We start from the raw sequence: 72,089 nt of genomic DNA on the forward strand, positions 1-72,089 counted from the left end.
GGTAGGGGAGTCTAGGACAAGAGGGCACAACTTCACGATTGAAGGACGACCTTTCGGAACTGAGATGCGGAGAAATTACTTTAGTCAGAGGGTGGTAAATTTGTGGAATTTGTTGCCACGAGCGGCTGTGGAGGCCAAGTCATTGGGTGTATTTAAGGCAGAGATAGACAGTTTCTTGATTAGCCAGGGCATCGAAGGGTATTGGGTGAAAGCAGGGGAATGCGGATGACTGGAATAATTGGATCAGCCCGTGATTAAATGGCGGTGCAGTCTCGATGGGCCAAATGGCCTACTTCTGCTCCTGTATGTTATGGAGTCTTGCTTCAGTGGTGGGCAAGTGGTTGGAGAAGATCCTGGGAGGCAGGACTTGACACAATTGGAGAGACATAATCTGATCAGGGATAGTCAGCATGGCTTTGTTAAGGGCAGGTCATGCCTTACGAACCAGATTGAATTCTTTGAAGATGCCACCAAGCACAGTGATGAAGGTAGAGCATTGGATGTAGTGGGCATGGCTTTCAGTAAGACTTTTGATAAGGTTCCTCAAGCAAAGCTCATTGAGAAATTAATGAGGCAAGGATCCAAGGTGACCTTACTTTGTGGATCCAGAATTGGCTTGCCCACAGAAGGCAAAGGGTGCATGTAGATGCTGTATGAAGGACGGTGACCAGTGCAGTTCAGCAGGGATCTTTTCTGGGACCCCTCCTCTTTGTAACTTTTACAAATGACCTTGATGAGGAAGTAGTGTTTAAGATGATGAGAGGCATGATCATGTGGATAGTCCGAGGCTTTTTCCCAGGTCGGAAATGGTTGCCACAAGAGGACACAGGTCTAAGGTGCTGGGGAGTAGGTACAGAGGAGATGTCAGGGGTAAGTCTTTTACTCAGAGAGTGGTGAGTGTGTGGAATGGGCTGCTGGCAACGGTGGTGGAGGCAGATATGATAGTGTATTTTAAGAGACTTTTGGATAGGTACATGCAGCTTACTAAAATAGAGGGCTAAGTGGGCCAAAGGGCCTGTATTGTGCTGTAGGTTTCCTATGTTTCTAGAAGGGTGGGCTTGTAAGTTTGTCGATGACACAAATGTTGGGGTTGTTGTGGATAGTCTGGAGGTTACAGCCGGACATCAATAGGATGCAGAACTGGGCTGAGAAGTGACAGATCGAGTTCAACCCAGTGGTTCCTATCAGTAGGTCAAATTTGAAGACAGAATACAACATTAATGTTAGGACTCTTGGCAGGGTGGAGGATCAGCGAGATCTTGGGGTCCGTGTCAATCGTGCACACAAAGCTGCTGGACAGGTTGACAGTGTTGTTAAGAAGACCTTCATCAACAATGAGACCGAGTTCAAATGCCAGAGGGAACTTTACAGATATAAGGCCTTAGCTAGACCTCACTTTTGGTACTGTGTTCAGTTCTGGTCCCTCAATACAGGAAGGACGTGGATACTATAGACAGAGGGCAGAGGAGATTTACAGATATAAGGCCTTAGTGAGACCTCACTTTTGGTACTGTGTTCAGTTCTGGTCCCCTCAATACAGGAAGGACGTGGATACTATAGACAGAGGGCAGAGGAGATTTACAGATATAAGGCCTTAGTGAGACCTCACTTTTGGTACTGTGTTCAGTTCTGGTCCCCTCAATACAGGAAGGATGTGGATACTGCAGACAGATGGCAGATGAGATTTACAAGGATGTTGTATGGATTGGAGAGCATGCCTCATGTGAATAGGTTGAGTGAACTTCGGAGTGAAGGAAGATGAGAGGTGACCTGATAGAGGTGAATAAGATGATGAGGGGCATTGATCGTGTGGATAGCAAGAGGCTTTTTCCCAAGAGTGAAATGGCTAACATGAGGGGGTATAGTTTTGAGGTGCTTGGAAGTAGGTACAAGGGTGATGTTAGAGGTATGTTTTTCACACAGAGAGGTGGATACAATAGGACCTTTTCAGAGACTTTTAGATAGGTACATAGAGCTTAGAAAAATAGAGGGCTATGTGGTAGGGAAATTATAGGCAGTTTTTCAAATAGGTTACACATTCAGTGCAACAATGTGGGCCGAAGGGCCTGTAATTACACTGTGGATTTCTGTCTCTATATGAACTCCTCATCTTCTAACAAGGCACGGATCAGTTATCCTGCCTGACCATCAAATTCTCTGACTGTATTCCTGTCTGTATGAGGATGTTTCTGCGTTCAATCAACCTATGACTTGGCTCAATTTGTCTCTATCCTTTGGGATTATTTCAAGTTCTGGCCATGCTCCACAACACTACAAAGAGCAATTGTCACAACATATAGAATCCCGGAGATTTTCTAATTATTCGGATCCCCACCCCAGCTGATTGACAGTGATGAATCCATTAATGTCAATGTCCCCAATCCTGAAATGGGAGGGCAGCAGTTATTCTCATTCGAGTGTGGCAGTTTTGTGATGTGAAAGCCACAAGTCACTTGTCCTGGAGGACAAAGGAGTTATTTACCCAGCGGGAACTAAATCTGACGGAAGGATTTTTTGTTGCCATACAGCACAAATTGACAATTTAATTTATTGGAAGGTAAGACTTTTCATCCAAGATTAACTAGGAAATATCTTTTTGTTCCGAGTTACTAATCCTTGCATGTATACAGCTGGATCTCGGCAATGTTTGAGAGAGACATTCGCTCACATTTCCTCTGACTGTACCAGGACAACGCTGGCAGAGTCACGCATGGCTGCCTCTTTACCCAAAAGGCCGCACGAGCGAGAAACCTATCTGTCAGCCACCGAACGATCTAGCGATGCGCATGCGCCGCAGAAATGGCGGCGGCTCCAGCGCTCCCCGGGGCCCGGGTACGGATCGTGGGGCTGAGGAAGAGGGAACCGACCGGGGCTGGCCTGGGGTGCAGGACCAGTGCGGCAGGAGCTCACAGTAATAGCCCTTCAATCGCGTTTCAGACACCGGAGATTAAATCCCTCCCGCAGACCCCTCCTACCTGCAGCCGGTCCTTGTGAGCCTCTCGTCTACTGAGCGCATGCGCGATAGTTCGGAAACGCTTCAGACCTCTGCGCATGCGCATTTGAGCAAATAAGAGACAATCTGCAGATGCGGAAATCCAAAGCGACACCCGGGAAATGCTGGAGGAAAATCCGAGGGGCCGGCAGCAACTATGGAGAGGAGAGAACAGTCGGCGTTTCAAACCGAGACCCTTCTCAGTACTGGGAGGGAAGGGAGAGATTAAGAATCTGGGGTAAAGTGAGGTGATAGGGTAAACAGGGAGACGGGGAGGAGTGAAGTGCTGAGTGGTTGATTGGTGAGAGTGATAAAGGGGTGGAGAATTATTATTATTAAATACTATTAATCCCGAGTGGGGAATTCTTTCGTTGCAGCACCGACATTTAAAAACATACTTAGCACTGTGCAGACTTTACTAAAAATAAAGATTAACAATATACACAATAATTATATATTAAATAATAACGCAGAGACTATTGAAGTACGATGTGTGTTCTCCTGTTGCAGAAAATGAACGGTTGTATTCTGATTGCATTTGGCAGGAAAGAGTTTCTGTAACAATCCTTGTGACAGCGGAGCTCTGGATTACTGTGTATCAGGAGTGGACAATCCCATGTGCTGGAGCTTTTGGAAAGCATCTGTTGGATAAGTCACCGGCACCCAATGGGATGTACCCCAGGACACTGTGGGAAGTGAGGGAGGAGATAGTTGAGCCTCTGGCGATGATCCTTGCATCATCAATGAGGACGGGAGAGGTTTCAGACGATTGGAGGGATGCAGATGCTGTTCCCTTTTTTAAGAAAGAGAGTAGAGAGAGCCCAGGAATGTCACAGTTTACAGCGGGACATTGATCGGATGCAAAACTGGGCAGATGGAGTTCAACCCAGATAAGTGTGAGGTAGTTCATCTGGTGGGTCAAATATGATAGCGGAACGTAGTATTAATGGTGAGACTCTAGGCAGTGTGGAGGATCAGAGGGATCTTAGGGTCCGGGTCCACAGGATACTCAAAGCTGCTACGCAGGTTGAATTTGTGGTAAAGAAGGCACGCGGTGCATGAGTTTAAGAGCTGAGAGGTAATGTTGCAGCTATATATGACCCTGGTCAGACCTCACTCTGATTACTCTGCTCATTTCTGGTCGCCTCACTACAGGAAGGACGCGGAAACCATAGAAAGGGTGCAGAGGAGATTTACAAGGATGCTGCCTGGATTGGGGGAGCATGCCTTCTGAGAATCGGTTGAGTGAACCCGGCTTTTCACGATGGAGGATGGGAGGTGACCTGATGGAGGTGTACAAGATAATGAGAGGCATTGATCATGTGGGTAGTCAGAGGAGGATGGGAGGTGACCTGATGGAGGTGTACAAGATAATGAGAGGCATTGATCATGTGGATAGTCAGAGGCTTTTCCCCAGGGCTGAACTGGCGAGCACGAGTGGAGATATTTTGAAGGTGCTTGGAAGTAGATACAGAGGAGATGTCAGGGGCCTGTGTTTTTTACGCAGAGAGTGGTGAGTGCGTGGAACGGGCTGCCGGCGACCGTGGTGGAGCGGGGAACGGTAGGGTCTTTTCAGAGACTCCTGGACAGGTACATGGAGCTGTGGGCAAGCCTAGGCAGTTCTACGATAAGGACATGTTGGGCTCAGCTTTGTGGGCCGGAGGGCCTGTGTTGTGCTGCACATTTTCTTTGTTTCTGTGTTCTATCATCCACCTGTTGCAGTGAGCTCACTCCCACCGGAATGATGCTGGTGGCATTGTGAGAATCATAATTTTAGATTGCTCTAGTGCCTTCAGTGCAATCCATCCGCGTCTTCTGAGCAAGAAATTGCAAAGAATGGGTGTAGACAAATCCACTATCTCCTGGGTCACTGCCTTCCTGGCTGATAGAGCCCAGTTTGTACCGCTGGGTGGTTCTGTGCCTGAGGTGGAGGTGAGTGTCACTGGAGCCCCACCAGGGACTGTCCTGTCTCCGTTTCTGTTCACACTGTACATCTCAGACTTTCAGTACAACTCTGAGTCTGGCCACTTGCAGAAGTTCTCTGATGACTCTGCAGAGATGGGCAGGAGTCGGGGTACAGAGGACTGGTGGGCAGGGTTGTGGAATAGTGAGGGAGTAATCACTTGCTCCTGAATGTGGCCGAAACCAGGGAAATGGTGATTGATTTTAGGAGGAAGAGGACATTGACGAGTCCTGTATACATTCTGGGAGAAGAGGTCACTGTGGTGGAGGAGTACAATTAGTTGGGTGTTCACCTCGGCAATAGATATGACTGGAAAAGCAACAGAAAGGTTGTTTTCAAGAAGGGGATGAGTAGACTCTATCTTCTATGAAGCCGAGATGCTTGAATGTGTGAGGCGGGTTGGTGCAGATCGTTTACCAGTCTGTTGTAGCGAGTGCGGTCTTCTTTGCTGCTTTCTGTTGGGGGAGCAGCATCGGTGCAAAAAGACAAAATAAACTCATCAGAAAACATGGATCCATCCTTGGACAGAACCGGACTCTTTCGAGTTAGTGGTGGGGAGGGGGTCACTGAACAAACTGTTAGTGATTATGGACAATCTGTCATATCCTCTCCATGACCTACCCGACAGACAGCAGAGTCCCCATCCCTCTTTCCAACATCCCCGCCCTCTCAAGCATAGTTACAGAAATTGTTTCTTACCAAATGCAAGAGTTCATCTTTCTGCGATAGATGAACACACATCTTAGTTCAATAATCCCTGCATTATTATTTTATGCAATATTATTGCACATTGGTACAGTATTACTGTATATATTATTATTCTCTACTTTCTTTTTAGTAAAGTCTGCACACTGCTAAGTGTGTTTTTAAATGTTGCTGCTGTAACGGAATGAATTTCCCACTCAGGATCAATAAAATATTATTATTCTCCAGCCGTTTATCTTTCTCACTTATTAACTTCTCAGCTCTTAACTCTCCCCGTCTCCCGGTTTACCCTATCACCTCATCTCCCCCCACATTCTTACTCCCTCCCTTCCTTTCCAGTCCTGAAGAAGGGTGTGGGTCTGAAACGCCGACTGTTCTCTCCTCTCCACTGTTGCTTTCTGCCCCCCTGAGTTCCTCCGGCATTTTGTGGGTGTTGCTTTGGATTTCCGCGACTGCAGATTTTTTTATCCTGTTTTATCCAATGCGCATGCGTGGGCGGGACAGCCAATCGTGAACATTGCGCATGCGCTCAGCAGACGAGAGGCTCTCGGGGATCGGACGCAGGTAGGAGCGGGGCCGCGGGTGGGACCTTAATCACCGGCGTCTGAACCGCGATTAAAGGAAAATTACTATGAGCTCCGTACACACTGCTCCCGCACCTCAGGACAGTCCCAGTCCTTTCCGTCTCTCTGAGCCCCACGATTTACCCGAGCCACGGGGAGTTTGCGGCGCCGCCATTTCTCCGGCGCATACGCATCGCTGTTTCCTTTGATGGCGGATAGACAGGTTTCTCCTCCGTGGTGTCTTCTGGGTAAGGAGGCAGCCATGGTTGACGCGCCAGCGTTGTCCCCATAGAGAATGTCCCTAACGCAGCGACCTCCAGCCATGTAAATCCGAGGATCAGTACGTCGGAACAAAAATGTAGTGTCCAGTTACTCTCGGATGAAGTCTACCTCCCAGTCAGTGAAAATGTCAATTAGTACTGTATAGCATAAAAAAATCTGCCGGTCAGCTTTAGTTTTCTGGGTAAATAACGATATGAAACACCTTTGTCCTCGATGACAGGTGACTTGTAGCTTTCACATCACAAAAGTGCCACACTCCAATGAGAATAACTACTGCTTACCCCTTCATAGTCATTGGCATTGCCATCGATGGGTTCATCACTCAATCAGCTGGGGGGGGAGGGAATCCCAGTAATTAGAAAATCTCAAGGATCAGACATGTAGTAACAAGTTCACTTTGTGGAACATGACCTGAACTTGAAATATACCAAAGGACAGAGACAGATTGAGCCAAGTCACAGGTTGATTGAAGGCCGAAATAGCCCATTCTCATACAGACAGGAATACAGTCAGAGATTTTGTTGGTCAGTCAGGATGCCTGATCCGTGCCTTGTTAGAAGATGGGGAGTTCACATATAATCACAGAAACATAAGTCTGCAATTCATTACAGGCCCTTCGGACAACATCATGCCGACCATATAACCTACTCTAGAATCTGCCTAGAGTTTCACTACCAAATAGCCCTCTATTATTCCCAGCTCCACGTACGTACCTAACAGTGTCTGAAAAGACCCTTATTGTATCCACCTCTACCACCATCGCTGGCAGTACCTGCCACTCTCTGTCTGAAAAACATACCTCTGGTAGCCCCCTTGTACCTACTTCCAAGCACCTTAAAACTATGCCCCCTCATGTTGGCTAGTTCAGCCCTGGGAAAAAACCTCTGCCTATCCACACGATCAATGCCTCTCATCATCTTATACAGCTCTCTCAGGTCACCTCTCATCTTCCATCGCTCCAAAGTTTTGTAAGGCATGCTCTCCAATCCAAGCAACATCCTTGTCAATCTCCTCTGCACCCTATTTAGAGTATTTTTTCCTGTAGTGAGTTGATCAGAATTGAACACAGTGCTAAAAGTAGGGCCTAACGAAGGCCTTTTATATCTGTAATAGTACCTCACCGCTTTTGAACTCAGTCCCATGGCTGATGAAGGCCTTCTTAAAAACATTGTCCAGCTGCATAGCAGCTCTGCATGAACTATTGACACAGATCCCAAGATCTCACTGATCCTCCAAACTGCCAAGAGTCCTATCATTAATATTGTATTCTGTCTTCAAATTGGATCTACAGAAATGAACCACCAGGATGAACTCCATCTGCTTCCCACAGTCACCTGTGGTATATCTCAACTTGAGATGAACTGGGTGATATTCTGATGCCAGAACTTACATTGAGAGAAGATCTTACAGAAACATGTAAAGTTCACACCACAGTGAGATGTTCCGCCTGTTCTGACAGCGGGAAGTAATTCATTCTGTCGTCGGTGCTGAATACACATCTGAAAGTTCCCCAGTGAGAAGACAGTAACCTGTTTACATGGTGGGAAGGCATTCACACACTTAACCATGCCACAGTGACACCAGCAAGTTCACACCGGGGAGAGGCCAATCACCTGCTCTGTGTGGGAAAGGATTCACTCAATCATCTCAACTGAATGAACACCAGTGAGTTCACACTGAAAAGATGCCGTTCACCTGCTTAGTCTGTGGGAAGGGATTCACTCGTTCATCCACACTACAGAGACACCAGCGAGTTCACACCGGGGAGAGGCCATTCACTTGCTCTGAATGTGGGAAGGGATTCACTGACTCATCCAAACTTGTGAGGCACTACCGAGTTCACACTGGGGAGAGGCCGTTCACTTGCTCTGAATGTGGGAAAGGATTTGCTCGGTCATCTCAACTGACTGAACATCGGCGAGTTCACACTGGGGAGAAACCGTTCAGCTGCTTTCAATGTGGCAAGGGGTTCACTCAGTCATCTCATCTGAAAGTACATCAGCGAATTCACACTGGGGAGAAACCGTTCAGCTGCTCTGAATGTGGGAAGGGATTCGCTGATTCATACTCCCTTGTGAAGCACAGCCGAATTCACACTGGGGAGAAGCCATTCACATGCTGTGAATGTGGGAAGGGATTCACTGACTCATCCCACCTCGTGAAGCACAGCCGAATTCACACTGGGGAGAAGCCATTCACATGCTGTGAATGTGGGAAGGGATTCACTCAGTCATCTCATCTGAATGTACATCAACTAATTCACACTGGGGAGAAACCGTTCAGCTGCTCTGAATGTGGGAAGGGATTCGCTGATTCATACTCCCTTGTGAAGCACAGCCGAATTCACACTGGGGAGAAGCCATTCACATGCTCTGAATGTGGGAAGGGATTCACTGACTCATCCCACCTTGTGAAGCACAGCCGAATTCACACTGGGGAGAAGCCATTCACGTGCTCTGAATGTGGGAAGGGATTCACTGCATCGTCCAACCTGGTGAGGCACTGCCGAATTCACACTGGGGAGAAACCGTTCACCTGCTCAGATTGTGGAAAGGGATTCACTCGGTCATCAGGCTTGAAAGTTCATCAGCAAGTTCACACTGGGTGATGCCAGTCACCTGTTCTGATTGTGGGAATGAATTCACTCAGACATCTCAACTGACTGAACATCAACTGCTCAGACGGGAACAAATTCACTCAGACATTACTGAGCGAACATCAGCGAGTTCACACTGTATAGAAGCTGTTCATCTGCTCTGACTGTGGGAATTAATGCATACATTCATCTCGGCTAACAAAAGACCAGACTGTTTTCAGCAGTGAGAGGACGTTGACCTGCTCAGACTGTGGGAAGGCATTCACACACTGATCCACACTGCAGAGACAGTGGTGGGTTCACACTGTGGGGAGGGTGGTCTCCTGCTCAGACTGTGGGAAGGCATTCACACACTGATCCACACTGCAGAGACAGTGGTGGGTTCACACTGTGGGGAGGGTGGTCACCTGCTCAGACTGTGGGAAGTCATTCACACACTGATCCACACTGCAGAGACAGTGGTGGGTTCACACTGTGGGGAAGGTAGTCTCCTGCTCTGAATGTGGGATGGGTTTCAATCAGTCCTTCATCCTTGTGTCCCCCTACCGAGCTTTGACCCATTGTGAATTGGAGAGATCAGTAGCTTGAGAGGACGTAATTCACTCAGGTTCGCCAATGGAGTAGTAAGGGCAGTGGTTTAGGGCAGGTTATTTTTGAGCTTTCAGCAGTGGCCACTCCACAGTCAGGATGGATTATCAAGAAAACCTTCATTAGCAGGAGCAAGTGGAGCGGTCGTTGTTGGAGTGGACAGAGTTGGAGCGGAGACTTTGAGGCTTTAATTCTTTGAGGTTTCAGTGGGGAGAGCAGTCAGTCGGAGAAGGCAAAATCATGATGGAGGTAGAATTTTTTTTGCCCCTTCTTTACATTTTCTCAGTTGGAACAGTGGAGATGCCAGGCGGGATAGTGGAAAGCTCGTTTGCGGGATGTGGGAAGGCAGGGGACCCTCCTGTGGCCCTGATAACTACACCTGTGAGAAGGGCTTCCAGCTTCAGCTCCGAACAATCCACATTACGGAGTTGGAGCTGGAACTGGATGAACTCCAGATCATTCGGGAGGCTGAAAGGGTGATAGGTAGGACATTTGAGAGGTCGTTGCACCCAAGGGGCACGGCACAGGAAACTGGGTGACAGTGAGGAAGGAGAAAGGTGGAAATAGAGAGTGCAGTTTATCCCTGTGTTCATCTCCCTGAGCAACACATATATCACTTCAGATACTGTCTGTCATGGTCTGGTCCGTTAAGTCCGCATTCCGGATCACAGTCTGGTCCATGCTCCTTATTCCAGGTTTTCCGGGTTTCCCCAGTTTCTATTGAGGCAGCTGATTCTTGTTTGGCTGGTCTCATAAATAGCTTCAGGATTCAGCCTCTGGCTGCTGGATTGTTCCTGTCCAAACCCCCGTCTGTATCCCTTCCCTTCACCTTCCTCCTGGAACCTAGCCTAGCCTAGCTTTGCCTTGCCTCACCTCTGCCTAGTGCCTCGCCTCGTCTCTGCCTAGGGCCTTGCCTCGCCTCTGCCTAGTGCCTCGACTCACCTCTGCCTGAAATCTTGCCTCGCCTCTGCCTGAAGCTATGCCTCGCCTGAGCTGTCTCGTCGTGTTCAGCGTTCTGTGTTATGAGTCCCGGCCCTACATTCTGTACCCAATGAGGGGTCCCGGCCCTGTGTTCTGCGTTCTGTCGTTCCCCAACTTAGGCTCTGGGTTCTCGTTATGTCCATGTGCCTTGCCCAGTACATGAGTACCTTGTCCGGCCCGGTGCTGGGATTCCCTCGTCCTGTGCTGGGGTTCCCTCGTTCAGGAGTCTCACGTCCAGTCCTGTTGGCTCTCCGTCGACGACTAAGGCTCTGGGTTCTCGTCATGTCCCTGTGCCTCGCCCAGCACAGGAATACCTTGTCCAGCCCGGTGCTGGGATTCCCTCGTCCTGTGCTGAGGTTTCCTTATCCCGTCCAGGAGTCTCTCGTTCCATCCTGTGCCTCTCCTCGTCCTGTAGCCTCGACTTGTCCTCGCCTGGTTCTGGAGTCCGAGCCCGAGTCAAGACCCAGGTTCTGGGTCCTTGTCCAGTCTCTGGCTCGGAGTCCAAGCCCAGGCTTCTAGTTCCCAGTTCCATGTCCTGGTCAAGTCCGAGCCCAGGCCCAGAATCCTTGTCTCGTCCAGGGCCAGTGTCATGTCCAGTGTCCTTTCTTCCCCATTTTCCTTGCTTCCTTCTCATGCCTAGTTCTGTTCCTGGTAGTTCAGTGTCTGTGTCTTGCTTTTGGGTCCAAACCCAACGCTCCCCTTATGACACTGTCCGGGATGGTGGGATGACCTGGCAAAGGAAAGTCACAGCAATAGGGTCTCTGGCACTTAGTCTGGCTCTGAGACTGAGAAGGGAAGGGAGGAGACGAGGTGAGCTGTGGTCAGAGATGATTCAGCAACAGGGTCTCTGGCACTTAGTCTGGCTCTGAGACTGAGAAGGGAAGGGAGGAGACGAGCTGAGCTGTGGTCAGAGGTGATTCAGCAACAGGGTCTCTGGCACTTAGTCTGGCTCCGAGACTGAGAAGGGAAGGGAGGAGACGAGGTGAGCTGTGGTCAGAGGTGATTCAGCAACAGGGTCTCTGGCACTTAGTCTGGCTCCGAGACTGAGAAGGGAAGGGAGGAGACGAGGTGAGCTGTGGTCAGAGGTGATTCAGCAACAGGGTCTCTGGCACTTAGTCTGGCTCTGAGACTGAGAAGGGAAGGGTGGAGACGAGGTGAGCTGTGGTGATACGTGGCTTGTTAGCTCAGGGAACTGACAGGATGTTCTGTGGGTGAGAATGAAATTCCAGGATGGTGTGTTCCCTCCTGCATGCTGGCATCTGGGTCATCTCAGGTCGAGTGCTCAGCATTCCTCAGGAGGGTGGACAGTGAAGGTCGTGGTCCATGTGGGTAACAATGAGATGGGCTGGTAGAGTAACGAGGTTCTGTAAAGGGAGTTCAGGGAGTGGGCTGCTAAGTTAAATTGCAGCTCATCCAGGGCTGCGATCTCAGGACTGTCATCAGTGCCAATTGCCAGTATTAGGAAGATTATACAGTTTAGCACGTGGCGAAGGAGTTGGTGCAGGAGGGAGGGGATAAGATTTTTGGATCATTTGAGCTGGTGAGGATTGCTGCGTACAGAGGAGTGTGAGTGTGTTGGGGGAGAGAGCGTTGTTGGAGTGTGACTGGGCACACAGATCTCTCTATCTCTCTCACACACACACAAACACATGCAGTGGGGTGAGAGGGAGGGGAGTGAGAAGGGGAAGGGGAATGAGGAGGATGGAATTAGGGCTCCTTCACAAAGTCCCAGACTCACCCAACCCTCTGGAATGGGTCCCATTCCCTACCCCAGGCTGGGGGTGAGCATTGAGTTGCCTTGTCAAGAAGACATGGAATTGTTTGATAGCATATGGTTAACACACTTTGATAATAAATTTACGTTGAAGTTGTATTGTTTGTAAAACATGTACTGATGAGAAATGGTCTCCGTGAAGGTCCGAGAGTGGAAAACGAACCGGTGTTCAGCCCCACTGCTCCGTGCCGGACAAGAACCCCTATCGGAGTCTGTCTCATCTGTCTGAGCTTGACACGTCTCATTCTAAAGTTTCCTCCTTCTGTCCCTGTCCCAGTGTCTTTTATCTTCCTTCTCAACCCCGTTCCCTGCCTTCTCCCCATGACCTTTGACACCTTTACTGATCAAGCACTGATCAGCCTCTGGTTTAAATAAACCCGATGACTTGGCCTCTGAGCCGTCCGTGGCAATGAATTCCACAGCTCCCTCATCTCTCCAAATGCATGCTGTCTGGAATTAGACATTGTGACGCAGAAGGATAAAAATGGCAGCTATCTACTCTGTCTATACCTCTCGTAATCTAATCAAACTCTTTCAGGTCACCCTGATCCTCCTTCACTCCAGAGAAAACAGCCCAAGTTTGTCCGAACTCTAAGTCAATAAATGGTGGGTTGTTGATTAATAAAGGTGTCGAAGCTGACGTGTAGAAAGCAGCAGTATGGAGTTTAGAGGGAAATTCGAATGGTGGAGAAGACTCAATGGACGGAATGAGTATTTCAGTTCCTACGACGAGCGGTGTTGTGGTGAGATGGCGAAGCGATGCGGAGGAAGCTGCGGGTGCAGGTAAGAGTGAGTGTCCAGGTAGGAGATGGTGTTAAGCAGCTTTTCACTACGTCTTCCGACCAACAACAATTAACTCAAAGTGGATCAATCATAAGTGTTGTTATTTTCCCTTGCAGAAGGGACGATTTGCAGTGCAAAACAACTGGTAATAGCTTTGTCCAAAAAATACACAGACAGTACGGTCATTCCTTCATACACAAGTTCAAGGACAGGGTGCACTCTGTTGTTTGTGGAATTAGTGTGTTTGGCATTAAACATCTACAAAATGTTGCACGAAGTTTATTAGCAAAGCAATCTGATACAATACAGGTTCCAGCTCGTTACAGACAAAAATACCATTTTGGTACTGAAGTACTTTTCCACAGAGGTGGAGTAGCATTCCTACACCCCTTGCCCCCTGTGAAAACTATTCCAACCCAGACACCACTCCCCATTTCTGTTAACACCTCCGATCCTTGCAGCCCCCACCATCTGTGAAAACCCTTCTGACCCTACACCCATCACCATTCTGTAAACCCGCCTGACGCCTCCGCCACTTGCCATCTCTGTAAAACCCTCCACCATCCACCCTGGTGCATTCAGGTGACAGCTGACCCGAGAAAGACACCGACTGTGGCAGGTGGCAGAGCTCACTAAACACATTCACACTCGCTGATTTAGTAAACTTATCGTTTTGCATGGTGATCTTCACTAAACCTCTTCCTACCTTCCCATCTTTAATTTCCCCCTCCACTTTCTGCTTTCCACGAGGATTCCATTCGTCTCTTCCCACTAATCTCCCTCCTGGAACATATCCTTGCAAGCGAGGGAAGTTCTACACGCTCCCATTTTCTTTCTCTCTCAGCTCCATTCGTCCTTCCAGGTGAGTCAACACTTCACCTGTGAGTCTGTCAGGTTGATCTACTCTACCTGATGCTGCTGGTTCAGCCTCCGCTACGTCAGTGAGGCCCAATGTAGATCGGGAGTCCACTTTGTCAAGTACCTTTGCTCTGTCCACAACAAACGGAATTTCCCGGTCACAAACAGGCGAAAATCTGCAGATGCTGGAAATCCAAGCAACACAGGAGAAATTTTTTTGACGATTTCAAGTTCCCTGGCCACGATCATCTTACTGTCACTGTGGATACCCCGTTCATGTACACCTCCCCCTCCCACCAGGAAAGTCACAGAGCTCTCCGTTTCCTTCTGGACACCAGACCCAACGAGTTCCCCTCCACCACCACTCTCCTGCTCTTTGTTTCACTTGTCTTCTTTGTTTGAGCTGAGCTCTACTGTCACTTCTTTCTGTCACCTTGCAGTGAACTGGTGCTGGTCACGTGTGTGAATGATTTGGAGGGGAATGCAGATCGAACAATTAGTGAGATTGTGGATGTCACCAGAACTGGTGGGTGGGGGAAGTGAGGGTTGTCTGAGGTTACAGTGGGATGGAGACCAGCTGGGGAAGTGGGCATAGGAGAGCAGCGGATCATTACTGTTACTCAAAAACAGGTCTTCAGGAGGTCAAAAAGACCATCATTCAGATGGAGAGACAGCTTCCCTTGGGGCTCTGGATTCACCAGACAAGACTGGTGCTGTGGTTCAGCTCATCAGTTTGGAGGGAACCAGGAATATAAGGTGTTGCTCCTCCCTCCTGAGCATCAGCTCATCAATTAGGGGAACAATTCGTGGAGCAGCTTCGCACGATCCGTCCCAAGCAGAACCTCCCAGTGCCAGACCTTTCACTGTTTGATCGATGGCCTCCTCTTGTGCCGGGATGAATTCCCCCGTCAGGGTGGAGGTACAACATCTGAAGTACTCCAACCCCTTGCGTGAATATTAATCTCGCCTTCTGATAGACCAAACCCACCCCCACCCCCGTCTTCCTCTATTCCACACTCTTACTTCTCACCTGCCGTTTACATCCGCCGGGTCCCCTCCTCCTCCCTCTCTCTCTCCCCTCTGGTGCACTCTCCTCACCGACCAGATTATTTCTTCTCCATCCCTTGACCTTTCCCACCCAGCTAGATTTACCTGCCACCTTCCAGCTAGCCTCTTTCCCCTCCCCATATTTTTATTCTGGCTTCTGGGTACATCCAGCACCCAGGGTATGTCCTTTTCTTACTGTTACCATCAGGGAGGAGGTACATGAGCCTGAAGACAGACACTCAGCGATTCAGGAACAGCTTCTTCCCCTCTGCCATCAGGGAGGAGGTACAGGAGCCTGAAGACACACACTCAGCGATTCAGGAACTGCTTCTTCCCCTCTGCCATCAGGGAGGAGGTACAGGAGCCTGAAGACACACACTCAACGATTCAGGAACAGCGTCTTCCCCTCTGCCATCAGGGAGGACGTACAGGAGCCTGAAGACACACACTCAACGATTCAGGAACAGCTTCTTCCATTCTGCCATCCGATTCCTGAATGGACGTTGTACCCTTGGACACTAGCTCAATTTTTTAATATAATGTATTTCTGTTTTTGCACGTTTTTAAAATCTATTCAATAGAAGCATATTGTAATTGGTTTATTTATTCATTACTATTATTTTCATTTCATTTATTATTACTACTTTAACAAAAAGAATTTTACTCCTCTGCCCTCTGTCTATAGTATCCACGTCCTTCCTGTATTGAGGGGACCAGAACTGAACACAGTACCAAAAGTGAGATCTAACTAAGTCCTTAAATCTGTAAATCTCCTGTGTCCTCTGTCGAAAGTATCCATGTCCTTCCTGTATTGAGGGACCAGAACTGAACACAGTACCAAAAGTGATGTCTGACCAAGGCCTTATATCTGTAAATCTCCTGTGTCCTCTGTCGAAAGTATCCATGTCCTTCCTGTATTGAGGGACCAGAACTGAACACAGTACCAAAAGTGAGGTCTAACTAAGGCCTTATATCTGTAAATCTCCTCTGCACTCTCTCTATAGAATCCACGTCCTTCCTGTATTGAGGGGAGCAGAACTGAACACAGTACCAAACGTGAGGTCTAACTAAGTCCTTATATCTGTAAATCTGCTCTGCCCTCTGTCTGCAGTATCCACGTCCTTCCTGTATTGAGGGACCAGAACTGAACACAGTACCAAAAGTGAGGTCGAACTAAGGCCTTATATCTGTAAATCTGCTCTGCCCTCTGTCTATAGTATCCACGTCCTTCCTGTATTGAGGGACCAGAACTGAACACAGTACCAAAAGTGAGGTCTAACCAAGGCCTTATATCTGTAAATCTCCTCTGCCCTCTGTCTATAGTATCCACGTCCTTCCTGTATTGAGGGACCAGAACTGAACACAGTACCAAAAGTGAGGTCTAACTAAGGCCTTATATCTGTAAATCTCCTCTGCACTCTCTCTATAGTGTCCACGTCCTTCCTGTATTGAGGCCACCAGAAATGAACAGAGTGCTCCAAGTGGTGTGGAACTAAGGTTTTGCATACCTGTACCATTGCCTCATGGATCTTGAATTCAATCCCACAGTTGATGAAGTCCAACACACCATACGCCTTTCTAACAACACGGTCAACCTGCGGAGCAGCTTTGAGCTCCTATTGGGCACAGATCCTCGACACTGCCAAGAGTTTCACCATTAATATTTGGTTGGTCAAATTTGAAGACAGAATTTGCTAACTTGCAGTCCTCTGGTACTTCTCCCGTCCTGGTTGATAATGCAAAGATCATCGCCAGAGGCTCTGCAATTTTCTCCCTCTCTTCCCTCAGTAGCCTGGGGTAGATCTCACCTGGCCCCAGCGACTTGTCTAACTTAATATCTTTCCAGTGCTCCAGCACGTCCTCCTTCTTAATGTCTATATGCTCAAGCATTTCAATCCGCTGTAAGTCATCCCCACAATTGTGAAGGCCCCCTTCCCTGGTGAATACTGAAGCAAACTATTCATTAAGTACCAACGCTACCTGATCTAACTCAGGTATTGTATCCTTTTGGTCCTATGATCACATTGCTCATCCTCTTGCTCTTCACATACTTGGAGAATGCCTTGCTGTTTTCCTTAATCCTGCTCACCAAGGGCTTCTCATGGCCCCTTCTGACTCTCCTAATTCACACTTACACTCCTTCCATGTAATCTTGTAATTTTCTAGAAATCTATCTGTATTCAGTTTATTGGAGCTTTCATAAGCTTTTCTGTTCTTCTCAACTAGATTTTCTACATCCTTTGTACACTATGGTTCTTCTACCCCACCGTGTGCTCCCTGCCTCAATGGAACATACCTGTGCAGAACGCCATGCCAGTGTTCCCTGAACATTTGCGACATTTCTGCCGTGCATTTCCCTGAAAACACCTGCCCACAATGATTTGCAGGTAGTGATCCTGTGAAATTCATTGTCATGGCCGGTTCGGAGGCCAAGCCATCGGTTTGTCACGTAACCCGTGACCGGGTTACTGAACCAGCAGAAATGAAACACACTTTGATAGATAGATAGATAGATACTTTATTCATCCCCATGGGGAAATTCAACTTTTTTCCAATGTCCCATACACTTGTTGTAGCAAAAACTAATTACATACAATACTTAACTCAGTAAAAAATATGATATGCATCTAAATCACTATCTCAAAAAGCATTAATAATAGTTTTTAAAAAGTTCTTAAGTCCTGGCGGTAGAATTGTAAAGCCTAATGGCATTTGGGAGTATTGACCTCTTCATCCTGTCTGGGTCTGGTATTACTGTAGCTAATAGTGTTTATTAGTAAACTCAGCAATACAGTACTATAAAAATGCAAATATGTGAAACAGGTTAGCAATGATATGTACAGTACAGAAGTGTGGAAATAGGAATCAAAACCAAGCTCTTTCAAAGTCTAGGGGTAAATGGATAGTCTTACGATGGTGAACAGTTCAGTTCAGTTTAGGTGGGGGGGGGAGAGAGAGACACACACACACACGTTACCATCGAACTGTCTGTTGGCTTCCTGTCCTGTTGTGCTCATCGACTATGACCATGTACGACCGTTCTTCAGTGGTGGGCCTGTCACCCAGGCAAGGGTGGACACACAAACAACCCCCCACCGGTCGCACCTTTCACACACTGTGAGCCCCTGATCGATCCTCCAAACCCCCACCTTCACATGGGTGCACAACGCTCTTTCAGTGTCCCGTGGTGTGTCTCAGCAGAGCTGCTTTTTATCATCACTTGCTGGACACCGGCTGTCCATCAAACTGGCTCCGCCTTGCTGTCTCTGCAAGAATCTTACAAGCAGGCAAAAGTGTCCTTGGAGCAAAGGTAAACAATCAGCCAAGGAGCCATAATATTAAATCATGTCTCTCTGCCTCTCATCTGTGGCGGGCGCCTCCCCCCCCCCCTTCCCTCTCTCTCTCATTAGCAGCATAGTTCACAGGGGGGTCAACTCTCGACCCCATTTCAGCTTGGTTTGCTCATCACAGGTTTTATTTAAAACATAAGTTAATCAGTGCTTGATTATTAAGGATATCAAAGGTTATGGGGAGAAGACAGGAGAAAGGTGTTGAAAAGGGAAATAAAAGACACTGGGACAGGTACAGAAAGAGGAAACATTAGAGGGAGATGTGTCAAGCACAGAGAGATGGGACAGACTCCGATAGGGGTTCTTGTCCGGCACGGAGCAGTGGGGCTGAACACCAGTTCGTTTTCCACTCTCGGACCTTCACTGAGACCATTTCTCATCAGTACATGTTTTACAAACAGTACATTTCAATAATCAAGCTCAACGTAAATCTATTATCAAAGTGTGTTAACCAGATGTTGTTGAACCATTCATTTTCTGGTTGACAAGGCAATTCAATGCTCACCCCCCAGCCTGGGGTAGGGAATGGGACCAATTCCAGAGGGGGAGGGGTGGGTGAGTCTGGGTCTTTGAGAAGGAGCCCTAACCTCATCCTCCTCATTCCCCTTCTCACTCTTCTCCCACTCAACCCGCTCTTCCTTACGCTCCATACCCACACTGCATATGTTTGTGTGAGAGAGAGACCTGCCTGCTCCACCCTCCATCAACGATGCCACCCTCTCCCCCAACGCAACACCGCAATCCTCGCTGGCTCAAATAATCTGAAAATCTTAAACCTTCCCTCCTGCACCGATTCCTGAGCCTTCCTGTTTCTGGCACGTGGCAAAGTGGCAATCCCAAGATTACAACCCTTGAACTTAGCACCACACTCCCTGAACACCTTTTGTTGAACCTCAATACTCCACCTGTCCATATCATTGGTACCCACGTGGACCACGACGTTCACTATTCCCTTTCCTTAAGAATGCTGAACACTCGACCAGAGATGTCCCGGACCCACGGCACTCAGGACCATCCTGAAATCTCGTTCTCCCCCACAGAATCCAGTCTGTTTCCTTAATGGATGCATCACCTATCACACAGCTCGACTCTTCTCCCCTCTTCCCTTCTGAGTCACAGAGACAGAGACCCAGTGGCTGTGACTTTCCCTGGCTGGATCACCCCCACACCCCGCAACAGTATCCAGAACGATACCCCAGTTGTTGAGGGGATGACCACATGGGTACTCTGTATGGCTGTTTCACCCCTTTCCTTTCCCTGGCTGGATCACCCCCACACCCCGCAACCGTATCCAGAACGATACCCCAGTTGTTGAGGGGATGACCACAGGGGTACTCTGTATGGCTGTTTAACCCCTTTCCTTTCCCTGGCTGTCCCCCAGTTTCCTGGGTCCTGCACTTTGGGTGTAACCACCTCTCTAAACATCCCATCTATCAGCCCTGAAGCCTCCAGAATGATCTGGTGTTCATCCAGTTCCAGCCTCTTAATGCAGGTTGTTAGAAGCTGCAGCCGGATCCACTTCTCGAAGGTGTAGTGATCGGGGGCACTGGAGGTGTCCCTGATTTCCCGCATCCCACAAGAGGAGCTTTCCACAACCCGTCTGTAATCTCTACTGTTCTCATTGAGCAACTGAAAAGAAGGGGGCAAAAAATCTCTACCTTCAGCTTAATTATACCTTCTCTGACTGAAGGCTCCCATCACTGACAGCTAAAGCCTCAGAATCTCCACTCGGACTCCATTCACTCTGACACTGACCGCTCCACTCGCTCCTGCACAACTTTCAGTTCTTGCTGAGCAAACCCAAATGCTGACTGGCCGCTGCTCAAAGGTCCAACGGAAAAGAACTGCTGCAAGGCTCTGCCTTTAATCTTCGACTGAAGACCATATGCCATAGAAACATAGAAAACCTACAGCACAATACAGGCTGTGCCGAACATGCCCTTACCTCAGAAATTACCTAGGGTTACCCATAGCCCTCTATTTGTCTTCGAGCCTTCTATTTCTCTAACGTCAGCAAAGTTTCCTCAAGGGGAAATCTTGCCTGACAAATCTGTTGGCATTCTTGGAAGAAGCAACAAGCAGGATCGACAAAGGAGAATTTGTTTCCTCAAGTGAAACTCCTGCTGGAAAAGCAACCCGAATGAAGAAATAGATGTTGTATACTTGGATTTTCAGAAGGCCTTTGACAAGGTGCAACACACTAGGCTGCTGAATAAACCCACGGTATTACAGTGGAGACTCTAGCATGGATTCAACAGTGGCTGTGCCATAAGGTGGGCGTTGGGAACGGACCCAAATACAAGACACAGACACTGAAGTACTAGGGAGAGGACTAAGTGTATCAGGAAAGGAGTGGGGAAGAAACGACACTGGACATGACACAGGCCCTGGACAAGACTAGGTGACAGGGCATGGGCTAGGACTAGAGTAGGAAGGTGAGACCTAGATGAGGAACTAAGAACTGGGAACTAGGAACCTGGACAAGGATTCCGAGCCAGAGACTGGACGGGGACCTGGAACCTGGGTCTTGACTCGGGCTCGGACTCCGGATCCAGACGAGGACTGGACGAGGCAAGGTAACAGGACTGGGACCCTCCTCGGAGCCTTGAACATGGACTGGAAACCTCCTCGGAGACTTTGACCTGGACTGGACTTGACTCGAAGCCTGAGACTTGGACTGGACTTGGACACGGAGCAACAAACAACGACAGTCCACTCGAGTAGCGGCAAACAGTCTTCCTACTGAGCCTTGGACTCGAGCATGGGAACACAGAACACAGAGCCAGGACCCCTCTTTGGAGACAGGACGTAGGGCCGGGGCTTTACATAGAGTCAGGACCCCTCCTTGGAGATAGGATGTAGGGCTGGGGCTTTACATAGAGCCAGGACCCCTCCTTGGGGACAGGACGTAGGGCCGGGGCTTTACATAGAGTCAGGACCCCTCCTTGGGGACAGGACGTAGGGCCGGGACTCATACACGGACACAAAACACGGGGACACAAAGAGACAGTTCCAAGCTCCTAGATAGATAGTTTCTTCTGTTGGCGGGGCAAGGCTCCAGTCTCACTCCAGCGGTTAAACTTGACAGTGATAACAGGGGAGGACGCAGGTGAGGTTGCAGGCAAGGCTTCAGGCGTGGGTTGCTGATAGAAGGGGAAGGGAAGGGAACAGTCCAGCCTCAGGCCTGTCTTACCCAACGGAGGCAAGGAGAGCATACTGTCAAGACGAACCCCACAGAGGAGAGAACAGGATACTGACAAGATGAACCAGCAACCACACTTGAACCCAGGGCCACTTATATTCCAGCCCCAATTTGAGAATCAGGTGCCTGTGATTAAGCACAAATGAAACAATGGACAGCCAGAAGACCCGGAGTCCAGAGTTCAAGGACCGGACCGTGAACAGGAACGCAGACGTCACGGACTGGACCATGACAAGCTGAATGGTAGGAGGCAAAGACTGGGGATAAAGGGAGCCATCTCTGGTCGGCTGCCAGTTACTAGTGGCGTTCCTCAGGGCTCTGTGTTCGGACTGGTGATTTGTGTTATATTCCAATAGTTTGGAAGACGGAATTGCTGGCTTTGTCACAAGGTTTGCAGACGATATGAAGACATGAGGAGGGGCAGGTAGTTTTCGGTAGAGAGGGTACAGAAGGACTGAGATAGATTTAGAGAATGGGAAAAAAACAGCAGATGGAATACAGTGCTGGGAAGTGTATGTTCATGCATTTTGGTAGAAGAAATGAAAGTGTTAACTTCTTCGAATTGGGCAGAAAATACCAAACAACTGAGGTGCAAAGGGACACGGGGAGTCCATGTTCAGGATTCCCTAACAGCCAATGAGTCTGTGGTCTGGAAGGCAAATGCAACGTTAGCATTCATTTCCAGAGATCTACAATATATAAGCAAGGATGTAATTTGGGAAGTTGGTAATCACTGGTGAGGCCTCACTTGGAGTACAGGTTTGGGCCGCTTATCTTGGAAAGGATGTGCTGAAACTGGAGAAGGTTCAAAGTATGTTCACAAAAACAGATTCCAGCATTGAATGGATTGTCATATGAGGAGTGTTTAATGGGCCTGAGCCTGTATCAGCAGAGGAATCAGGGCTGATCTCATTGAAACTTATCAAACTGTGGAAGGGCTTGATAGAGTGGATGTGGAAAGGATGCTTCCTGTGGTGGAAGAGTCTACGACCAGGGAACAGAGCATCAGAATAGAGGGGTGTCCTTTCAGAACGGAGATGACTGAGAACAGACAGAGAGTGGTGAATCTGCGGAATTCCGTGCCACAGGCAGCTGTGTGTGGAGGCCAATTCTTTATGTACATTTAGGGCAGAGGTGGATAGAATCTTGATTGATCCGGGCATGAAGGGATACGGGGGCAAGACAGGTGATTGGAGCAGAGGGGAAATTTGGATCAGCCACGATAAAATGACAGAACAGACTCGATGGGGTAAACAGCCTCATTCTGGTCTTATATCTTATGGTCTGACGGTCTGTCCCCAGTGTGAACTCGCTGATGCAGCTTCAAGTCAGATGACCAAGTGAATCCCTTCCCACAATCTGAGAAAGTGAATGGTTTCTCCCCGGTATGAACTAACTGGTGTCTCTGCAGCTTGGATGACCGAGTGAATCCCTTCCCACATTCAGGGCAGGTGAATGGCCTCTCCCCAGTGTGGATTCGCTGATGTGTCAAAAGGGTGGATGAGTGAGCGAATCCCTTCCCACATTCAGAGCAGGTGAACGGCCTCTCCCCAGTGTGGCTTCGCTGGTGTGACAAAAGGTTGGATGACTGAGTGAATCCCTTCCCACATTCAGAGCAGGTGAACTGCCTCTCCCCAGTGTGAACCAGCTGGTGTCTCTGTAGGGTGGATGAGTGAGTGAGGTGTCCCTGGTTTCCCACATCCCACAAGAGGAGCTTTCCACTACCCGTCTGTAATCTCTACTGTTCTCATTGAGCAACTGAAAAGAAGGGGGCAAAAAATCTCTACCTTCAGCTTAATTACACCTTCTCTGACTGAAGGCTCCCATCACTGACAGCTAAAGCCTCAGAATCTCCACTCGGACTCCATTCACTCTGACACTGACCGCTCCACACGCTCCTGCACAACTTTCAGTTCTTGCTGAGCAAACCCAAATGCTGACTGGCCGCTGCTTAAAGGTCCAACGGGAAAAAACTGCTGCAAGGCTCTGCCTTTAATCTTCGACTGAAGACCATATGCCATAGAAACATAGAAAACCTACAGCACAATACAGGCTGTGCCGAACATGCCCTTACCTCAGAAATTACCTCGGGTTACCCATAGCCCTCTATTTGTCTTAGAGCCTTCTATTTCTCTAACGTCAGCAAAGTTTCCTCAAGGGGAAATCTTGCCTGACAAATCTGTTGGCATTCTTGGAAGAAGCAACAAGCAGGATCGACAAAGGAGAATTTGTTTCCTCAAGTGAAACTCGTGAAGCTGGAAAAGCAACCCGAATCAAGAAATAGATGTTGTATACTTGGATTTTCAGAAGGCCTTTGACAAGGTGCAACACACTAGGCTGCTGAATAAACCCACGGTATCACAGTGGAGACTCTAGCATGGATTAAACAGTGGCTGTGCCATAAGGTGGGCGTTGGGAACGGACCCAAATACAAGACACAGACACTGAAGTACTAGGGAGAGGACTAGGTGTATCAGGAAAGAAGTGGGGAAGAAACGACACTGGACATGACACAGGCCCTGGACAAGACTAGGAGACAGGGCATGGGCTAGGACTAGAGTAGGAAGGTGTGACCTGGACGAGGAACTAAGAACTAGGAACTAGGAACCTGGACAAGGATTCCGAGCCAGAGACTGGACGGGGACCTGGAACCTGGGTCTTGACTCGGGCTCGGACTCCGGATCCAGACGAGGACTGGACGAGGCAAGGTAACAGGACTGGGAACCTCCTCGGAGCCTTGAACATGGACTGGAAACCTCCTCGGAGACTTTGACCCGGAATGGACTTGACTCGAAGCCTGAGACTTGGACTGGACTTGGACACGGAACGACGAACAACGACAGTCCACTCGAGTAGCGGCAAAAGGTCTTCCTTCTGAGCCTTGGACTCGAGCACAGGAACACAGAACACAGAGCCAGGACCCCTCCTTGGAGACAGGACGTAGGGCCGGGGCTTTACATAGAGCCAGGACCCCACCTTGGAGACAGGACGTAGGGCCGGGGCTTTACATAGAGTCAGGACCCCTCCTTGGGGACAGGACATAGGGCCGGGGCTTTACACAGAGTCAGGACCCCTCCTTGGAGACAGGACGTAGGGCCAGGGCTTTACATAGAGTCAGGACCCCTCCTTGGAGACAAGACGAAGGGCCGGGGCTTTACATAGAGTCAGGACCCCTCCTTGGGGACAGGACGTAGGGCTGGGGCTTTACATAGAGTCAGGACCCCTCCTTGGAGACAGGACGTAGGGCCAGGGTTAACATAGAGTCAGGACCCCTCCTTGGGGACAGGACGTAGGGCCAGGGCTTTACATAGAGTCAGGACACCTCCTTGGAGACAGGACGTAGGGCCAGGGCTTTACATAGAGTCAGGACACCTCCTTGGAGACAGGACGTAGGGCCGGGGCTTTACATAGAGTCAGGATCCCTCCTTGGAGACAGGACGTAGGGCCAGGGCTTTACATAGAGTCAGGACCACTCCTTGAGGACAGGAAGTAGGGCCGGGGCTTTACATAGAGTCAGGACCCCTCCTTGGGGACAGGACGTAGGGCCGGGGCTTTACATGGAGTCAGGACCCCTCCTTGGAGACAGGATGTAGGGCCGGGGCTTTACATAGAGTCAGGACCCCTCCTTGGGGACAGGACGTTGGGCCGAGGCTTTACACAGAGCCACGACCCCTCCTTGGAGACAGGACATAGGGCCAGGGCTTTACATAGAGTCAGGACCACTCCTTGGGGACAGGACGTAGGGCCGGGGCTTTACATAAAGAGTCAGGACCCCTCCTTGGAGAAAGGACGTAGGGCCGGGGCTTTACGTAGAGTCAGGACCACTCCTTGGGGACAGGAAGTAGGGCCGGGGCTTTACATAGAGTCAGGACCCCTCCTTGGGGACGGGACGTAGGGCCGGGGCTTTACATGGAGTCAGGACCCCTCCTTGGAGACAGGACGTAGGGCCGGGGTTTACATAGAGTCAGGACCCCTCCTTGGGGACAGGACGTAGGGCCGGGGCTTTACACTGAGTCAGAACACCTCCTTGGGGACAGGACGTAGGGCCAGGGCTTTACATAGAGTCAGGACACCTCCTTGGAGACAGGACGTAGGGCCGGGGCTTTACATAGAGTCAGGATCCCTCCTTGGAGACAGGACGTAGGGCCAGGGCTTTACATAGAGTCAGGACCACTCCTTGAGGACAGGAAGTAGGGCCGGGGCTTTACGTAGAGTCAGGACCACTCCTTGGGGACAGGACGTAGGGCCGGGGCTTTACGTAGAGTCAGGATCCCTCCTTGGAGACAGGACGTAGGGCCAGGGCTTTACATAAAGAGTCAGGACCACTCCTTGGGGACAGGAAGTAGGGCCGGGGCTTTACATAGAGTCAGGACCCCTCCTTGGGGACAGGACGTAGGGCCGGGGCTTTACATAGAGTCAGGACCACTCCTTGGGGACAGGACGTAGGGCCGGGGCTTTACATAGAGTCAGGACCACTCCTTGGGGACAGGACGTAGGGCCGGGGCTTTACGTAGAGTCAGGACCACTCCTTGGGGACAGGACGTAGGGCCGGGGCTTTACGTAGAGTCAGGATCCCTCCTTGGAGACAGGACGTAGGGCCAGGGCTTTACATAAAGAGTCAGGACCACTCCTTGGGGACAGGAAGTAGGGCCGGGGCTTTACATAGAGTCAGGACCCCTCCTTGGGGACAGGACGTAGGGCCGGGGCTTTACATGGAGTCAGGACCCCTCCTTGGAGACAGGACGTAGGGCCGGGGCTTTACACAGAGTCAGGACCCCTCCTTGGGGACAGGATGTAGGGCCGGGGCTTTACGTAGAGTCAGGACCCCTCCTTGGAGACAGGACATAGGGCCAGGGTTTTACGTAAGGTCAGGACCCCTCCTTGGGGACAGGACGTAGGGCCGGGGCTTTACGTAGAGTCAGGACCCCTCCTTGGAGACAGGACATAGGGCCAGGGCTTTACATAGAGTCAGGACCACTCCTTGGGGACAGGACGTAGGGCCGCGGCTTTACGTAGAGTCAGCACCCCTCCTTGGAGACAGGACATAGGGCCAGGGCTTTACGTAGAGTCAGGACCCCTCGTTGGGGACAGGACGTAGGGCCGGGGCTTTACATAGAGTCAGGACCACTCCTTGGAGACAGGACGTAGGGCCGGGGCTTTACATAGAGTCAGGACCCCTCCTTGGGGACAGGACGTAGGGCCGGGGCTTTACACTGAGTCAGAACACCTCCTTGGGGACAGGACGTAGGGCCAGGGCTTTACATAGAGTCAGGACACCTCCTTGGAGACAGGACGTAGGGCCGGGGCTTTACATAGAGTCAGGATCCCTCCTTGGAGACAGGACGTAGGGCCAGGGCTTTACATAGAGTCAGGACCACTCCTTGAGGACAGGAAGTAGGGCCGGGGCTTTACGTAGAGTCAGGACCACTCCTTGGGGACAGGACGTAGGGCCGGGGCTTTACGTAGAGTCAGGATCCCTCCTTGGAGACAGGACGTAGGGCCAGGGCTTTACATAAAGAGTCAGGACCACTCCTTGGGGACAGGAAGTAGGGCCGTGGCTTTACATAGAGTCAGGACCCCTCCTTGGGGACAGGACGTAGGGCCGGGGCTTTACATAGAGTCAGGACCACTCCTTGGGGACAGGACGTAGGGCCGGGGCTTTACATAGAGTCAGGACCACTCCTTGGGGACAGGACGTAGGGCCGGGGCTTTACGTAGAGTCAGGACCACTCCTTGGGGACAGGACGTAGGGCCGGGGCTTTACGTAGAGTCAGGATCCCTCCTTGGAGACAGGACGTAGGGCCAGGGCTTTACATAAAGAGTCAGGACCACTCCTTGGGGACAGGAAGTAGGGCCGGGGCTTTACATAGAGTCAGGACCCCTCCTTGGGGACAGAACGTAGGGCCGGGGCTTTACATGGAGTCAGGACCCCTCCTTGGAGACAGGACGTAGGGCCGGGGCTTTACACAGAGTCAGGACCCCTCCTTGGGGACAGGATGTAGGGCCGGGGCTTTACGTAGAGTCAGGACCCCTCCTTGGAGACAGGACATAGGGCCAGGGTTTTACGTAAGGTCAGGACCCCTCCTTGGGGACAGGACGTAGGGCCGGGGCTTTACGTAGAGTCAGGACCCCTCCTTGGAGACAGGACATAGGGCCAGGGCTTTACATAGAGTCAGGACCACTCCTTGGGGACAGGACGTAGGGCCGCGGCTTTACGTAGAGTCAGCACCCCTCCTTGGAGACAGGACATAGGGCCAGGGCTTTACGTAGAGTCAGGACCCCTTGTTGGGGACAGGACGTAGGGCCGGGGCTTTACATAGAGTCAGGACCACTCCTTGGGGACAGGACGTAGGGCCGGGCCTCATACACAGACACTAAACACGGGGACACAGAGACAGTTCCAAGCTCCTAGATAGATAGTTTCTTCTGTTGGCGGGGCCAGGCTCCAGTCTCACTCCAGCGGTTAAACTTGATGGTGATACAGGCGATGACGCAGGCAAGGCTTCAGGCGTGGTTTGCTGAAAGAAGGGGAAGGGATTGAAGGGAAGGGAACATTCCAGCCTCAGGGTAACGGGAAAGCCGGCCTATCTTACCCAACGGAGGCGAGGACAGGGAGGGACAGAATCAACCGCAGGGTAATGGCAAAGACGGCCTGATCTACCCCACAAAGGCGAGGACAGGATACTGACAAGACCAACCCGCACCTACACTCGAACCCAGGGCCACTTATATTCCAGCCCCAATTTGAGAATCAGGTGCCTGTGATTAAGCCCAAATGAGACAATGGACAGCCAGAAGACCCGGAGTCCAGAGTCCACGGACCGGACCGTGAACTGGAACGCAGACTCCACGGACCGGACCGTGAACTGGAACGCAGACGTCACGGACCGGACCATGACAAGCTGAATGGTAGGAGGTAAAGACTGGGAATAAAGGGAGCCATCTCTGGTTGGCTGCCAGTTACTAGTGGTGTTCCTCAGGGCTCTGTGTTCGGACTGGTGATTTGTGTTATATTCCAATAGTTTGGAAGACGGAATTGCTGGCTTTGTTACAAGGTTTGCAGACGATATGAAGACATGAGGAGGGGCAGGTAGTTTTCGGTTGAGAGGGTACAGAAGGACTGAGACAGATTTAGAGAATGGGGAAAAAAAACAGCAGATGGAATACAGTGCTGGGAAGTGTATGTTCATGCATTTTGGTAGAAGAAATGAAATTGTTAACTTCTTCGAAGTGGGCAGAAAATACCAAACAACTGAGGTGCAAAGGGACACGTGGAGTCCATGTTCAGGATTCCCTGACAGCTAATTTGCAGGTTGAGTCTGTGGTGTGGAAGGCAAATGCAACGTCAGCATTCATTTCCAGAGATCTACAATATATAAGCAAGGATGTAATTTGGGAAGTTGGTAATCACTGGTGAGGCCTCACTTGGAATACAGGTTTGGGCCGCTTATCTTGGAAAGGATGTGCTGAAGCTGGAGAAGGTTCAAAGTATGTTCACAAAAACAGATTCCAGGATTGAATGGATTGTCATATGAAGAGTGTTCAATGGGCCTGAGCCTGTATCAGCAGAGGAATTAGGGCTGATCTCATTGAAACTTATCAAACTGTGGAAGGGATGTGGATGTGGAAAGGATGAAGTTACCGAGGGACGCTGTGGATGCTCTACTTGGTAATGATTTGGCAGGTGGTGATGTGTGTTCAGCAGTGAAATTAACAAGCAAGCCTGTGAGTGCTGAGGACCCGCCCCTAGATTCTAAGATCTATCCCGCATGCACAATTACCCGCAGCATGTCTAGAAAGGCAGCTGAGAAAAACAGCCAGTTTAAATTAGTCCAGTGTTGATTTAGCTGAGACGTTTTTATCCACCCTGTACCGAGGGGTTAGAGGGTGGTAAAACGGACGATAGTGGAGCGAAGGAGAGTAAAGGAGAGGGGGTAGATCTATCCTTAGCAAGGAGGAACTTTGTAAAGGAGCAGAGGTGTGACGAGGTGCTTGTGGTATTGAGAGTGTCAGCTCTTTCTGAAGTAGGGATTGATAAAGAACCGGAGGGCTACTACCTGAAGGAGGGAGTGTTAATGAGGAAGTGGAGGCCGACCACGGTGCCAGTCAATGAGGACTGGGCGGTGGTACACCTAGTGGTGGTTCCGAAAGTTTATCGGGATGAAATTTTGAACTTGGCGCACAAGGGACCTCTAGGTGGACATTTGGGAGTAAGGAAGATAGTGGATAGGGTTATGAAAGATTTTTATTGGCCAAATATGAGGAAAGATATTGCTGAATATTGTAAAAGATGCCACACTTGTCAAGTGGTAGGAAAGCCGAATCAAATTATCCCTAAGGCACCTCTCAGACCGATACCCGCCTTTGGGGAGCCTTTGTCCCGAATCATCGTGGATTTTGTGGGTCCTTTGCCTAGAACTGCGAGCGAGCGACAGTACGTCATGACCATGATGTGTGCGGCTATTCGATTCCCGGAGGCTGTGCTCTTGGGAAACATTAGGACTCCTGCGGTGGTAAAGGCACTCATTAAATTTTTCACCACGGTAGGGTTACCTAAAGAGATACAGTCGGATCAGGGGAGTACCTTTACATCCCGTGCATTTCAGCAAATTTTAACACAGATAGAAGTTAAACAAATTTTAGCCTCTGCATACCACCCGGAATCTCAAGGAGCGTTGGAAAGATTCCAGCGACTTTAAAGACCAAGATTAAAACTTACTGTCAGGAAAACACTCGAGACTGGGATGATGCATTACCACTTCTGTTATTTGCAGTGAGAGATACGGTTCAGGAGTCTCTGGGGTTTAGTCCATTTGAACTCGTTTTTGGTCATAGGCCCAGAGGACCTTTAACCTTACTTAAAGAGAAATGGTCTAGTTCGAACGTTCAAGTCAATGTGATTGACTACGTTTTGAAATTCCGTGAAAGACTCCATAAAGTATGCGACCTGGCAAAGCAAAATCTAAAAGACTCCCAGACTAAAATGAAACAATGGTATGATAAACGAGCCCAAGAGCAAGAATTTCAAGTGGGCGATAGGGTTTTGGTCCTACAGCAAGATTTCAAGGCCCGTACAAAGTGATAAAGAAAATAGACTCTCTAAATTATGTGATCGAAACACCTGATAGACAAAAGCCGAGCCAGTTGGTTCACGTTAACATGCTCAAGGGTTATCATGAAGCGACCCCCACGGCGGTCGGTGCTGTCACGAGAATTGAGGAGGTAGGAAGGATTGATAAGGAGGGGCCTGAGTGTTTTGAAAAGATAAGCATGATACCTACCAGACTAGAGGACTCTGTTATTTTAGCTAATTTACCGATAAAGTTAGTCACTTGGAACCTGAACAAAGAGAGCAGCTGACACAGCTCATTAAACGGCATGTAGATTTATACCCAGATGTTCCAAGGAGATGTAAAGGGACAGAGAATGATGTTATTGTTACTTCAACCCAGCCTATTAAGCAATCACCTTATCGGATGAATTTGGAAAAGAGCAAGCTAGTGGAAAAAGAAATTGAGCATATGCTGGCTGCTAGTATAATTCGTGAATCTTCCTCTGCATGGGCATCTCCATGCGTGGTCGTACCGAAGCCGGACGGTACTAAAAGATTCTGTACAGATTACAGAAAGGTGAATGTCGTCACACAAACAGATGCTTCTCCTATCCCTAGAGTGGATGATTGTATTGATAAAATGGGTAAAGCGAGATACATCACTAAAATTGACCTGCTAAAGGGATACTGGTGTGTTCCTTTAACTGACAGGGCTCGAGAAATTTCAGCCTTCGTCACCCCATCCGGGTTCTATGAACACAATGTGTTGCCGTTTGGGATGAAAAACGCTCCAGGGACATTTCAGAGAATGATCGATGCAGTGATTAGAGGGTTAACAAACACAAAAGCTTACATTGACGATGTAGTAGTTTGGAGTGACACTTGGGATGAGCACATTGAGGCTGTAGAGAGGCTGTTTAAACTAATGTCTGCAGCCCATCTCACAGTGAACCTCGCAAAGAGTGAATTTGGTCATGCCACGATCACGTACCTGGGGTATGTGGTAGGACAGGGGCAGTTGGCTCTGGTGCAGGCTAAGGTACAGGCTATTTCCGAGGTTCCTGTCCCAACAAATCAGAGGGCACTGAGAAGGTTTTTGGGCATGGTAGGTTATTATCGGAAATTCTGTAATTCTGCCCTCCCGCTTACAAAACTCCTATGGAAGGAGGAAAAATTTGAGTGGTGTAGTTCTTGTCAGGAAGCTTTTGAGAAGTTGAAAACCATGTTATGCAATTACCCTGTGCTGAAAGCACCTGATTTCTCACAATCTTTCTCCCTGGCGACTGATGCAAGTGATGTGGCTACAGGGGCAGGCCTATTGTAGAAGGCAGGGGATGGAGTGGAACACCCAGTGGCGTATTTCTCTCGAAAGTTCAATGTGCATCAGCGAAATTACTCCACTGTGGAGAAAGAATTGTTGGCACTTATCTTGGCGATACAGCATTTTGAGGTCTATATTTGTTCAGCACAGAGACCACTAATTGTTTATACGGATCACAACCCCTTGGTGTTTTTGGCTAACATGAAAAATAAAAATAGGAGGTTACTAAGTTGGAGTCTGTTGTTACAGGAATTCGATATTAAAATACAACATGTAAAGAGGAGTGACAATGTAATCGCTGATTGTTTATCTTGCTTGTAATTTGAACATGTACCTGTATTAATGTAGTTAAGACAACTTCTGTACTTTTGTTAAACTCTGAAATTCTGTAGTATGCCTTATTAGTTAATTTTCACCTTGGTGAAAATTCCCAGAAGGATGGGGGTCTTATAAGTGATGAACAGTTCTGATGGACAATAGGGTGCAGAGTTACCCATCTCCCCTCCCCACCCCCGGGAGAACACGGACTGTTACTGTTGCTATGTTGCTCATGGGAGAGAGATGAAATGGCAGACATGCAAGAACATCTGCTACAGATAAGAGAGGGGAGAGAGACTGTTGATTTACCGTATTATGACTCCTGCAAGGGTTATGGGTCTTCTGCTGTTCTGCTCGTTAACATTCCTCAGAGGACAGCAGGAGTGGCCAGGTGATGGACACAGTCATTCAAAGTGCACTGATGGTTGAGACCCCGTCAGCGGGGATAAAAGTCAGGTCTGGAGGAACACCCTTCAGACGCACCGGGAGACACACTAGTGGACACTGTTTGAGTGTTGGTAACCCTCACAGGAAGGTGGGGGCCATCGGAGACCGAGCCAGGAGACCGGTCAGTTAAACTCACAGTGTTACAGCGGGGCCAACTTAGTAACCTCCTACTTTTTATTTTTTATGTTTGCCAAAAACACCAAGGGGCTGTGATCCGTATAAACAATTAGTGGTCTCTGTGCTGAACAAATATAGACCTCAAAATGCTGCGTGTCCACTCATGCCAGAGTGACGAGTCCACCACAGAAGAACGGTCTAGCTGAATGACAGAGGGGTCATAACTGAATGGCCACAACGACACGACGGATTAAGCAAGGAATACAAGGTTTGCCTGACTGCAGCTGTAACGCCTCGCTCGCCCACTCTCTCTCTCTCTCTCTCTCTCTCTCTCTCTCTCTCTCTCTCTCTCTCTCTCTCTCTTTCATGATTACAACACAACAACCAATATCTACCTTAGCGTGCATGAACTGACCTGAATTTTATACTTTTCTATGACAAATTATTTACCCCTAGACATTGATAGAGCTTGTTTATTATTGCTTATTATTATTCCTACACTTTTAGGTTTATTATTGCTAACGTGTGTTATTTATATATTTGCATTATTGATATTGTTTTGCTTATTTTACTAATAAACACGTTTGAAATAGTACCACCAGACTCCAACGGATTCTTCTGTTTCTGCTGGTTAGACACCCAGTTACGGGGCACGTAACACTGTGCTGTAATGTTTTATGTTTCTATGGTTCTAACACGAATCTTTATGACTGAACTGAAGCACCGAGGTGACCGGATATTTCACCGCGCTGATCGCCTGCTCCCTGAATTTCGACTGAGTCACCGCGTAAATAAATGTGTTTGTACAGCAGCTAAAATTCTTCAGCAAAACACCGACGTAGTAAAAGATCCATTCAGAATCACTGAAATCGTATCCTAAGACCTGATAATATATGACATTTACAACGTTCGTCATCCACAGGAGGATGAAGCTGCCGGAGATGGTGAAGAGTAAAATCACAGACCTCCTCCTGCTCTCCATCTCCGGGTCACTGCGGTTCTCCCCCTTGCTCTGACCCTTCAGCCCCTTACGGACCTGACTTGCCACTAAAATGTGCCTGACTGTCAGAGTGTTGAGCAGCAGGATCCCAGCGAAAGGGAGAGATGGAGTTAAAACCGTATTGAGCCAGTCATATCCCACCCACCCGAGGTCAGTGAGATAATTGTCCACGGGTCTACAGAACCACTGAACATTGTCGATAATCATCCAGGGTTCCCGAGTGAAATATCGGGGAACGTTTTTCAGACTGAACAGTACGCCGGTTGTTGTTAGAACCACAGCCGCAGTTTTCCCGGTGCAATATTTTGTTTTCAGCTTCTGGCAGCAAATGGCGACAAACCGATCAAAGGTGAAAGTGACGGTGAACCAGACAGAACAGTCTGTGGCTGTCAACATCAGTACCTCAGTAACACTGCACACTGGGGTAATATTCAGAAAACTCCACCGGAAGTAAAATGTTCTGATTCGATTCAAAATTACGTTGGTGACAACGGCCAATAAATCGGCCCCTGCCATGGCCACCAGGTAGCGAGTGGTGCAGGTAGAGAGGCCGCACTTTCCCCGGGACAAGATCAACATCGCCACTAAATTCACTGGAGAGAGAGAGAGAGAAAGAGAGAACAGACACTGGGCATCACTGAACATATATTCTGCGGTAATTAACAGCGGATCTGGTTTCAAGTAAAGATCAGGAGTGCTATCTGTCTACGACATCAGACACGGGTCACCTGCTTTTCTCAGTTTTTTTGGGATAAGACGATGCGTGAACAATGATCGGCGATAAAAACGAGCTGGATGAACAACAACGATCATGCCGTTTCCAGTCGCTAATGGGGCCGGTTTCACTGATCGACCAGGCCTCTGGAAACTCAGCATCTGATGCGGCCGAGAATGGACACAGACGGGGGCAACGCACATAAAATACTGGAGGGACTCAGCTGTTCAGGCTGCATCCGTGGAATTGTACAAACTGTCCTTTCGGGCCAGATCCTTATTGAGGGCGAAGCAGTGCACGGATTTACGACGGGTCTCAGAGGGGAAGCAGGAACAACTTGTCAACCTGAGGCTGAGCGGCTCCGTACAGGTCAGATCAATAACACACGTCAGCAGATTGGTTCGGCTGATCGGTCACAATATTTGACCAACAGACAGTGGAATCCGACTGTGAGAGTCTCCACAGGCAGACGTGAAACACAGGACCAGGGATTCTCTCTGATCAATTACTGAAAAACAGAGAGTTTTACAATGTAAACGCCTCCCAGTCACCCCTTCCTGAAAAGCTGCCTGTCCCCAGTACTGGAACAGATCCGGACAAATTCTCATTAAAACCCTCCCAGTCACCCCTTCCTGGAAAGCTGCCTATCCCCAGTACTGGAACAGATCTGGAAAAATTCCCATTAAAACCCTCCCAGCCACCCCTTCCTGGAAAGCTGCCTGTCCCCAGTACTGGAACAGATCTGGATAAATTCCCATTAAAACCCTCCCGTCACCCCTTCCTGGAAAGCTGCCTATCCCCAGTACTGGAACAGATCTGGATAAATTCCCATTAAAACCCTCCCGTCACCCCTTCCTGGAAAGCTGCCTATCCCCAGTACTGGAACAGATCTGGATAAATTCCCATTAAAACCCTCCCAGCCACCCCTTCAACAAACCGCCGTTTCGGACCGAGGTCCTTCATCAGGACGAGGTGGTGCCCCGATTGACGACGGGTCTCAGGGGGAAAGCAGGAACAAGTTAGTGACCTGAGACTGCGTGGTTCCTTTAATGGATTAAATCTACAGCGCAGTTCAGTCCGATAATGCACAGCAGCAGGTCCGCGGACACGGGTGCAGGTGATCAGACCCAGTTATTGACCAACAGACTGTGACAGACTTCAGAGGGAGACATAAAACCACAGGACCAGGGGTTCACTCTGATCAATAACTGAGAAAAAGTTTACTTTGCAATGTAAACCCTTCCCAGGCGCACCTTCCCAGCGAGCTGCCTGTCCCAACACCGGGAAAAATCTCGACAAATTCCCATTAATACTCTACCAATCACACCTTCCCGGAGACTCTCCTGCCCTCAACGCTGGGACAACTCTGGAGAAGGTCCCATTTAAATCCTCCCAGGTGAGGTGCTTGTTCCCCGCCCTGGAGCAACTCCGGACAAGGTCCCATTCAAGGAAATGAATTAGAGTCGATCCCATTAGTTAGGGGGGAGACAGAAGTTTAGTTCCGCTTGTCATGAAGTATGAAAAATATCAGAGTGTTGAACTGAAAGGACCGATATCTCGGACGGATATTTTTGCAATAATCATCAAGATAGAAGCTTGTCAAATGATCATAGATAGCTTCACGCCGGTTAACGCACAGAAACAGCAAGTATGAATTCTTCAGCTCGCTCACCGGGAACTCCAACGACAGCAATCAACACGTACAATATTCTCTCCACACGCTTGTACCTATCCAACATTTCAGCCATTTTCTCTGTCCAGGGATGTGTCCCTTTGTGCTCCAGGCGATCTCTCGGAATGAACTGTTGAGGCAGCACATGCCTGGGGTTTTTAAATACAATTCAGCGGCTCCACGGGGACTGATTTCCAGATATTTAAAAATAAACGTTTTTAAATTATTTACAAACCGATTACGTCAGACAGGCGAAATCCCCGCGGTGTCAGATTGTGATGAAATTAATGATTTAATATTTAGAACATTTGTGGGAGATAGCTTGTCACAAAAAACTTTGATTGAACCTTCTGAGATGTTTCATCAATTAAATGTGCTTCCAATGTAAAGATGTACTTCAAGGGAACTATTTGTCAGACACAGAGGTCAGCATTGAAACTGCATTTATTACTAATGTATGTACAAATGGAACAATCCTGAGATTCACCACATCTCCATATCCTGAGAAGCCTGAAATGCGTGCACACTCCCAAATCCATGAGCATGCTCCAGAACCACCGATTCCCCAAAATCCGTGTGCACCCTCAAATCCGCAGACATTCCAGAATCTCTGCGCGCACCAATATTCGCGTAAAAAAGCCATTTCTGTGCACATCCCCAAATCCCTGTGCACCCCATGTTCTCTGAAACACCCCTAAATCAGCGCATATTCCCAAACCCGTCTACACCTCCATATGCGTGTGAAACCCAAACCCGCTGAACCTCCCACATGCACATTAAATTATCCCACCGCAACATCATTTCAAACAGCTCACAAAATGGCTATGTCCATATAAAATAAAACGAGGACGGGGGTCAAAGATCATATTGCATTAAAATCTGTATAAACAGGATAAACTTGCGATTCGGCTCACCTACAAATCCACCGGCTCCCCGAAGTCACTTTCACCTCAGAATCTGCAAACACACCCAACTCTGCACATATCTGTAAATCAGACTTCACCCAGAGACCTGTGCTCACCGGCAAACCCGCATTCAACCCTCAAACCAGTGTCCACCGCCAAGAAACGGACACCCCAATTCCCAGTGAACTCACACATTCATTGACATACCACTAAATCTGCGTACATCTGCAAATCCGCACACCCCAATTCCCAGTGTACTCACACATTCATTGACATACCCCTAAATCTGCGTACATCTGTAAATCCGCACACCCCAATTCCCAGTGTACTCACACATTCATTGACTTACCCCTAAATCTGCGTACATCTGTAAATCCGCACACCACAATTCCCAGTGCACTCACACATTCATTGACTTACCCCTAAATCTGTGTACATCTGTAAATCCGCACACCCCAATTCCCAGTGTACTCACACATTCATTGACATACCCCTAAATCTGCGTACATCTGCAAATCCGCATGCACCGCCAAACCTGCATGTGCCCTCAAATTCACCGACAAACCCCGAATTCTGCGCACATACTTACATCCGGACGCAACCAAAATCCGTGCATAGACCTCCACATTACACCATTCCAGAGCAGGAATCATTTCAAACACTTCACAAAATAGCGGCCTAAATTAGCGCAATTCCCCAAATCCGTATGCGTCGGTAAATCTGTGTGCACCTCAATTTCGTGTACACGTTAAACACCTGTCATGGTCAGGTCCGTGAAATCCGCATTACGGTTCACGGTCTGGTCCAGGTTCCTTATACCAGATTTTCCGGTTTTCCTCAGTTTCTATTGAGGCAGCTGATTCTCGTTTGGGCTGGTCTCAAACCAGCTGGATTGTTCCTGTCCTAACCCCCGTCTGTATCCCTTCCATACACCTTCCAAGTGGAGACTTGCCTTGCCATGCCTCGCCTTGAACCTTGCCCCGCCTCGCCTCGCCTGGAACATTGCCTTGCCTTGCCTCGCCTTGAACCTTGCCTTGCCTTGCCTCGCCTTGAACCTTGCCTCGCCTCGCCTCGCCTGGAACCTTGCCTTGCCTCGCCTCGCCTGGAACCTTGCCTCGCCTCGCCTCGCCTGGAATCTCGCCTTGCCTCGCCTCGCCTGGAACCTTGCCTCGCCTCGCCTCGCCTGGAACCTTGCCTCGCCTCGCCTCGCCTGGAATCTCGCCTTGCCTCGCCTCGCCTGGAACCTTGCCTCGCCTCGCCTCGCCTGGAATCTCGCCTCGCCTCGCTTCGCCTGGAAACTTGCCTTGCCTCGCCTCGCCTGGAACCTTGCCTCGCCTCGCCTCGCCTGGAATCTCGCCTTGCCTCGCCTCGCCTGGAACCTTGCCTTGCCTCACCTTGCCTCGCCTCGCCTGGAAACTTGCCTCGCGTCGCCTCGCCTGGAACCTCCCCTTGCCTCGCCTCGCCTGGAACCTTGCCTCGCCTCGCCTCGCCTGGAATCTCGCCTTGCCTCGCCTCGCCTGGAACCTTGCCTCGCCTCGCCTCGCCTGGAACTTTGCCTCGCCTCGCTTCGCCTGGAAACTTGCCTTGCCTCGCCTCACCTGGAGCCTTGCCTCGCCTCACCTTGCCTCGCCTCGCCTGGAACCTTGCCTCGCGTCGCCTCGCCTGGAACCTCCCCTTGCCTCGCCTCGCCTGGAACCTTGTCCCGCCTCGCCTCCCCTGGAACCTTGTCCCGCCTCTCCTCGCCTGGAACTTTGCCTTGCCTCGTCCTGCCTCGCCTGGAACCTTGCCTTGCCTCGCCTTGCCTCGTCTGGAACCTTGCCTTGCCTCGCCTTGCCTCGCCTGGAACCTTGCCTTGCCTCGCCTGGAACCTTGCCTTGCCTCCCCTCGCCTGGAGCCTTGCCTTGCCTTGCCTCGTCTGGAACCTTGCCTTACCTTGCCTTGCCTCGCCTGGAGCCTTGCCTCGCCTCGCCTCGCCTGGAACCTTGCCTTGCCTCGCCTCGCCTGGAACCTTGCCTCGCCTCGCCTCGCCTGGAATCTCGCCTTGCCTCGCCTCGCCTGGAACCTTGCCTCGCCTCGCCTCGCCTGGAACTTTGCCTCGCCTCGCTTCGCCTGGAAACTTGCCTTGCCTCGCCTCGCCTGGAACCTTGCCTCGCCTCGCCTCGCCTGGAATCTCGCCTTGCCTCGCCTCGCCTGGAACCTTGCCTCGCGTCGCCTCGCCTGGAACCTCCCCTTGCCTCGCCTCGCCTGGAACCTTGCCTCGCCTCGCCTCGCCTGGAATCTCGCCTTGCCTCGCCTCGCCTGGAACCTTGCCTCGCCTCGCCTCGCCTGGAACTTTGCTTCGCCTCGCTTCGCCTGGAAACTTGCCTTGCCTCGCCTCACCTGGAGCCTTGCCTTGCCTCACCTTGCCTCGCCTCGCCTGGAACCTTGCCTCGCGTCGCCTCGCCTGGAACCTCCCCTTGCCTCGCCTCGCCTGGAGCCTTGTACCGCCTCGCCTCGCCTGGAACCTTGCCCCGCCTCGCCTCGCCTGGAACTTTGCCTTGCCTCGTCCTGCCTCGCCTGGAACCTTGCCTTGCCTCGCCTTGCCTCGCCTGGAACCTTGCCTTGCCTCGCCTGGAACCTTGCCTTGCCTCCCCTCGCCTGGAGCCTTGCCTTGCCTTGCCTCGTCTGGAACCTTGCCTTACCTTGCCTTGCCTCGCCTCTCCTCGCTTGGAGCCTTGCCTTGCCTCGCCTCGCCAGGAGCCTTCCCTTACCTTGCCTTGCCTCGCCTCGCCTGGAGCCTTGCCTTCACCGCTGATAAGTTCAACCACTGGAGAAAGATAAGAACTGTCTTTCGCTGTTTTGAACTGTCTCTGTGTCCACGCCTTCGCTAGATAGGTCCGGCCGTTTGCCGCTATCTAGTGTTGGGAACTCTCTGTGTCCACGCCTTCGCTAGGTAAATCCGGCCGTCTGCTGGTACCTTGTGTTGGGAACCATCTCGTCGTATACTGCATGCTGTGTAATGAGTCCCGGCCCTGCATCCTGTATCCAAGGAGGGGTCCGGGCTCTGAGGTCAATGTTCCTGTCTCTCCCTCGACCAAGACTCTGCATTCCTGTCTCTTCCTCGACCAAGTCAAGGCTTCGGGGTCTCGTCCAGTCCTAGCCACATCCAAGAACATTGTCGAGTCCAAGCCACGGCTTTGTGTTCTCGTCTTGTCCGTGTTACTCGGCCAGCCCAGGAGTACCTTTTGCCCAAACAGGTGCTGGGGTTCTCTTGTCTTGTCCAGGATTCTCACGTCCAGTCCTGTTGCATTCCTCGTCCTGTAGCCGCGTCTTGCCCTCGCCTGGTTCTGGAGTCCGACCCCCAGTCAAGACCCAGGTTCTGGTTCCTTGCCCAGTCTCTGGCTCGGAGTCTAAGCCAAGGCTCCCAGTTCCCAGTTCCATGTCCTGGTTTCGCTATCCTTGTCAAGTCCTTGCCCAGGCCCGGACTCCTTGTCTCGTCCAGGGCCTGGGTCATGTCCAGCGTCCTTTCTTCCTCACTTTCCTTGTTTCTTCCTCACGCCTAGTCCTGTTGCTGGTAGCTCAGTGTCTGCGTCTTGCATTTGGGTCCGCTCCCAACGCCCACCCTATGACAACACCACCCACATGCAGATCAGAGTATCCCAGAGGAGGAGTCATTTTAAGCAGTTCCACCTTAATAATTTAAGATGCGTTTATTACTGAAGTATCTAAAAATGAACCACTTTTAGATTCGCCATACCTCCACATACATAGAACCGAGAGAAGCGTGCACACCCCAAATCCATGAACACCTCCAAATCCAACAGCTATCAAGATAGCTTTGCAACCCCAAATCCGCTGACATCCCCAAACTTGGGCACCTCCCCAAATCCATCTTCACCCCGTTTCAATGGGTGCCCCCAACTCCACTGACACCCCCATATCCACTGATAAATCCCCATTTCTGTTCACATCACCAATTCACTGTGCACCCCTACATTCGCCAAAACACCCCTAAATCAGCGCAATCCTCAAATCCGTCTGCAGCCCCAAATCGGTGTGCACCCCCGAACCTGCCGGCACCCTCACAGGCACATTAGATTATCGCAGAGCAGGAATTATTTCGAGCAGATCACAAAATATCTTCCTCCACCCCAAATAGCAGCAAGAACAGAAGTCAAGGTTCAAGTTGCATTAATTATTAAAGTATGTATCAATGAAGAAACCTTGAGATTCGTCACACCTCCAGATCCACCGGGTTTTTCAAATCTGCGCATATCTGCAAATCTGTGTGCACTTTCAAATCTTCGGAAACCCGCAAACCCGTATGCTAACGCAGACTCAGTGGTCTCCCCCGAATCCGTGTGCATCACCAGATCCGTGCGCACCGCCACACCTGCCGACAACTCCAAATGCACATTAGATTATCCCAGAACAAGACTCATCTCAAACAATTCACACGGTAGCTTTCTCCACCTTAAATCAAACAGCAAGCTCACAGTTCAAATGCAGTTGTTATTAAAGTGTCTATAAATGAAACAATCTTCGGGTTCATCACACACCCAAATCCGCCGACACATCGCAATCTGTGTGCGACCCCAAATCCCTGTGCATCCTCCAAACGAGCAAGCATCCACAAATCAGTGTGCACCCCCAAAGTTACTGATGCAACCTGAACTCTGCGCACATCCGCACGTCAATCTGCACCCGAAACCCGCTGATATCCCCACAGGCAAGTTAGATTATCCTAGAGCAAGGGTAATTTACAACAGTTCACAAAATAGCGACCTCCATCTTAAAACGTTCAATGTACCAAATGAATTCGTTTTTAAAGTATCTATGTGTGTCTTCATCTCTGAGTGTTCAGATGTATCCACCTGTGTGTCTGTCCGTCTTTTCGTGTGTCTGTGTCTGTTTGGGTCACAGACCAGCTCGCAGACGGCGCTCTGTCTTTGTCGCGACGGTGTGGCTACTGAGAACACACGGCTAGTCTGGAAGAAACCGTTCAGGACACCAGACGGATGTGTGCACACTCATTCAGGGAACTACATAGCATTGCATTGTTTGTAAGGAATACAGCGATATCATGGGCTTAATTCAGAAGAGGGGAGAGCTCAGACAGTCTCCACTAAATACATTTGAGGAGGAAGAACAAGCAATGAAAGAGTGAACCTGTGAGGAGCGTTTGACGGCTCCGAGCCTGAACTCATTGAGTTTTAAAAAAATGAGAGAGAAATCAGACTGAAACCGATCGAATATTGAATACAAACAGAGCACAGTGGAGACCTGGGGAGTCCGAAGTGAAAGTGTCGTTGTGTGTGTGTGTGTGTGTGTGTGTGTGTCTATTTTTGTTTACTTGGGTGTCTGTGACTGTATGTTATTCTGCATCTGTGCATGTATTTTGTGTTTGTGTCTCTGTATATTTCTCTGTCTTTGCGTCTGTCTATGTGTGTAAATGCATGTGAATGTGTTTCCGTGACTTTGTGTGGGTAGGCGCATTGTCTCTACCTGCCCCTGCCCGACTAAACTTGTGTTCATACTTGAAGTCTCTCCGTGAACTTCACATGCTCGCGAACTGTTGGACAACTTTAAAATCCCTGCCCTGATCGCCTTATTTTGATCGTGGATGCCCAGCACCGATATACTTCAATACCCAATCAAAGCATTTTAAAACATTCTACTTCCTTCTCAGAGAACGGACCCAACCAGTTCCCCCTCATCTACATATTATATGGAGTCAGAGGGCACTATAAAAATGAAATTGACCTTTTCCGCTATTTAGTCTGTACCGATTGGTATTCTCCCGAGTTCCGTGACCTCACCTCAAAGATGGACCTCAATCCGTGCCCGTATCCAAACGTCCCTTTCATGCAATCAAAGCCACATCCACCACTTCCGCGGACCCCAGCAACACCCTCTGAGTGAAAAAATTCCTTCTCAGGTTCCCCTTTCTTCTTTTACTCTGAAACTGCGAACTCCAGTCTAGTCTCACCCGGCATTGGAGGAAATATGCCTGCCTACATTTACCCTGTCTATGCCACTCATAATTCTGTATAACTCTATGAAATCTCACATCATTTTCTTAAATTCCAGGGATTAATGTCCTAACCTATTTAACTATTCCTTACAACTCTGAGCTCAGGTGGCAGCAAACGTGAATATTCTCGGCACTCTTTCAATTTTATTGATATTTTTCCTGTAGGCAGGTAACAGAAACTGCACATAATACTCCAGATTAGCCTTCATAAACGTCTTATACAACTTCAAATTATAATCCCATCTCCTGTACTCAATACTTTGATTTATGAAGGCCAATGTGCCTAAATCTTTCTGTACGAGCCTCTCGACCCGTAACGCAACTTTGAACTAATTATGAATCTGTGTTCCCAGATTCCTCTGTTCTACCGACTCCTCGGAGCCTGACTGCTCACCGTGTGCTCATGCACCCCCTTGCTGGGCGCAAACCAGCCCGCAGAAACTTCTACATTCCAATCAGATTATCCCAGAGTAGGATGCATTTCAAACAGTTCACAAAATGGCTGTCTCCACCTTACAAAATAGCAGGAACAAAATTCAATGTTTACAGTGCATTTATTATTAAAGTATTTTCAAATGAAACAACCTTGAGATTCGTCACGCCCCAAATCCATCGACACCCCGAAAATCCATGTGCATCCCCAAATCCGCGACTCGCCCAAATCTGTGTGCACCGTCATATCTGTCGTCACACCACGAATCTGTGTGCGCCGTTATATCTGTCGTCACCCCACAAATCTGTGTGACCCACTAATCTCAAGTCAAGTCAAGTCAGGTCACTTTTTTTTTGTCATTTCGACCATATCTGCTGGTACATTACATAGTAAACATGAGACAACGTTTTTTTCAGGGCCATGGTGTTACATGACACAGTACAAAAACTAGACTGAACTACGGTAAAAAAAAAAACACAGGAAAAAAGAAGCTACACTAGACTACAGACTTACCCCAGGACTGCATGAAGTGCACAAAACAGTGAAGGCATTACAATAAGTAATAAACAGGACAATAGGGCAATAAGGCGTCAGTCCAGGCTTTGGGTATTGAGGAGTCTGATAGCTTGGGGGAAGAAACTGTTACATAGTCTGTTCGTGAGAGCCCAAATGCTTCGGTGCCTTTTCCCAGACGGCAGGAGGGAGAAGAGTTTGTATGAGGGGTGCGTGGGGTCCTTCATAATGCTGTTTGCTTTGCGGATGCAGCGTGTAGTGTAAATGTCGGTAATGGCGGTTAGAGAGACCCCGATGATCTTCTCAGCTGACCTCACTATCCGCTGCAGAGTCCTGCGCTCCGGGATGGTGCAATTTCCGAACCAGGTAGTGATGCAGCTGCTCAGGATGCTCTCAATACAACCCCTGTAGAATGTGATGAGGATGGGGGGTGGGAGATGGACTTTCCTCAGCCTTCGCAGAAAGTAGAGACGCTGCTGGGCTTTCTTTGCTATGGAGCTAGTGTTGAGGGACCAGGTGAGATTCTCCGCCAGGTGAACACCATGAAATTTGGTGCTCTTTACGATCTCTACCGAGGAGCCGTCGATGTTCAGCGGGGAGTGGTCGCTCCGTGCCCTCCTGAAGGCAACAACCACCTCTTTTGTTTTGTTCACATTCAGAGACAGGTTGTTGGCTCTGCACTAGTCCGTCAGCTGCTGCATCTCCTCTCTGTAAGCTGACTCGTCGTTCTTGCTGATGAGACACACCACGGTGGTGTCATCGGCGAACTTGATGATATGGTTCGAGCTGTGTGTTGCAGTACAGTCGTGGGTCGGCAGAGTGAACAGCAGTGGACTGAGCACGCAGCCCTGGGGGGACCCCCGTGCTCAGTGTGATGATGTTGGAGATGCTGTTCCCGATGCGGACTGACTGAGGTCTCCCAGTAAGGAAGTCTAGTATCCAGTTGCAGAGGGAGGTGTTCTGACCCAGTAGGCTCAGCTTTCCAATCAGTTTCTGAGGGATGATTGCGTTGAATGCTGAACTGATGTCTATGAACAGCATCCGAACGTATGTGTCTTTTTTTTTGTCCAGGTGGAGGATGATGTCAATGGCGTCGTCTGTTGAGCGGTTGGGACGGTACGCAAACTGCAGGGGGTCCAGTGAGGGAGGCAGCAGGGCCTTGATATGCCTCATGACGAGCCTCTCGAAACACTTCATGATGATGGATGTAAGTGCAACGGTACGGTAGTCATTTAGGCAGGACACTGAAGACTTCTTCGGCACGGGGACGATGGTGGCGGCCTTGAAGCACGTTGGAACGGTGGCGCTGCTCAGGGAGATGTTGAAGATGTCAGCGAGAACATCTCCCAGCTGGACTGCACATCCTCTGAGCACTCTACCTGGGATGCTGTCTGGTCCATCAGCCTTCCGTGGGTTGACCCTGCACAGGGTTCTTCTCACATCGGCCACGATGAGACGCCAAGTCAGTGTACAGACCATATTTGTCGACATGCCCCCAAACATCTAGACAAATCCACACAAATAAATCGCTTAGCTTCTGATTTGCTTCGCGAACGGTCTAAATCCACAGGTAAAATTTGAATTGCTTTTGTCGCTGAACGGTCAAACCGCTCATCCCCCTCAACACTCAATGTGCAGGGACCCGTACAATGTAGACCTGGAAACCAATACTCAGTACGTGAAATAAAGTTTGATGAGTTTCCAATATTATAACTGATCTACTGCAGGAATGACCTGTTTAAGGCACATCAAATCCGAAAAGGAAGCTGAACAAATTACAACTTTACACGGACAAATTTGCTCCACCCACTGAAGGCCGAAAATGATCGCAACCCATTCCGCTGAAGATGCTGCTAAATGGTTGGTGGGTATTTTCTTTATCGTTACCTATAACTCGAGCACAAAAGCAGCCACACCAACTTCTTAACATCCTTAGATTTTTTATTAAATCCAGTAACCTAAAATCAAGAAAATGTATTTGAATAAACAAGTTGGGTTTGCCGAGAAAGCTGCCGTGGGGCATTCTGCATAATCTAACTGACCCATATTCCAAGCGTGATGCCCAAAACTAAAAACACTCTCATTGTGATGTTCCCAACAGTCCTCCAACACACCTTTATCAGGATGATCATTTTTCCGCCCCCTCACGTTCAATGTGTCAACTTCAACCTCCGCAATTGAAAAGGTACTTCCGATTTCAACCCGTAAATCCGAAACAGGGGACGATCTTACTGCACCACAATTTTAAAGCCTGTGCCTTTATCACATCCAAACATTTTAAAACTGAAGATGAATGAAGCTGATCCGTCAACCACACAGCCATTATCAATAACAGATTTGACGACACAAATCAAAATGGTCAATAAATATTTTCGTGCAGCACCCCAGAAATATCCACAAAGACACCTGAGTGTATTTAATGCTCCTTTGCATTTATCAATAATATTAGTGATATGCTGCTTCTATGGCAGCTTATTTTCCATCCACATGGTGAGAAATCCGACCAGCAACACTTCTTCAAGGGTTTGAGCTGAGAAGATCAATTCCGGTGCCGGTCTATTAATGTTAATTGTAACACACATGAAGTGTTATTTAGCAACTGGAAGCTTCAATGATCATTCCTTTACCTCCAGTTTTCAGTGACAACCTCATCCCGGTATTATTGAATCTGTTTACTCAATTTATCTTGATTATGAATCGCAGCAGGTGACACAACCGGAACTAAACCTTCCTTTTTTTTTAGGTACAATCAGTTTACCCTCTTCAATCAATATTGGAATATTCCGCTCCCTACGAACACCCCATTGCCTTAATCTTTCCTCAAACATCTGTAAGTTTAATTTCCTTTCCAATATTATTACAATATGACCTCCAGCAAAATTTCCTCAAAATCTTTGCAACTTACCTAACGGTGGCCGATGCCCTTTCATAAGACCATAAGACATAGGAGCAGAATTGGGCCATCAGGCCCATCGAGTCTGGTCCCCCGTTAAATCATGGCTGTTCCTTTTCTTTCTCCTCCTCAACCACAGTTTCCGGCCTTCTCCCCGTAACCTTTGATGCCATGTCTAACATCGAACGTATCAACCTTTACCTTAAACAGACCCAACGCTCTGGCCTCCACAGCTGCATCTGGCAACAAATTCGCCACCCTTTGACTAAAAAAAAAACACTCCACAGCCCTGTTTTGAAAGGGCGCTCCTCTATCCTGGGGCTGAGCCCTGTTGTCCCACCATGGTAAACAACCTTTCCACATCTACTCTGTCTGGGGCATTGAACATTCGAGAAGTTTCAATGGTATCCCCCTCATCCTTCTGAATTCCCGCGAGTAATGTCCCAGAGCCATCAAACGTCCCTCGTATAATAACCCTTTCACTCCTGGAATCATCTTTGTGAAGCTCCTGCTGGAATCTTTCCAATGCCAGAACATTTTTTATAAGATGTGCTGCCCAAAACTGTTCACAATTCGCAAGGCGAGGCCTCACCAGTGCCTTATAAAGCCTCAGAGTCACAGCCTTGCTGTTGTATAAGTTTCTGGGCGTGATAAACAGCTGCAATATTTGCTGAGTTCGGCACCAACAGTCAATTTTGAACTTGCTTCTGGATTCAGTAACTGTGATGGAGAAATATCCAGGATGCAGCTGATTTAAAATGTTTCCCCAGTGTGAAGTCGCTTGTGCATGACAAGATTGGATGACTGATTGAATCTATTCCCACATTCAGATCAGGTGAACAGCCTCTTCCCAGTGTGAACTGACTGGTTTTCCTGTAGGTGGGATGTTTGAATGACTACTTTCTGACAAACAGAACAGGTGAATGGCCTCTCTCCAGCTTCCTCAGAATGAATAAGTGTCTGAATCCCTTCCCACAGTCTGAGCAGGTGAACGGCTTCTCCCCAGTGTGAACTCGATGATGTTCCTGCAGACGAGATGAAAGAACAATGTCCACCCAGAAATACATTGGGACAGTCAAACTCAGTGAGAAGCAAGGCATGAGTTAAGGTTTCAGCAAAATATACTCATTGCAAAGGGCAAATTAAGTTTCCTTAGCAACAAGATGATATCCATTCTGAAACTGTAATTGTGTCACCAGTGTTTAAGAATACTTTGGTTTTCTCGGAGACGATTGCCAAAGAGAAGGATGCAATCCCGGGGAGCATGGTAATATCACAGTTACCTTCACACTTCACAGCTCCAGCAATCGGAAGCCTGGGTTACAATTCATGCCGCTGTTCTCTCCGTGAGGACATGGGTTTCCTCTGGATGACCCGGTTTCCTCCCACATTCCAAAAGACAGACGGGTTCGGGTTAGTAAACTGTGGGCATGTTATGTTGGCGCTGGAAACATGGCAGCACTGGTTCGGTGCCCACAGCTCATCTACGGGCTGTGTCGGTCATTGACTCAAACAACGCGTTTCACTGTCATTCAATGTTCCGATGTACTTGTGACAAATGAAGCTCAGCTCCCTTTCATCATTTCTGTTACTGCATTTATTCTCTTTTTTTTTAGCAGTAGTTCAGAGTAGGTTTACTGGGCTATTGAATGGAATGGGCAGATTGTCTTATGGGGAATGCTGGACAATCTAGACTTGTATCTTTTGGATTTAGAAGCGAGAGAGGAGATGACAGAGTAAATGTGGAAATGACATTGCATTTCATAACTCAGGTTGCTGTATGAAGGTTATTCATTTGAAATTAATTAGACAAAGTTTTTCTCTTTCAGAGAGTTGTTGTTCCCTGGAACTTCCTTCATCTAAGGATGTTCAACAGTCTCTGAATAACTTTAAGCCAAAATTACATTTATAATAAACAACAGAGCGATGGAGAATGGAAAATTGAGGTTACATCTGTACCACCGTTAACATTAATAACTGGCAGAGAAGACCCAAGTATCTTACTCCTGCTTCTAATTTGCATTTATGCTTGTATGTTATCAGGTAGTGGAGAACTAAGCAGGAACCAAAGTCAATTGTTGTTTATTAAACAAAAAACAATGCAGTGAGATAAAAATGCATCTCGTCACAAATTAATTAAACGTAAGGGGATAGATCTGAAAACATCAAGTAAAAGCTGTAAATGATAGAAGAAATTCATTCTTTTAAGCCTTTAAAAACTATGAACGTATAATTTTACTGGGATAAGAAGAGTAAAGCTAAATTGATGCTGGAAGGGCATGGGTAATTATAGAAAGCATTGCTGTGAACTGACTGGTGTGCCAGTCGGTCAAATGATCCAATGAATTGATCCCACAAATGGAACAGGTGAACGATCTCTCTCCAGTGTGAACTTTCTGATGCCTCTGTAAACCAGATGACCAAGTAAACTCCTTCCTGAATTCTGAGCAGGTGAATGGTCTCTCCACATTGTGAACTCGGTAGTGCTTCACAAAGTTGTATGTCAGACATAGTGAATCCCTCTTACAATCAATGCAGTTGAGGAACAAAATGCATTTCAGACACAAAGCATGTTTCCAGCTGGGATGAGCTACTTCTTCATCTCCAAGGATAGACTTCTGACATGTTGGTGTCACAAAGGAAGAATCTGGTCAGAGACATTAAAAATGACGTGTTGTTGTGTTTCGGATTCCCGTTCACAAATTCTTTGTCACTTGTAACCTGTAGAAAGATTTGCAGAAGATATCAATGGGTGAAGGACAGCATTTCAGTCCCCATGGTGAGCTCTGACATCTCACCGTTGTGGTGAACTTCTACCCATGTTGGAGAAACAATGTGATCTTTGTGTTGTTCGTGTGGGTGGCAGGGTGATGGGGACGGGAGTGATCGTGCTGAAGATGGGGTAGTTCGTTTACAATTAGAAGCAATGTGTAGTGAGATTCCTAGCGAGAGGGGCTGATGACGGGGTAACATTGCAATCAACAGGAGGAGTTGCCAACATAAAAGGTGGACAGAATTGGGAAAGGTGTTATATTTGAATACACACAGTATGCTGAGTAAGGCTGATGAACTTGTAGTACAGTTACAGATTGGCAGTTATCACTGAATCATGGCTAAAAGAAGATTATAACTGGGAACTCAATGTCCAAGGACACTCATTGCATTGAAAGGACAGGCAGAAAGGCTGGGAGGGTGACATGGCTCTGTAGGTCAAAATGAAATTAAATCATTAGAAAGAGGTAACAATGGGGCATAAGGTGTGGAATCATTGTGGAGAGAGCTGAGGCACTGCAAGGTTAAAAAGACCCTAATGGGAGGAATGTACAGAACACCAAACAATAGTAAGGATGTGGTCTACAAGTTCCAATGGGAAGTAGAAAATGTATGTCAAAAGGGCAAAGTGACAATAGTCATGGGGGATTTCAATAGGCAGGCAGATTGGGAAAAGGGGGGAATTTCTAGAATGCCCTCAAGATGGCTCATTGTGGCTGAGCCTATTGAGAAATATATACCTGAAATGTAATCACTATGTACTGGCTATTTACTATACTATGTAATCACTCCTATGTACTGAATATTACTGTGTATTATTTTACTAGAGACATTTTACTATGTAATGCTTTACCAGATACCTTGTATTCTCTTAGCTACATATTATGGCAGTTAAAGAACATCCGTTTAGCATTAGCAGCACTAATTAGCTGAAATGTACTCCATATAACAGCATGGTTTATGAAGAGATAACGGTGGCAGACAGGATGGTAGGAACAGGAAATGTAATGTGAGGGAGTTTAAGGGAGGCTGATTGAGAAACAACCGTGGCGAGGAATGAGGCCCAAGATATGAATTGGAAAGAAATACTGGTGGCGCACCGAGAGCTAGGCTAGAGCCATTGATTAGCTAATGTATAGATGATATGCAACTAAAATTGATTGGGTACGCTGATAAAACCGAAAAGCATCTGAGATAAGAAATTACTATAAAGAATGCTGTACACCAGAGCTCGGTGGGCTTTCAAGTGACACTTCATTGATTGCCTCAGCCTTTGTTTGCAAATAAAGATTTAAACTTCTCGAAGTATTATCTGCGTCTCCTGGTCATTTTAAGTAACCATGACAAGCCCACGAGAGGTATTCTGCAATGAACCCTGGAATTGATTAGAGAGCTTAATGTCAAAATAATACTTAGGGTAAAATGTGATTGAATTCACCCTGAAATTTGAGAAGGAGAAGGTAAAGTCAGATGTATCAGTTTTACAGTGGTGTAAAGGGAATGGCAGAGGCATGAGAGAGGATTTGGCCAGAAGGGATTGGAAAAGAACACTGGCAGGGAGGATGGCAGAGCAGCAATGGCTGGAATTTCCGGAAACTATTTGGAAGGCACAGGAGATATACACATCGAAGAAGAAGTATTCTAATCGCTAGATAACACAGCCGTGCATGTCAAGAGAAAGAGAGGGTATGTAATAGAGCAGAAATTAGTGAGTTGGGAAATTTTTAAACACCAACCAACGAAGGCAACTAAAAATCATTAAAGAAGTAAAGATGGAATATGAAAGTAAACTAGACAATAATATTCAAGAGGATACCAAAGTTTTTTCAGATACATAAAGAGAGCTGAGAGGGGATATCAGATCGCTGGAGAACAATGCTGGAGAGTTAGTAATGCGGAACAATGAAATGTCAAATGAACTGAAAAAGTATTTTGCATCATTCTGCACTGTGAAAGACACTAACAGAATGGTGGAAGTTGCTGGTGTCAACGATCATGAAGTGTGTAAAGTAACCAACATGTAGGGAGAAAGTTCTTGGAAAACTGAGGGGAGATGTCACCAGGACCAGTTGTTGTACACCCCAGGGTTCTGAAAGATGTGACTGCAGAGATTTGGAGACATTTGTAATCATTTTTCAAAAATTGCTAGATTCTGGAATGGTTCCCGAAGATTGGAAAGTAGCAAATGTCACTCCGCTCTTCAAGAAAGGAGAAAGGCAGTAGAAAGGAAGTTTAATAGGCTATTTAATCTGATCTCAGTCGTTGGGAAGACATTGGGTCGATTGCTAAGGATGTGCTTTCAGGGTACTTTGAGGCACATGATAAAATAAGATGTAGTCAACACGGTTTACTCAAGATAAAATCTTGCCTCCCAAATTTGCTGGAATGCGTTGAAGAAATAACAAGCAGAATAGACAAAGGAGACTCGGTTAATGTGCTGACAAGTTGTCAAACACAAGGCTGCTTAGCAAAGTACGAGACCACGGTATTATAGAAAGATTCTAGCATGGAAAAGCAGAGGCTGACTGCTGGAAGGCAGAGGGGGAATAAAGGGAGCCTTTCCTGGTCGGCTGCCGGTGACTAGTAGTGTTCCACGGGGGTCTCTGTGGGGCCAATTCATTTACGTTACATGTCAATGATTTGGATGACAGAATTAATAGCTTTGCAGCAAAGTTTGCAGACGATACGAAGGTAGGTGGTGGGGCAGGAAGTTTTGAGAAATAGAAGGGCTACAGAAGGACTGAAGACAGATTAGGAGAATTAGGAATGAAGTGGCAGATGGGAAAGAGTGTTGGGAAGTGTATGGTAATGCCCTTTGGTTTAAGAAATAAAAGGGTTGACTGAAAGGTAAAGCGACAGAAGAAGAGAGCAGTAGTGATGGGGTTTCGATAGTGAGGGAACAGACAGGAGATTCTGTGGACGTGAACGGGACACCCGGGTGGTATGTTGCCTCCCAGGTGCTAGGGCCAGGGATTTCTCAAATCGCATCCACAATATTTTGGAGAGGGAGGGCTAGCAGCCAGTTGTCGTGATACATATTGGTACCAATGACATAGGAAGGAAAAGCAATGAGGTCCTGAAAAAAGAATCTCAAGAGCCCAGTAGAAAGTTGAGAAGCAGGAACTCCCAGGTAGTAATTTCTGGATTGCTACTTGTGCCACGTGTCAGTAAGGGCAGAAACAGGATGATTTGGCACATAAATACATGGCTGAGAAGCTGGTGCAGAAGGCAGGGCTTCAGGTTCTTCGATAACTGGGATCACTTCTGAGGGTATGACCTGTTCAAAAGTGACGGGTTGTACCTGCAACCGAGGGGGACCAATATTATCACAGGCAGGTTTGTTAGAGCCGTTGGGGAGGGTGTAAACTAACTTGGCAGGGCAGACTGGGAATCGGAGTGAAGGGACTCAGAATAGGATGGATGGTAAAAAAGTAAAGATAGCATGCAGTAAGATTGTCAGGAAGGGCAGGCAGGTGATGGGACTTAGTTGCAGCCAACAGGCTGAGTATCAAATCATCAGGGATGCAAAACCAGAAAGGATGGTCAATACGGAACTCAAAGTATTGTATCTAAATGCGCGTTATATAAGAAATAAGGTGGATGATCTTGTTGCAATATTACAGATTGCCACGTATGATGTTGTGGCCATCACTGAATCGTGGCTGAAGGATGGTTATAGTTGGGAGTGGAGTGTCCAAGTTTACACGTTATTTTGGAAGGTAGGCAGAAGGGGTGATGTGGCTCTACCGGTAATGAATGGCATCAAATCAGTGGAAAGATGTGACATAGAGTCAGAAGATGTTGAATCGTTGTGGGTTGAGTTAAGAAACTGCAAAGGTAACAGCATGTTGATGGCAGTTATATACAGGTCTCCCAACAAAGCAAAAATTAGTGGGAAGATAGATGATTGGGACATTTTTAAAAACCTGCAGAGAGCAACTAAAAAAATCATCAGAAGGGAAAAGATGAAAGCTGAAAACAAACTAGCAAATAATATCGAAGTGGATAGTAACAGTTTTCTGAAGTATGTTAAAAATGAAAGAGAAATGACAGCGAATATAGGGCCGCTAGCAAATGAGGCAGGAAATATAATAACAGGGGACAAGGAGATGGCTGATGAACTAAATAAGTATTTTGTGTCAGTTTTCACTGTAGAAGACACTAGCAGTATGCCTGAAGAAAGATAAGTGGGTGCAGTTACTGTTTCAAGAGAAAAGGTGCTCAAAAAGATGAAAGACCTGAAGGTACACAAGCCACCCGGACCAGAGGAACTGCACCCTAGGGTTCTGAAAGAGGTGGCATCAGAGATTGTTGTGGAATTAGAAATGATGTTTCAAAAATCAATGGACTCTGGCATGGTGCCAGATGACTGGAAAATTGCAAATGACACTCCACTCTTTAAGAAAGGAGAAAGGCAGCAGAAAGGAAATTATAGACCAGTTAGCCTGACCTCAGTGGTTGGGAAGATGTTAGAGTCAATTATTAAGGAGGAAGTGATGGAGTACTTGGTGACATAGGATAAGATAGTACAAAGTCAGAAAGGTTTCCTTTAGGAGAAATCTTACCTGACAAATCTGTTGGAACTCTTTGAGGAGATTACAAGTAGGATAGATAAAGGGGATGCAGTGCGTATTGTGTATTTGGCCTTTGACAAGGTGACACACATGAGACTGCTTACCACGTTAAGAGCCTATGGTATTACAGGAAGGTTACAAACATGGTTGGAGCATTGGCTGATTGGTAGGAGGCAGCGAGTGGGAATAAAAGGATTGTTTTCTGGTTTGCTGCCAGTGACTAGTGGTGTTCCGCAGGGGTCGGGATTGGGACCAATTCTTTTTATGCTCTATATTAATGATTTAGATGATGGAATAGATGGCTTTGTTCCCAAGTCTGCAGATGATACAAAGATTGGTGGAGGGGCTGTACTGTTGAGGAATCAGTTAAGATTCAGAAGTACTGAGACAGATTAGGAAAATGGGTAAGAGAGCGTTAAATTAAATACAATGTTGGGAAATACCTGGTCAGGCACTTTGGTGGTAGAAATAAATGTGTGGAATATTTTCTAAACTAGGAGAAAATCCAGGGATCTGAGATGCAGAGGGACTTGGGAGTCCTTGTGCAGAACACCCTGAAGGTTAACTTGTAGGTTGAGTCATTTTGGTGGTGAGGAAGGCAAATGCATGTTAGCATTCATTTCAAGAGGTCTAGAATACAAGAGCAAGTAGGTGATACTGAGGCTTGATAAGGCATTGGTGAGGCCTCACCTTGAGTATTGTGAACAGTTTTGGCCCCCTCATCTGAGAAAAGATGTGCTGGCATTGGAAAGGGTCCAGAGGAGATTCACAGGGATGACTCCAGGAATGAAAGGGTTATCATACGAGGAAAGTTTGATGACTGTGGGTCTGTACTCGCTGGAATTTGGAAGGATGAGGGGGGGATTTCATTGAAACCTTTCGAATGTTGAAAGGCCTAGACAGTGTAGATATAGAAAGGATGTTTCCCATGGTGGGAGAGTCTAGGACAAGAGGGCACAACCTCAGAATAGAGGGGCGTTCTTTCAAAAAAGAGATGCAAAGAAATTTCTTTAGCCAAAGGGTGGTGAACTTGTGGAATTTGTTGCCTCATGAAGCTGCAGAGATTGACAGCTTCTTGTTTGGACATGACATCGAAGGTTACAGGGAGAACGCCTGGATCTGGGGTTGAGGAGGATATTTTAAAAGAAGGATCAGCCATGATTGATGGTGGAGTAGACTCGATGGGCCAGATGGCCTCATTCTGCTCTTATGTTTTATGGTTCTTATGGTCTTATGGACTAATTTCTAAATGGGAGAAATTTCAAAAATTGAGATGCAAAGGGATTTGGGAGTCGTTGTGCAGGATTCCCTGAAGGTTAATTTGCAGGAGTCTGTGCTGAGGAAGGCATATGCGATGTCACCATTCATTTGAAGAGGACAAGACAATAAACGCAAAGATGTTGAGTCTTTATAAAGCACTGGTGAGGCCTCACTGGGAGTATTGAGAGCAGTTTTGTTCCCCTTATCTTGGAAAGGGTGTGCTGAAACTTGACAGGTTTCAAATGTGGTTCATGAAAATGATTCCAGGATTAAATGGCTTGTTATATGAAAATCTTTCGATGGCTCTGGGTCTGAATTCACTGGAATTCAGAAGAATGAGGGGGGACCTAATTGAAACCTATTGAATACTGAGAGAGCTTGATGGAGTGAATGTGGAGAAGGTGTTTCCTCTGGTGGGCATGTCTAAGGACACAGCCTCAAAATAGAAGGGTGTCCTTTTGGAACGGAGATGAGAATTTCTGTAGCAGTGAGAACTGAATCTGTGGAAATCTTTGCCTCAGAGAGCTTGCGAGGCCAATTCATTATGTATTTTTAAGACGGAGATTGATTGATTCTTGATTGGTCAGGGCATGACGGGGACGGGGGAGGTTGGGGAAGACAGGCGATTGCTATAGAGAGGAAAAATGGATCGGCCATGATGAAATGGCTGAACAGACATGATAGGGAAAATGGTCTTATGGTCTAATACAAGAATAAAAACCTCCTCTGAAGGTATATGGGGTCCTGTGGAGAGCCTGCATGGAACACTGTGCACAGGTCTGGTCCCCGTCCCAGAGGCAGTCTATCGGATAAATGGAATGAAGAAGTTTCCCAGATTGATTTTTGGGTTGTGGTAGTGTCCTCAGAGAGATTACAGTGATTGGGCCTGTCTCAAAACGAGAGAAATAAGAGGTGGTCTGACTGAAACAGGCATAGACTCACATGGTGTTGACAGGGTAGGGACAGGAATGATGTTTTCCCTGGCCGGGGTGGGGGCGGGGTGGTGTTGAACAAGGGTTTACAGGCTCGAAATCCGAGGTCACCTCAGCAGGGCTGAGATCCGGAGAAATTTCCTCACCCAGGTTGTGGTCAATATTTGGAATATTCTCCACAAGTTTTATATATTTAAAGTCAACTTTAGGGGCTCAGCGATGATGGAAACGTCGCAGGAAAGTGGCGCTGATGTCAAAGATCGGGTATTCTGAGGAAAGGGTAGAAAAGGCGCAAAGGGCCGAATGGCCACGCATACATATTTTCTAAAGCACGAGTTTACCTTTGCGCCTTGGTTTTCAGCCGTTCGGATTGCACAGGGGAGCGGTGAGAGCTCCGGAGATCCATCGGCAGCCGCTGCGAGGCAGCTCCCGTCTCCCAGCAGGAAGGGACGGGTCTGGGAGACAACTCCAGACGACAGGCCCCGATCCTCGGCGGGGAAAGGCCGGGCGCCCTCCGTGCAGCTGAAACATCTCACGGAATCATTGCCAGTCTCTTCAGCTCTGCCTTCGAAAGGATTCAAGACCCGCCGGTGGTGCAGCCGAAACCCGGGCGCAGCTCCCGGTCTCCGGCCTCACTCGGTCCCGGTTACAAACTCCGGCCCGGCCGGGGCTCAGCGTCCCGCCCACTGACACCCCTCAGCCAATGGTAACCTCCTTCTCCCAGCGTGCCTGAGGACGGGCTGCTACTGGGAGCTGGAGATGTCAGTCACAGTTTGTTCTCAGAATCAAAGGAAGTTCCCCGAAACTCAAATTTCAAAGTAAATTTTATTATCAGAATACAGATAAGACACCACATACAACCCCGAGAAGCATTTTCCTGCGGACACACTTAGAAAAAGTATAGAATAGTAACCATAACAGAAGCAGGCAGAGAAAGATCAGCCAGAGTGCTGAAGGTAACAAACTGTGCCAATGCAAATATGTTGAAGCAGGATAAATAACAAGAGCATGAAATAACCGCAGCGGCTGCTGATGGATCTCCGGAGCTCTCACCGCTCCCCTGTGTAATCCGACAGGCTGAAGGCCAAGGGAGAACAAGGCGCAAAGATCAACTCGTCATTTAGAAAATAAGAATCAGCAGCAGGCGTTGCCATTTGGCCCGTTGCGCTGTTCTGCCCCTCACTCAGAACATGGCTGATCTTTGACCTCAGCGTCAGTTTCCTGCAACGTTCCTAACATCGCCGAGCCCCTAAATATGTCCGTTTAATTTAGAAAACTTGTGGAGAAAACTCCAAATATTCACTGCCCTGAGTTGGGGAAATTTCTCCTCATCTCAGTCCTGCTGAGGTGACCTCGGATTTTGAGTCTGTGATCCCTGGTTCCACTGCCCAGCCAGGGGAATCATTATTCCTGCCCCTACCCTGTAAATACCCTGTGAGACTGTGTCTGTCTCAATCAGGAAGTTTCTCCATGTGAACCTTGTGTTAATGAAATTGGTGACAGTTCTTTCAGACCAGCAGGTGTGACCACAAGAACACCAGACAGTGGTCAGCACGGAATGTCCTGCAGTTACTGCAGGAGAAGGACTGGATGGACACAGTGGAGTGGTTCCCTGAGCAGACAGTCCAGACCATCTGGCAGAATGCCTCATCACCAGATCTCACCAACAGGCACCAGGACCTCACCTGTCTGGCGGCGAGAGGGCCCCTCCCAGTCTGATCCTTGCTGCATGCCCGGAGATCACTCCCACAGCGCGCTGCCCCGAGATTACTGCAGTGGAGACGAGACGGTCACTCACCTCTTTGCGGACTGTGGGCTGGCGAAGATCTGTGGAGAAAGATGCAAGGGCCTGTGCCACAGCAGCTGCGTGACAGATGGCTCACTGATCCTCGGGCTGTTCCCAGGACGCGCAGGAAAACGGACAGCGAGTTCTGCTGGAAGATTATCAACTCGGGGAAACACGCCAGAAACTTGTTGGCCTGCCATCACATCGAGATGTCCGGAGAACAGCGGTTCCCAACCTGGGGTCCACGATTACTGGTATTGGTCTTTGGCATAAAAAAAAATTGGGAACCCCAGTCGTACAGGAATGCTGCCGACTGACACATTCCAGACTACAGGGACACCATTGGAACTACAGTGATCCTCTACACTGGACAGGGAGTGGCCGGGTTGTCTGAGGAAGCCTCACAGTTATTGTAGTAGTGAACCACCCCAGGGGGGGACATGGCTTCTCCTTTCAGCGCAGGACTTCAATCGTCTTCCAGGGGAAGGTCCTTCCGACCGCAGGGATGAGGCCTTTGGAGATTCAGCTGACGTTTTTGTCGCTCTAGGTTTTTAAGAGATGGGGTTGCTGGCCATATGGCCAACCCTCCTCCGCTCGTAGCCGGGCTTAGACAGTCCATGGCCGCGTTTTCTTATCTGTTGCCTGTTTAATGTGTTTTTGATCCCACACTAAACATAGAAATGGCCAAAATTTCCACTCACGAGGATATCTGCAGATGCTGGAAATTCAAACAGCACACACAAAATGCTGGTGGAACACAGCAGGCCAGACAGCATCTATAAGGACAAGCACTGTCGACGTTTCGAGCCGAGACCCTTCGTCATGTTCATTCACTGAGACTGCAGCGCGTGTAGTGGACAATTGCGGTACTGCAGGGGATCAGCAGCTCCCCGAAAGGGAAAGCATTTTGAATCAGGAAGTGCTGGGAGTTAACATGGCTTCGAAAGGACCGGTCGAGAGTTGGACCGAGGAGACAATTTGTCCCATCTGCCTGGATTTCTTCACCGATCCGGTGTCACTGGAGTGTGGACACAACTTCTGTCGCTCTTGTATCACACAGTATTGGGAAACGGAGGAGAGAAACTCCTGCCCGGAATGTAGAGAGGTGTTTGCTGACCGCACCCTCAGAGTGAATCGGGCCTTAGCAAATCTGGCTGAAAAAGCTCGAAATCTAAACCCGAATCCGAAAGAGAAGGAAAGTAAACTTCACTGCGAGGAACATGAGGAAGAACTTAAGCTGTTTTGTGAAACGGACAAGACACTGATCTGTGTGATCTGTAGAGACGCGCAGGAACACAGAGAGCACCGCTTCATGCCGATTAAAGAAGCTGTTAAAATCTACACGGTAAAACTAACATTAATTTAATACTTAACACATTTCCTTTCTCCTACATACCATTACACGAGCCTACATAACTAACACATCATTCTTCGCAACTTCCGCCATCTCCAACGGGATTCTAGCATCTCTCCGTCCCACAGCCCACCTCCGCACTCCGCAACTCACCGCTCTCTGTAGGAATCACTCCCCGTACTGTATGACCCTGATCCACTCGCTCCTCCCGACTGATCTCCCTTCTGGCACTGACATCTGCAAGCGGGACAAGTGCTATATCTGACTCCTAACCTCCTCCCTCCTCACCATTCAGGGCCGCAAACAGCCCAGTTCCTCCCGTTTCTTCCATGGTCGATTGTCCTCTCGTATTAGATTCCTTCTTTACCAGCCCTTTACCTCTTCCACCTGTTTCCCTGTCAGCTTCTCACTTCATCACCCGCCCCCACGTTCCCCCTCACGTTGTCTCTCACCCGTCACCTGTCAGCTGGTTCTCATCCCCAACCTTTTTATTCTGGCTTCTGTCCGATTCCTTCCCAGTCCTAATGAAGGGTCTCATCCCGAAAAACCGACTGTTTATTTCCCCTGAATAGATGCTGCCTGACTCACTGACTCCGGCATTTTGTATGATAATCGGGTTTGATCACATGTTTCTTTTGATGCATCTTTGTTTCTATTTCCTTCACTCTCTGACTTCCAGGATCAGCTAAAATCTTCCTTAGACTCTCTCACAAAAAAGAAATCAGACTTCCAGGAAAAGGAGCAGCAACAGAAAGAGAAGATTTCCGGAGTTCGGGTGAGGCTTCCTGAGCGGAATTTCTGATATTACAGTCGGGTTTTGCTCCATTTAATGCAGAATAGCCGAGTATCGCATCTCCAGTGACCTGGGTTCGATCCTGACCTCTGCTGCTGTCTGTGTGGAGGTTGCATGCTGTTCCTGTGACCACGAGAGACTCCGACACATCCCAAGGACATGCCGGATGAATGGCTAATTACCGTTAACCCTGTAAAGGTGGGGAGGGTGTGTGTGAATCAGATGGGAGTTTATGGGTCAATAAGTGAGAATAGGTTTCAGGAAAACGTGAAGGAATGGTGTTCACGGGAATGCACTCAGAAGTAGCATTGACTCTAATAGACCGAACTTAACGACAAAAGGAAACAGAGCACAGCAATACAGTATATTAATCTTCACCTTTCCTTCGACAGGAACAGTCACACAGCCTTCAGTCCCTCATCACATGCCAGTTTGCTGAACTGCGCCAGATTATCACTGAGAAAGAGCAGAGCTTACTCAGGGATCTCAGTGAAGAAGAGAAGAGGATTCTCAATCCAATGGAGAAAAATCTTCGGGAGATTCAAGAGAATATAAGGATTATTCAGGAGGAAATCTCAAAGTTAAAGGAACAGATGGATCAGAAAGACAGTGTGATGTTTCTCAAGGTGAGGGATTATATTTCAATTTGTTCCTGTCAAAGGGCACTAAATGAACAGCGGTATATTTGAAATAAACACAGCACCGAAGCCAATTCTAACAAATCAATTGCCGCTGCTGGCGACCTCACACAAGTTGTTATACTTGCATGATGCGCCCTCCCATCACTCCAATAATGACATTTCAAAATGTCCAAGATACGCTTTCAGTCCTTCATTAGCAAAATACAATCTTGAAGCGATGAAACTTCAGGGTAATTCATTGTAAAGTAAGCTGCAACACAGCGGTCAAGAACAGAATGACATCCGCCTGTTCCCAGCTAAAAACCGCCCAGAACAAAGTACAGATACGTAATTTTTTCCCTTCGCTTTTACCACGTCCCCACTCACGTGACGAATTACCATAATAAACACGAAACACAGAATACAATGCAGATAGAAAACAGACGTGTTGCTCCTACACACAGCATTTACAAATGGCAGTAAACTGTTTCTCACCAGACAATTGATGCATCTATTCAGGGTTGCTGTTGTCCCATAATAATAAGATTATTAAGGGATTGGACACGCTGGAGGCAGGAAGCATGTTCCCGCTGAAGGGTGAGTCCAGAACTAGAGGCCACAGTTTAAGAATAAGGGTTAGGCCATTTAGAACAGAGATGCCGATAAACTTTTTCACCCAGAGAGTGGTGGATATGTGGAACGCTCTGCCTCAGAGGCAGTGGAGGCCAAGTCTCTGGATGCCTTCAAGAGTTAGATAGAGCTCTTATAGACAGCGGGGTCAAGGGATTTGGAGAGAGGGCTGGAACGGGAACTGATTGTGTATGATCAGCCATGATCACAGTGAATGGCGGTGCTGGCTAGAAGGGCCGAGTAGTCTACTCCTGCACCTATTGCCTATTGTCCCAAAACTGGACTTCCACAAATTCTGCACATCCCAGGACAGAATGAAAGTCTCTCTGAAATTATTTACTCCGAGCATAACACAGAGCTGCTGACTGTTTCCTTAATTACCGCATTAAATATCCTCTAAAATTCCCATTAACACCCAGTTCCAGTCAGAGGCTGTGGGTGTGAGGGTCTCTCTGTTAATCAGTGAGAACAAAGAATGCGACCCACATATTAGACTTATCCTCCATATCTGGTTTCCATCAAATGGGAATCTTTCACTGTCTCTTTATGCCCCGAACTCCCTGGTCCCTCATGTGTTTATCCAGCCTCCCCATTACATTCAATCTCTGCTGTTCCATTTCATCCACTCCTGTGGCACTGAGTTCCACATCCTCCTCACTAAATTTCTTGAAGAATTTGTTAAAATCCATCTGGAATTACATCTCCCCACAAGTCTCCCCATAAATAGAGGTACTTTCGCCACCCGCACACAATCACATACATCACTGATCTTAAATTCCTCCATCCTATCACACTGACGTCATATCCAGATGATAATGCACAGCCTGTCCTGTCTTCCCTGTAAGTTTCATCCTCTCAGTAATGGTCTGACATTCAGAAACTTTCCCTGTAAATTACCCTGTGGTTCTGTATTGTCCGTGTGTGTGAGTGACTGCGGGATTGGGAATTTTCAACACCTTGTAATGATTTGGATGAAGTTCTGGATGTGGACAGTAAATCCAAGTCTAATTGGATTTGTGTTTTATTTATTTCAGGAGGAAGCTCGTCGGAACAGAAGGTAGGACAGGCCCTTTACTGAAACCCTGAATGGATTTGTAAAATAGTTCAGAATAGCAATTTATAACCAGCAGTTTAATATTTACAGGATTAATGACGATATCCAGGAATTGTCAGTGACAGATGAGACCCTAACGGTTGAAAAATTTGATCATCTCTATTTGTTGAAAACAGTGCTGAGAGAAACGCTTGATGCTATTAATCGAGGTAAAACTTACAAAGATTCAATTCTCCTTGTTTATGAAGCTCAATTTAGTTCCAATTTGAGGCAAAGATTGTCTGTAATACTGGGCTGAAGGGGAACTGAAGTTTATTCCACATCAACCCCACCGACTGGGAAGCATCACTGTCACATGGTCAGCTGGAGATGTCAGACCCCTGAACAGACCAGCACAGGGTCACAATACAACCAATACACGGGACTAGCAGATAAACCACTGTGTTCTGATCCCAGGCAAATGCTCTAACATACCAGGACATGAGTTTGGATATACCAGAGGAGCTGGGAATTTAATACTGACGATAATATTGTAGGGAATAAAAGCAGATATCAGTGTGGTGACAGGGATTGTCAGGAAAATATACAAGTCCTTCATGTGCCCTGTGAGTGCAGACTCTGACTGACACAGGTCTTTCCCCTTCCGGATCAGCATCTCTCACTGTTGTTAGAGGCAGAAGATGGGAGTGGTCGAGATCGGGGACTGAATCGCCAGGGGAACAGACAGGAAAATCTATTGATGTGAACGGGACACCCGAATGGTATGTTGCCTCCTGGGTGCCAGGGTCAGGGATGCCTCGAATCGTGTCTGATGCATTTTAGAGAGGGAGGGAAAAGAGCCAGATATTTTGGTAAATTTTGAACCAGGATAGGGCCAGGGTAGAAACAGGATCATTTGGCAGATAAACATCCCTGAGAAGATGGAGCTGGGAACAGGGATTCAGGTTCTTGGATCATTGGGATCTGTTCTGGTGGAGGAATGACCTGCTCAAAAGGGATGGTTCGCACCTCGACCCGAGGGAGAACAATATTCTCACAAAGAGGGTTGATAGAGCTGTTGGGGAGGGTCTGAACTAATTTGGTGGGGGGGGGGGGGGTGCGCGGGAACTGGAGTGAAGAGATAGGACTGATGGTAAAATGCAAAGATAGCGTGCAGTCAGACTGTCAGACAGGGCGGACAGATGCGAGGAGAAAATTGCAGCTAGCAGGGTGAGTATCAGTGCATTAGTGATGCAGAATTAATAAGGGGAGCAGATACAGTACACAGATAGATAGATAGATAGATAGATAGATAGATAGATAGATAGATAGATAGATAGATAAATAGATAGATAGATAGATACTTTATTCATCCCTATGGGGAAATTCAACATTTTTTCCAATGTCCCATACACTTGTTGTAGCAAAACTAATTACATACAATACTTAACTCAGTAAAAATATGATATGCATCTAAATCACTCTCTCAAAACGCATTAATAATAGCTTTTAAAAAGTTCTTAAGTAGTTTACTTAAATACATTAAATACAATCAACCCGGCACTTTAACATATCTTACTCCTGGCTGTTGAATTGTAAAGCCTAATGGCATTGGGGAGTATTGACCTCTTCATCCTGTCTGAGGAGCATTGCATCGATAACAACCTGTCGCTGAAACTGCTTCTCTGTCTCTGGATGGTGCTATGTAGAGGATGTTCAGGGTTTTCCATAATTGACCGTAGCCTACTCAGCGCCCTTCGCTCAGCTACCGATGTTATACTCTCCAGTACTTTGCCCACGACAGAGCCCGCCTTCCTTACCAGCTTATTAAGACGTGAGGCGTCCCTCTTCTTAATGCTGCCTCCCCAACATGCCACCACAAAGAAGAGGGCTCTCTCCACAACTGACCTATAGAACATCTTCAGCATTTCACTACAGACATTGAATGACGCCAACCTTCTAAGGAAGTACAGTCGACTCTGTGCCTTCCTGCACAAGGCATCTGTGTTGGCAGTCCAGTCTAGCTTCTCGTCTAACTGTACTCCCAGATACTTGTAGGTCTTAACCTGCTCCACACATTCTCCATTAATGATCACTGGCTCCATATGAGGCCTAGATCTCCTAAAGTCCACCACCATCTCCTTGGTCTTGGTGATATTGAGACGGAGGTAGTTTGAGTTGCACCATATCACAAAGTCCTGTATCAGTTTCCTATACGCCTCCTCCTGTCCATTCCTGACACACCCCACTATGGCCGTGTCGTCAGCGAACATCTGCACATGGCAGGACTCCGAGTTATATTGGAAGTCTGATGTGTACAGGGTGAACAGGACCGGAGAGAGCACGGTCTCCTGCGGCGCTCCTGTGCTGCTGACCACCGTGTCAGACCTACAGTCTCCCAACCGCACATACTGTGGTCTAACTGTCAAGTAGTCCACTATCCAATCCACCATGTGAGAGTGTTATATCTCAATGCATGGAGTATGAGAAATAAGGTGGATGATCTTGTTGCACTATTACCGATTGTCAGGTGTGATGTTGTGGCCATCACGGAATCGTGGCTGAAGGATGGTTGTAGTTGGGAGCTGAATGTCAAGATTACACAATGTATCGGAGGAAGGAAGGAAGGCCGATGGGGTGGTGTGGCTCTGCTGGTAAATCAGCAGCAAGATGTGACATAGGATTGGAAGATGTTGAATCCTTGTGAGTTGAGGTAAGGAACTGCAAAAGTAAAAGTGACACTGACACCAGTCATATACAGGCCTCCCAACAGTCAGTGGGTTGAGGCCCACAGGTTACAACTGGAAATAGAAACGGACAATGCTATGATCATCATGAGAGATTTCAACATGCAGGACAATTGGGAAAATCAGGTTGGTAAATGATCCCAAGAGAGTGTGTTTGTTGAATGCAATGTGATGGCTTTCTGGAGCAGTTTGTCGTTGAGCCTGCTCGGGGAACAGCTGTATTGGATTGGGTGTTATGTATTGAACCAGAGGTGAGTAGTTAAAAGAAACCTTAGGATGCAGTGCTCACAACGTGACTGAGTTCAACTTGAAATTTGATAAGGAGACAGTAAAGTCTGACATTGTAGTATTTCAGAGGAGTAAAGGAAATTACAGTGGACTGAGAGATGAGTTGGCCAAAGCAAATTGGAAGGAGATGCTGGCAGGGATGAGAGCAGAGCAGAAATGGTGTCAGTTTCTGGGAAAATGAGAAAGGTGAAGGATAGATGTATTCCAAAAATATATAAATATTCAAATGGCAAAATAGTAAAACCGTGGCTGACAAGGGAAGACAAGTTAATGTAAAGGCAAAAGAGAGGGCATACAACAAAACAAAAATTAGCAGGAAGAAAGAGGATTGGGAAGCTTTTAAATATCTACAGAGAGGAACTGAAAGAATGATTGGGAGGGAAAACAATAAATTGATTTGAATTGAATTGACTTTATTACTTACGTCCTTCATATACATGAGGATTAAAAATCTTTACGTTATGTCTCCGTCTAAATGTGCAATGTGCAATTTATAGTAATTATTATAGTAATTTAATTATGATGAATATGTGTGTGTGTGTGTGTGTGTGTGTGTGTGTGTGTGTGTGTGTGTGTGTGTGTGTGTGTATGTTGATTGTGGTAAATATCCGTGTGGTGTGTATACACATTGAAGGAGAGTGTGCACATTGAAGAATTTGTATGTTACAGTGTGTCATCACATGTCTGGTGTGTGCTGACAATGTGTCACACGTGATTGAGTTGTTTAAATGAATAAATGACTGTCTCTGAAGAGATTGGTTTCCAGGTTACTGAGGGAAATAACAACGTACATTGCTGAGGCTCTGACTACAATCTGCCAATCCTTCCTGTGTATGTGTGTGAGGGAGCTTTGCCAGGCCGGTTATGCTGTGTGTGCTTCTCCCGAGATGAAATCTTGACCCATGTCAATGCTTGTTGGTGTGTCCGAGCTCAATCTCTCAATGCTTCAATGTAGTGGTCTGATAACCATAAGACATAGGAGCAGAATTAGGCCATTTGCCTATCGAGTCTGGACCGCCATTTAAACATGGCTGATCCTTCGTTTCCCTCCTCAGTCCTACTACCTGGTCTTCACCCCGTAACCTTTGATGCTGCGTCCAATCTAGAACCTATCAAGCTCTGCCTTAAATACACCCAACAAGTTCCACAAATTCACCAGCCGCTGGCTCAAATTTGTTCACATTTGTTTTAAATAGATGCCCCTCCATCTTAAGGCTATGCCCTCTTGTCCTAAACTCCACCACCATGGGAAAAATCCATTCCACATCTACTCTGTCTAGGCCTTTCAACATTCGAAAGGTTTCAATGAGATCCCGTCATCCTTCTAAATTCCAGAGAGTACAGACACAGAGCTATCAAACGTTCCTCGTATGATAACCCTTTCATTCCTGGAATCGTCCTTAAGAAATTAACCTTCTGCAATGCCAGCACATCTTTTCTTAGATGAGGAGCCCAAGTTCACAACACTCAAGGTGAGGCTTCACCAGTGCCTTATCAAGCCTCAGCATCACATCCCTGCTCTTGAATTGAATGCTAACATTGGATTTGCCTTCCTCACCACTGACTCTACTTGCAAGTTAACCTTTAGGGTGTTCTGCAGAATGATTGCTAAGTCCATTTTCATATCAGCTTTTTGGGTTTACTCCACATTTGAAAAAAATCTGCACATTATTTCTACGACCAAAGTGCATAACTATGCATTTTCCAACTTGTATATCATTTGCCAATTTCTTTCCCATTCTCCTCATCCAAGACATTGTCCAGCCTAACTGTTTCCTCAATACTACCGGCCCCTCCACCAATCTTTGTATCATCTGCAAACTTGTAAACAATGCCATCTATTCTAGGACAAGACGGTTGAAGGATTTCCTTTTAGAAGTGAGATGCGGAGCAACTTATTTAGTCAGTGTGTGGAAGATCTGTGGAATTTGTTGTATATATCTCTGCAAGAGAAGCCGAAATCAGATGTGTCGGTATTTCAGTGGAGTATAGGAAATTACAGTGGCACGAGAGAGGAACTGGCCAAATTTGACTGGAAAGGAACACTAGCGGGAAGGACGGCAGAACAGCAGTGGCTGGAGTTTATGCGAGATGTGAGGAATGTGCAAGACAGATATATTCCAAAAAAGAAGAAATTTTCGAATGGAAAACGGTTGCGACCGTGGCTGTCAAGAGAAGTCAAAGCCAAAGTAAAAGCAAAGGAGAGGGCATTCAAGGAAGCAAAAATTAGTGGGAAGACAGAGGATTGGAAAGTTTTTAAAAGCTTACAAAAGGAAACTAAGAAGGCCATTAAGAGGGAAGAGGTGAACTATAAAAGGATAAAAGGAAGCTAGCAAATAATATCAAAGAAGATACTAAAAGCTTTTTCAAGTATATAAAGAATACAAAACAGGTGAGAGTGGATATAGGACCGATAGAAAATGATGCTGGGGAAATTGTAATGGGAGATAAGGAGATGGCTGAGGAACTGAACGAGTATTTGCATCAGTCCTCAATGAGGATGATATCAGCAGTATACCGGACACTCAAGGGTGTCAGGGAAGAGAAGTGTGCACAGTCACAATTACGACAGAGAAAGTATTCAGGAAGCTGAATAGTCTAAGGGTAGATATATCTCCAGGACCGGATGGAATGCACCCTTGTGTTTTGAAGGAAGTAGCTGTGGAGATCTTTCAAAAGTCAATAGATTCTGGCACGGTTCCGGAGGAGTGGAAGATTGCAAATGCCACTCTGGTATTTAAGAAGGGGGCAAGGAAGGAAAAAGTGAATTATAGACCTGTTAGCTTGGGAAATGGTTGGGAAGTTTCTGGAGTCAATTGTCAAGGATGAGGTTACGGAGTACCTGGAGGCATATGACAAGATAAGCCAAACTCAACATGGTTTCCTTAAAGGAAAATCCTGCCTGACAAACCCATAGAAATCTTTTGAGATATTTACAAGTAGGCTAGACAAGGGAGATGCAGTGGATGTTGTGTATTTGGATTTTCAGAAGGCCTTTGACAAGGTGCCACACATGAGGCTACTAAACAAGATAAGAGACCATGCAATTACGGGAAAGTAACGTACGTCGATAGAGCGTTGGCAGATTGGCAGGAAACAGAGAGTGGGAATAAAGGGATCACATTCTGGTTGTCTGCCAGTTACCAGTGGTGTTCCACAGGAGTCCGTTTTGAGGGCCGCTTCTTTTTACGATGTATATCAACGATTTCAATTATGGAATAAATGGCTTTGTGGCTAGGTTTGCTGATGATACAAAGATAGGTGGAGGGGACGGTAGTGCTGAGGAAACAGAGAGTTTGCAGAGAGACTTGGATAGATTGGGAGAATAGTCAAAGAAGTGGCAAATCAAATACAATGTTGAAAAGTGTATGGTCATGCACTTTGGTAGAAGAAATAATTGGGAAGACTATTATTTAAATGGAGAGAGAATTCATAGTTCTGAGATGCAACGGGACTTGGGAGTGCTCGTGCAGGATACCCTTAAGGTTAACCTCCAGGTTGAGTCGGTGGTGAAGAAGGTGAAGGCAATGTTGGCATTCATTTCTAGAGGAATAGAGTATAGGAGCAGGGATGTGATTTGAGGCTCTATAAGGCACTGGTAAGACCTCACTTGGAATACTGTGTGCAGTTTTGGGATCCTTATTTAAGAAAGGATGTTCTGACATTGGAGAGGGTTCAGAGAAGATTCACCAGAATGATTCCGGGAATGAGAGGGTTAACATATGAGGAACATTTGACCGCTCTTGGAGTTTAGAAGAATGAGGGGGAACCTCACAGAAACATGTTGAATGTTAAAAGGCATGGACAGGGTGGATGTGGCAAAGTTGTTTCCCATGGTGGGGGAGTCTAGTACAAGAAAGCATGACTTAAAGATTGAAGGGCGACCATTCTGTATGGAGACTCAAAGCAATTTTTTTAGCCAGAGGGTGGTGAATCTGTGAACTTCTTGCGGCAGTGGAGGCCAGGTCATTGGGTGTATTTAAGGCAGAGATTGATAGGTATCTGAGTAGCCAGGGCATCAAAGATCATGGTGAGAAGGTAGGGGAGTGGGTATAAATGGGAGAATGGATCAGCTCATGATAAAATGGCGGGGCAGATTCGAAGGGCCGAATGGCCGGCTTCTGCTGCTTTGTCTTATGGTCGTATTTGAATGCACCAGTATACGTAATAAGGATCTTGTAGCACAGGTAGAGTTTGGCAGGTACAAACTTAGGCAGGTACGACTTTGGCTGAAGGAATAAAGGCATAGACAATTCTGTAAACAGGGCGAAAATTCAAGGATTAGAGGTGCAAAGGGACATGGGTGTCCTTGTGCAGGATTCTCTGAAGTTTAACTTGCAGTTTGTGTCAGTGATTGGCAAACTCAATGTTTGCTTTCATTTCGAGAGGATCAGAATACAAGAGCAAGGATATAATTCTGAGGTCTTATAAGGCATTGGTCAGACCACACTTGGAGTATTGTGAACAGTTTTGGTCCCTTCTATCAGAAAACATGTACTGGCATTGGAGGGGGTTCAGAAGATTCACAAGAATAATTCCGGGAATGAAAGAGATAACATATGAGGAGTGTTTGATGGTTCTGGGCCTGTACTCACGGGAGTTTAGAAGAATGGCTGATTTATTATCCCTCTCAACCCTATTCTCCCGCCTCCTCACCATAACTTTTGAGACTCTGACTAATCAAGATGTTTACTTATGAACTTCTGCTTTAAAAATCAAACAGGAGAAAATCTGCAGATGCTGGTAATCCAAGCTACACAGGTCCTGATGAAGGGTCTCACCAGATCTCTCTGACACCTGTCGGGAGAGAGTTGATGTTGGGAGGATGTGGGTGGGTCGAGAACGGTAAGCACAGCCTCCGACTATAGGGATGTCCATTTAGGACAGAGATGACGAGGAATTCCTTTATCCACAGGATAGTGAATCTGCCACAGGCAGCTGTGGAGGCCAAATAATTGAGTATATTTAAAGCAGAGTAACACACACAAATTGTTGGCGGGACAGCAGGCCGGGAAGTTTCTGTGGGAAAGAGCAAACAGTTCACGGTTCAGACTGAAACACTTCATCAAGACCTGTGTTGCTTAAGGGTCCCTGCAAATTCATCCCCTGTCCTAATGAGGGGCTGCGGGTGATGGGGTTGTGGGAAAGGGGACAAAGGGATCCTCATCTGCCATCTTTGCCCCTTCCAGCTTCTCATTACGTCTTCACACACAGTTCACCCACGGGCTTTCCACCCCTCCCCCTCCTGGTTCAATCTGCCATTCATCTCTCCCTTACTGGTTCCCATTATCACCTCCTTTACTGTCTCAAACCATCACACTCCCCCACTTCACACTCGCAAATGAATGTTAACATTGAATGAAGGGCCTGTTCCTGTGCTGTACTGCTCTATGTTCTCTGTTCCCAGTTTCGAAGAATGAGAGGAGATCTCATGGAAACACAAAATTATTTTAGGGGTCAACAGGCAGGAGTGAGGGAGGATGTTTCCCCTGTCTGAGGAGTCAAGGGCCAGGGGTCTCTCTGCTCTCCGTCCAGCGGAAAACCCCCCGATCCCCGGGGCAGCGCCGCCCGAGTCTCCCCCGACCCCCCCCCCCCGATCCCCGGGGCCGCACTGCCCGAGTCTCCCCCCGATCCCCGGGGCCGCGCTGCCCGAGTCTCCCCCCGATTCCCGGGGCCGCGCTGCCCGAGTCTCCCCCCGATCCCCGGGGACTCTCTAATTCTCTGCTTCTCCCCCCAGTCTCTGTCACCATGGATGTGGAAACGGCGCATCCGTGTCTTGGGGTGTCTGAGGATCGGAAGAGTGCGAGATGGACCAGGACCCGGAGGAATCTCCCTGACACCGGGAAGAGATTCACAGACCGGACTTGTGTGCTGGGATCGGAGGGATTCACTTCGGGGAGACATTACTGGGAGGTGGAGGTGACGGGGAATCGGCTCTGGTGGCTGGGAGTCGCCGCAGAGTCCGTGGAGAGGAAGGGATGGTTCAGTCTGAGTCCGGAGACCGGATTCTGGGTCATCGGGCGGTTTGATGACGTGTTGCATCGGGATTATGACGTGTACGGTGGTCTCCCCACCCCCGAGTCCCGTCTCCCTGCCGGTCCCTTCCCCGGGAGGGTGGGAGTTTGTCTCAGTTACGAGTCAGGGACAGTTTCATTTTACAACGCGGAGACCAAGTCCCATCTCCACACCTTCACTGGGAATAAATTCACGGGGAAAC

The 72,089-nt window shown here is 47.9% G+C and overlaps 1 protein-coding gene across 1 annotated transcript; it reads left to right on the plus strand.

Moving 5' to 3' along the window:
- The first annotated feature begins 7,806 nt into the window (after positions 1-7,806).
- On the plus strand, positions 7,807-45,294 carry LOC140720009 (uncharacterized). Its single transcript, XM_073034913.1, has 2 exons — positions 7,807-8,831; positions 45,262-45,294. The coding sequence occupies exons 1-2, from the start codon at positions 8,190-8,192 to the stop codon at positions 45,292-45,294; spliced, it is 675 nt and encodes a 224-aa protein (XP_072891014.1). The 5' UTR covers positions 7,807-8,189.
- Positions 45,295-72,089: the final 26,795 nt, after the last annotated feature.

The sequence above is a fragment of the Hemitrygon akajei genome, unplaced genomic scaffold (genome assembly GCF_048418815.1).
Source record: "Hemitrygon akajei unplaced genomic scaffold, sHemAka1.3 Scf000034, whole genome shotgun sequence".
NCBI classification, from domain to species: domain Eukaryota; kingdom Metazoa; phylum Chordata; class Chondrichthyes; order Myliobatiformes; family Dasyatidae; genus Hemitrygon; species Hemitrygon akajei.

Excerpts from the sequence above, each read along its gene's own strand:
- LOC140720009 (XM_073034913.1), top strand. The coding sequence starts at position 8,190 with ATGCCGTTCACCTGCTTAGTCTGTGGGAAGGGATTCACTCGTTCATCC. Across the intron at positions 8,832-45,261 it reads TCGCTGATTCATACTCCCTT|GTGGAGGATGATGTCAATGG; the intron begins GTGAAGCACAGC and ends TTTTTTGTCCAG.